The sequence below is a fragment of the Arachis ipaensis genome, chromosome B1, assembly GCF_059453495.1.
Source record: "Arachis ipaensis isolate K30076 ecotype BB chromosome B1, ASM5945349v1, whole genome shotgun sequence".
Taxonomy (NCBI): Eukaryota; Viridiplantae; Streptophyta; class Magnoliopsida; order Fabales; family Fabaceae; genus Arachis; species Arachis ipaensis.
The window spans coordinates 128,130,597-128,202,685 of record NC_142436.1 but is presented as its reverse complement, the minus strand read 5'-3'; the positions used below and the strand labels follow the sequence as shown (position 1 = coordinate 128,202,685).

The window sequence follows — 72,089 nt, the reverse complement described above, 5'->3', positions numbered from 1 at the left end:
ATTACAGGGAACAAATTTGTTAAGGAGGAACAAATAGAAATATGATGAGATTTTTTTTAAAATATTGTTCACAACTGAAGGAATAATATAGATTAAAGAGGTAGTGAAAGTAGCAAAGGGTCGAATTGATGAAGGAAAATTTGATATTCTTAATGTTGATTTCACTAAAGAAGTGTACCAAGCACTATATCAAATGCACCTAACTAAAGCAGTTGACTCTAATGGTATGCCAACACTTTTAAAGGACTGAATCAACCACGTATGAAGAATTGAAGGTGTGGATCATCGAATTATTGGAAAATACATATGAGAAGGAGAGATCGTTGTTTTGTTTTATGTTGAGTCAATTATTGAGAGCAAAGAACTTGCAGATTTCTTAAAGGAAATCAACACGAAGCTGGGAAGAGTTCTGGGAAGCACAACTGAAGAGAGAAGGGATAAAAGGGACACCGATACAGTGGTACGCAAAATTGAGCTCACATAACTTCACCGGCAAGTGCACCGGGTCGTCCAAGTAATACCTCAGGTGAGTGAGGATCCACCCCACGAGGATTGTTGGATTGAGCAAGCAGTGGTTATGCTGCAGATCTTAGTCATGCGAATAGAAAGATAGTGGTTGTTGTTGTAGGCGCATAAAACAAAATAGTAAAGACAACAGTAAATAATTCACGTAGAAATAATAATGAGAAATCAGTTAAGACTTTGGAGATGCTTTATCTTTCCATATTAATACTTCTTACTAACTACTTTAACAATAAATGATTTGTTCTATGACAAAGCTGTAAGTGATTAACACCATTGGTCATGGTCAATTAATCTCTCCTAATCCATATCAAACGCCATTGTCAATGGTGTTTGAACGAGGATGAAGCTCACGCAATTCACTCTTACTTGATCCTGCTTAAAGTGCCACAGACAAGGTTAGATCTTTTGGATCAGAGAATGAAGCTCAATATTCTAGCTTAGCGCCATAGGAACCTCATTATCCATAACTAACGAGATTTTATGTCACATATCCCAAGGAATCAAACATATATTAAAGGAGAAAAGTAACAATATTAATCCATAGGACAAGCAGAGCTCCTAACCTTAACCTAGGAGGTTTAGTTGCTCATAATTTACAGAGAAAATTTAAATATCTGATAAAAGTCTCTTTAATCCTAAGTGATCTCCTCTTTAAATAGGAGATGCTAATCCTAAAAGATGTTAATTTTAAATTAAAAAGTACAAGGATAAACAAAACTATGCTAAGGAATGCTAAAATCTACTTTGGGCCCACTTTAGTTGAGTGCTTCGTCCAAGCCTGGCGTTTAACTTGGAGAATGGGCGTTGAACGCCAATTAGGGGGTGAGCGTGCTGTCTTCTGGTCCCTGGTTGGCGTTGAACGGCAGTCTTGGGCGTTCAACATTGGGCTTAGTCCTTCTTGGGCATTAAACTCCAGATGTGGACGTTCAATGCCATTTTTAGGGCATGATTCTAGAAAAGAAGTATAGACTATTATATATTTCTAGAAAGTTTTGAAAGTTAGCTTTTCAACACCGTTGACAACGTGTCAATTGAACCTCTATAGCTCAAGATATGCTTGTTGGAATGCATGGAGGTCAGGATTTGACAACATCTGCTATGCTTTCTTCGTCTCTGAACCAAACTTTGCCAAATTTGCCAATTTTGCCTAAAAATCTCCTAAAATCATAGGAAAAATACAAAAACTCAAAGTAGCATCCAAATATGAACTTTCGCACTAAAACATACTAAAACCTATAAAATATAATTAAAATGCTAAGAAAATGCAACGAAAAAGCGTATAAAATATCCACTTATCATAACACCAAACTTAAACTGTTGCTTGTACTCAAGTAACCAAAAACAAGATAGGACTAAATGGAAGAGAAAAATGCATAAGCTCTTATAGCTGTCAATGAAGTTCAGTTCCAATTACTGAATGGGGCTATTAGCTCCTTACTTTTGAATAGCTTTGGCATCTCACTTTTCTTTGAAGCTCAGAACATTGGCATCCTTTGGAACCAGAATCCAGATGATATTATTGATTCTCCTCTTTTAGTTTTTCTTGATTCTTGAACCCAGCTTCTTTTTGGTGCTTTGCACCTTTGAGCCTAGCCGTGACTCTAAGCATTTTGTTTTCAAGTATTACCACCGAATACATAAACGCCACAAGCACTTAACTGGGGGAACCCTTTGGATTCGAATTTAGCTTTGCTGACATTCCCAGATAGTGGTGCTCAGAGTTCTTAAGTGTACTCTTTAGCTTTGGATCACGACTTTAACTGCTCGGTCTCAAGCTTTTTACTTGACACCTTCACACCACAAGAATATAGTTAGGGATAGGAACTCATTTGAGCTTTTTTAGGCCAATTTTGACCTTCCTAACCATTGATGCTCAAAGCCTTGAGTCCTTGCTCTTGTCTTTTTCTTTTTTTTTTCTTTTCTTTTTTGCTTTTCCTTTTGCTTCAAGAATCAATCTTTTTTATTTTTCAGAGAATCAATAATACTTCTCTAAATTCACTGTTCATCAAGAGCCAATATACTCAACCTCAATATCAAATATGCACAGTTAATTCATACATTCAGAAAGTAAAGATAGGGCCACCACATCTTAAGTAATTGGAATAACTCATGGTATAACTCGAAATCTTATGTACCTTTACGGCTTCTTTTTCAATAAATTTTTCTTTTAAGCTTCATAAGAGATACATAAGATATCTTATAAAAAAAATAAAGAAAAAAAAATACTAAAAAGGGACAAAATACTAAATGTGATTATGCACTAGAATAGAAAACAGATAAAAATAAAGTACAAGAAAAACAGATAAGATAAGCAAAAAGGGAATATGAAACATGACCATCTCAGTGATGGCGGCTACTGCTCCCTCCGGTGAATCCTCTGGAGTATTTGACCTCCTCAATATTACGCCCCTATCTCAACTGCTCCTCCCTCATGATTCTCTGATCCTCCCTTATCTGATGGAGGATGACAAAGTGATCTTGATGCTCTATCCTCAGTTGATCCACCGATGAAGTTAGCTCCCTTAGAGATGTGTTCAGTTGATCCCAATAGTCTCGGGGAGGGAAGTATGTTCCCTGAGGCATCTCCGGAATCTCAGGTGGAGGCGGCTGAATAGGCTCGTGCTGTGGTTCGTGTGCAGGCTCTCTGACATGCTCCATCCTCCTTTTTGTGATGGGTTTGTCCATCTCAATGAGGGTGTCTCCTCCTATGCAAACTCCAGCTGAATTACAAAGACGATAGATGAGGTGAGGGAACGCTAGCCTTGCTTGGGTGGAGGCCTTCTCAGCTACCTTGTAGATCTCTTGAGGAATTACCTTGTGTACCTCCACCTCATTTCCGAGCATGATGCAATGAATCATTATTGCTCGGTCAATAATAACCTCAAATTGGTTACTTATAGGGATAATGGAGCGTTGGATAAGCTCCAACCATCCTCTAGCCACGGGCTTGAGGTCAAGCCTACCCAGTTGGTAGGGCTTGCCTTGTGCATCCCTCCTCCGTTAAGCTCCTTTCACACAGATATTCGCAAGCACTTGCTCCAGCCTTTGGTCAGAGTTGACCCTTCGTGTGTAAGAGTGTGGGTCATCTTGCATCCTAGGCAATTGTAGTGCCAATCTCACACTTTTCGAGCTAAAATCCAGTACTTGCTCTCTGACCATGGTGCGCCAGTTTTTAGACACTGGATTCACACTAGTGTCATGCTTTTCCAACTGCTGAAATTAGATTGGCCAGAATTTTCCAATCTCTTCTCTAGATTTCTTGTTGGATTTCTGGATACTCATCTTCTTTGAGCCTGAAAATGACCTCGGGAATCACCTTTTTATGCCTCACCACTCCATAAAAGTGGTATTGATTAGCCTTGGTGAGGAATCTCTACGTTTTCCAAGGTTCGAAGGTGGAAGCAGGGGCTTATTCTTTTCTCTTCATTGAGGATTCTCCCATTTTTGGTGCCATAGAGAATAGGAATAGAAAGCAAAAAGTGGAGCTTTTTCAACATCAAACTTAAGGACTTTGCTCATTCTCGAGCAAATAGTAACAAAAGAAAAGAAAAATAGTAGAGGAAGAGGAAAGAAAAGATAGGCGGGAGAGGGAAAGAGGGTTCGGCCAAGTGGGGGTATAAGAAAGGAAGAAGGAAAGTGTGTGAAGGGTGATATAGAAGAAGGGAAGAGTAGTGTGAAGGTATGAGTATGAATGAGAGGGTATTTATAGGGTGGGGAGGGGGGTAGGTTCGGTCATATGGGAGGGAAGAATGGGGGGCAAAGTTTGAATTTGAAGTGGGTGGGGTTGGTGGGAAAAGGAATAGATGAGATTTATGAATGGGTATTGATGAGTGTGTATTGGTAAGAGGGAAAGTAGGGTGTAGGAATCAAGGGTGAAAAAGTAAGAGAGAGAAGGGATGGAGTGAATGAAAGGTGGGGTAGGTAGAGATTCTGTGGGACCCACAAGCTTAGGATGCTTCAAACTTCGAGTGCCTCTGCCCCCTCCGGGGCGTTCAACGCTAGGTTTGGGCATTGAACGCCAGGAGTGGATCAAATTTTTTTTATTGGTGGGGCGTTCAACGCCAAGAATGGACGTTGAACGCCCAAAGGGGACCAAGAAAATGGTCTAGAGCTGCCGCTGTAGGGGTGTTGAACTCCTAGCTTCCTTCCATTACTGGCGTTGAACGCCAGTGAATACTCCTACATGGGCATTGAATGCCCAACTTCCTTCTCTTCTGGCGTTGGGTGCCAGTTCTGGCATTCAACGCCAGTAAGGGACTCTCTCTAGGGTGTTCTGTTCTTACTCCTATGCGTGTTTGTTCTTGTTCTAGGTGCTACACATGATCATAAACATTAAAAAGCAAGGAAAAATATAGAAAATAAAATAATATGAAAGAAAACTGAAATGAACGAAAAGAAGGAAAATAGAAATACTATACAGATGGTTGGGTTGCCTCCCAATAAGCGCTTCTTTACCGTTATTAGCTTGACGGGTAGCTCCTTTATGGAGGTTGATAGCCCCTTATGGTGAACTTTCTTCATGTGCTCTCATGGATTAGCTCAACATGCTCTAGAGACAGGATCCGGTTCACAGTATGTGGAATAACAGGGTGAAGACAACTCTAATCCCAGGTGAAAAGTCTTCAGTTGTGATCTTCTTGTTCCTCCAGTCCTTGGGTACTTTCTTTTTAGTACCTCCTTCCTCAGTATCTGATGGTGGATGCCCAACACCAAACATAGGTTTGATGTCTGAGGGCTCTGTAAGGCTCTGTACTGAGAGAGAAGGTTGAAACACTAAGTGTTTCATAGTAGTACCTCCTTTATTAGGGAGAGACTGAGGGTTGGGGATCTTGAATAGGATATGATCCTCCCATAGTCTCAGAATCCGCTCTCCTTTTTCCACATCAATTAAGGCCCTTGCAGTAGCTAGGAAAGGCCTTCCAAGGATGATGGAGTTGTCTTTGTCCTCCCCAGTGTCTAATATCACGAAGTCCGTAGGGAGGTAAAGGTCTTCAACCTTTACAAGGACGTTTTCCATCATACGATATGCCCGTTTCAGGGACCTATCTGCCATCTCCAGTGAGATCCTGGTGTGCTGCACCTCTTGAATTCTCAGCTTCCTCATCACAGAGAGAGGCATAAGGTTAATGCTAGAGCCAAGGTCGCACAATGCCCTCTCAAAGGTGATGGTCCCTTTAGTGCAGGGAGTAAGGAAGCTTCCGGGGTCTAGCATCTTCAGAGGCAGCTTCTTTTGGACCAAGGCACTGTATTCCTTGGTTAGCACCACCAGCTCATCTCCCTTCAGGGTCGTCTTCTCAGAGGTAGCATTATCTAGACAGGCCATATAAAGGAGTTTCTTCTCCAATACTTCTGCAAAAGAGATATTGAATTGTAGCTTCCTGAGGATTGCCAAGAATCGAGCAAGTTGCTCCTCCTTGGGTTCAGCCTTAGCTTTCATGGTGAGGGCCTTGCACTCTTCCTTTGGGTTTACTTCAGTGTTGCTAGGAAGAGTGTTGGAGGGAGTCTTGGGTATCCTCTTGCTCAGCTGACCTACCCTTGAATGGAAGACCTAGTTTCTGCCATGAAACTGAGTGATCTGGGAGAGGTTAGAGACTATAGTAGCCAGGTCAGAGAGGCTCTGTGCAGGAGTCTCCATCTACTACTGAGAGGGTTGGAACGGTCTGTTGTTGAACCGGTTCTGGTTCGTTCCACCCTGATTGCTATTGAAGCCTTGTTGAGGCCTCTGTTGGTCTCTCCACCCAAAGTTAGGGTGCTTTCTCCATTCCTGATTGAAAGTATTCGAATAAGGATTGTTATTAGAGTTTTTGGAAGCGTTTCTTATGTAGTTCACCTCCTCCATGGTGGTCCATGCAGTGTCACCAGCGTCCAGCTCATACGCTGCTTCTAAGGAATAAGCAGCTGAGCTTTATGTCCCACTCAAGTGCTGAGAGATCATATTGATCTGCTGGGACATGAGCTTGTTCTGAGCCAAAATAGCATCCAGAGTGTCCACTTCTATGACTCCTCTCTTCTGAGCTACCCCATTGTTCACAGGGTTCCTCTCAGAAGTGTACATGTATTGGTTGTTGGCAATCATATCAATGAGCTCCTGTGCCTCCTCAGGCGTCTTCTTCATGTGGAGTGAGCCACCCGCAGAGTGGTCCAGTGACATCTTAGACATCTCAGATAGGCCATCATAGAAGATCTCTAACATGGTCCACTCTGAGATCATGTCAGGAGGGCATCTTCTGATCAGCTGCTTGTACCTTTCCCAAGCTTCATAGAGAGACTCTCCCTCTTTTTGTTTGAAAGTCTAGAATTCCACTCTAAGCTTACTCAGCTTCTGAGGTGAAAAGAACTTGGTCAAAAATCCATTGACCACCTTCTCCCAAGTGTCCAGGCTCTTCTTAAGCTGAAAATCCAGCCATAGCCTTGCTCTGTCCCTTACAGCAAAGGGAAAGAGTATGAGCTTGTAAACTTCTAGATTTACTCCATTAGTCTTGACAGTATCACAGATCTGCAGGAAATCAGAGATGAATTGGTTGGGTCCTCCTGCAGGAGTCCATGAAACTGGCAATTCTATTATACTAGAGTGACTAGTTGAGGCTTAAGCTCAAAGTTGTTTGTACCTATGGCAGGTATGGGGATGCTGCGCTCATAGAAATTAGATGTGGGTGCAGTATAAGATCCAATGACCATTCTTGCGTCTCCTCCAGTGGCTGTCATAGTTGTATCTTCAGGTTCTTGTTCAAGAGCTTCTGCGAGATTCCCTCTGGTTCTGCTGGCCTGAGCTTGTTGCAGACGCCTCCTTAAGAATCTCTCAGGTTCAGGATCAAGATCAAGAAGAGCTTTTCTATCCCTATTCCTGGTCATAAACAAAAAGAAAGAAACCAAGAAGAATAAAAGAAAGAAGTCTTTATGTCAGAGTATAGAAAGCTCCTTGTGAGAAACTCAAATAAAGAGAAAAGAAAATAAATGTGTCTTTTATTTAAAAAGGAGTTTTCGAAAATAAAGAGGGGGAAATGGTTTGAAAATTTTTGAAAAAGATCAGAGAGAAAGAAGTTAAAAGTTTAAAAAAAAGAAGAGATAAAAATTAAAGAAACACCAAACTTTTAAAATTAAAAGAAGCTAAAACAAACAATTAACTAACAAGATTGGAAAATAAGATAGAATATTTGATTTTGAAAATTTTTGAAACTTAAAAAGGAGAAGTCAAAAGGAAATTTTGAAATTTAAAAATTAAAAAGATAAGGTCAAAAGAGATAAATAAGATAAGATAAGAATTGAAAATTTAAAGGTTTTGAAATTCAAATTTGAAAGAAAGAAAGACTAACAAACTGCTAGACTTTTAAAATTTGAATTTTAAAATGAAGATAAGATAACAAAAATTTTGAAAATCAAAGAAAAAGATAAGATAAAGATTTTAAAGATAAAGAAGATAAACAAGAAAATTAAATGAAAAGATTACTAATGGGACACAAAACTTGAAATTTTTAAATCAAAAAAGAAAAAGACTCAAAGATTTTTTAAAATAAATATTTTTTTTCAAAAAAAATTAAAAAGAAAAGACAAACACTAGAAGGACACCAAACTTAAAGATTTTGAAATCAAAGATATTAATTTCAAAAAAAATAGAAAAGAAAAAACACTCAAAGACACCAAACTTAAAAATTTTGAAATCAAATAAAAGAAAATAACACAAAAATTTCGAACAAAAAGGAAAGAAACCAAGAACAATTTTCGAAAAATTCAAGAAAGGAAAAATCACAAAAACCAAAAGAACACTAAACTTAAGATTTGACAAAAGACTCAAACAAAAAGAAAAGATGACTAAAGATGAAATTTTTGAAAAGTTTTGAGAAAGAAAATAAGAAACACAATTAAAAGAAAAACTAGTAAAATTACCTGATCTAAGCAGCAAGACAACCGGTAGTTTGTCAATCACGAACAATTCCCGACAAAGGTGCCAAAAACTTGGTTCGCGAAATTGAACTAGCACAACTTCACCGGCAAGTGCACCGGGTCGTCCAAGTAATACCTCAAGTGAGTGAGGGTCAATCCCACGAGAATTGTTAGATTGAGCAAGCAGTGATTATCTTGCAGATCTTAGTCAAGCAAATAGAAAGATAGTGATTGTTGTTGTAGGCACATAAAACAAAATAGTAAAGACAACAGTAAATAATTCACGTAGAAACAATAATGAGAAATCAGTTAAGGCTTTGGAGATGCTTTATCCTTCCAGATTAATACTTCTTACCAACCACTTTAACAATGAATGATTTATTCTATGGCAAAGCTGTAAGTGATTAAAGCCATTGGTCGTGGTCAATTAATCTCCCCTAATCCATATCAAACGCCGTTGTCAATGGTGTTTTAATATGAACGAGGATGAAGCTCACACAATTCACTCTCACTTGATCCTACTTAAAGTACCACAGACAAGGTCAGATCTTTCGGATCGGAGAATGAAGCTCAATATTCTAGCTTTAGCGCCACAGGAACCTTATTACCCATAACTAACGAGATTTTATGTCACATTTCCTAACTAGCCTAGATAAGTTATTGGTTCATGTGATGTATTCTCAAGCTATAGCTCAATACTATCCAGGTCAGGACTCGCAAGAACTCATGTAGAATAAGGGGTCATACTCTCGTTCCACCCCAGATTCATTAAGATGAAGAACGACAATACATCATAGAATGGAATCAAACATATATTAAAGGAGAAAAGCAACAATATTAATCCATAGGACAAGCAGAGCTCCTAACCTTAACCTAGAAGGTTTAGTTGCTCATAATTTACAGAAAAAACTTAGATGTCTGATAAAAGTCTCTTTAATCCTAAGTGATCTCCTCTTTAAATAGGAGATGCTAACCCTAAAAGATATTAATTTAAAATTAAAAAGTACAAGGATAAACAAAACTAAGCTAAGGAGTGCTAAAATCCACTTTGGGCTAGCTTTAGTTGAGTGCTTCGTCCAAGCCTGGCATTCAACTTGGAGAATGGGCATTGAACGCCAGTCCTGAGCATTCAACGCTGGGCTTAGTCCTTCTTAGGCATTGAACTCCAGATGTGGACGTTCAACGCCACTTTTAGGGCATGATTCTAGATGAGAAGTATAAACTATTATATATTACTGGAAAGCTCTAGAAGTTAGCTTTCCAACATCGTGGAGAACGCATCAATTGGACCTCTGTAGCTCAAGATATGCTTGTTGGAATGCACGGAGTCAGGATTTAACAGCATCTGCTATGCTTTTTTCATCTCTGAACCAGACTTTGCCAAATTCGCCAATTTTGCCTAAAAATCCCATAAAATCATAGGAAAAATACAAAAACTCAAAGTAGCATCCAAATATGAATTTTTGCAATAAAACATACTAAAACCTATAAAATATAACTAAAATATAATTAAAATGCTAAGAAAATGCAATGAAAAAGCGTATAAAATATCCACTTATCATACATGTAGAACAATTAAAGAGAAGTGAGAATCTCCACCAACCAATCTCCTCAAAATTAATGTTGATGCTATAGTTTCAAATGACAATCATGGAGGCGTTGGAATAGTGGTGAAAGACGAAGTGGGCTCTGTTCTGGCAACAAAAGTTGGCCCATTGAATTTTTTGTCCAAGCCCATGAAGCAAAACGTTGGCAACTTACATGGGACTAAGACTTAGTTTGGTAAAGATTTTTGAAGAGGTGCTTGTGCTTAAGCACCACATTTTGTGTTTGATAAATTAAAAAGTTCATGAGCTTATGCTCGCAACTTTTAAAAGCTAGGGTGCTTTTGAAAGCACCTAAGGAGAAGTTTTTCAAAGTTGGCTTGTGCTTATCAAAATTAAAAAGTATAATATAACCTCGTACATTTTAATTAATAATCAAATTTAATTCTTACATTAATATCTAGTATAGTATTTTTAAATTTTAAAAGCTATTTTACTAAACACATTTATTGTTACTTGTGCTTATTAAAATCTATTTTTAATTTAATTTATCAAATATAGATGCTACAACTTTTAAAAAATAAAAACTTTATCAAACCAAGCCTAAATTTTGCAAAAGAATGGTATTTTACATCCGTTATTTTAGAGAGTGACAATATTGAAGTGGTACAAACTTTCAAACAGGGTACAACTAATGAGTTGTTTTAGTTTATTCATTACTGATACTCTCTCTGTAATAGAAAATTTTAGAATTGTTCAGTTCAGTCCTATTAAGAGAGAAAGAAACAAAATAGCTTATGCGTTAGCACACATAATTCTTACTAATATAGAATCCATGTGGATAGAAGAGGCACCTAGCTATGTAATCATAGTTATAAAAATCGAACCGAACCGTCCAATTTGATAAAAAAAACCTAACAAATCATATCTTTATTCGGTTCAATTTAATATTCTGATTGTTTAAAATAAAAAATTAGTCAAATTCATTTGAACCATAATTAAACCAGATCGGTTAACTATCTGCCAGTAATGTCACCATGACATGAGCATCTATTTCTCAAAAATGCTGAGAGCAAGGATTCAAACTTAGCACCTTACACATGGGAAGCCTTGGCATGCCTCTCTATACCATTGAGTCAATTCTCCTTATTAGGACGGATCTAGAAATATTATTTTGGAGGGACCAATAACATATATAATATTAAAAATTATACAAAAAATTATATAATGTAAAATGTATTACAAAAATATATCGATAGAGAATATATTTTAAAGTACAAAAAATATGTATGTACTTTTTATTAATGAAGTGGTCGATTCTTTGTATCATAAAATTTATCGATAATAGAATTTGTGTCAAAATTTTCAGCAATTTTCTTTTCAATATAATTAAAAGACAATTAGCAAGAAATTAACCTTTCATTTTGTTTATGAGTTATTTTTCACAATATTCATCGCTGAAAAAGATCTTTTAGTTGTAATAGTTGAAACAGAGAGAATAATACCAAATGAATCAAGAAGGACACTCACAAGAAGAAAAAAAATCCACTTTATGGGATTTAAAAAATTTTATTTAATTAAAAAATATTAGTAATAATATCTTTTCAGATTTTTTTAATATTGTTACTTATTTTTTTAGATATTAGAAATCATTAATATTTAGGTTAGGCTGGACTTTTATTTATATTAGACTAAATAATAAATAAATTAAAAAAAAATAAATCATACTTAATAACTTATTACTATTAATCTTTTTTAAAAAAAAGTTAGGGACCGACCGTATATAAGGGTGGCAGTAAAACCCGAACCCGCGGGTACCCGACCCGCCCCTACCCGATCGGCGCGGGTTTAAACCCAACCCGAAGCGGGGCGGATTCATATCGGGGCGGGTAGTTGAACGGGGCGGGGTGGGGTCGGGTTCAGGATAAACCCGCCCCTACCCGCCCCAGAGTGCACATATATAAATACATAATTTTTGGGATTAGGGTTCAGTCTTTATATCTCACCCACCGCCACTTACCTTTAGTTCCCAAATCCAACCCTCAACTCACACCTCTGCAGACTTCATCTCTTCTCCAAGGACGCCGCCCTCTTCAGCTCTTCTCCAAGGCCGACCGCCTCTGCTCAGCTGAACCAGACCACCAGTCAGTCGTCGTCAAAGCTCGTCTGTCACTACAGCCGGCCGGCGTCGTCACAGCCACCGTCGGTCACCTTGTCGCTGTCCCTCATCGGCGTCGCTCCCACTTTTCTCTTCAGCGTCACTGTTCTCACCGTCACTGTCTTCGCCGGCTCGCCTCTCTAGTCTGCGATCTCTGGTCTCTGCTCGCCTCTCCCTCATCGTCTTTCTGCTAACTGGTAAGCACTCCTCTCCGACTCTCTTCTTCAGTGTTTTTCTTAAGTTAATTTTTATGATTTATTTTTTATGTTAAAATAGTTAAACTAGACTCATAATATTATTTATGATTGTTGTTGATAGTTGATAATCTGATTTTGTGGTGTTGATGGTTGATTTTGTGATGTTAATTGTTGATGCTTTGAATTTTGATTTTGTGTTGTTGATGTTTTAATTGTTGAGAGCCGCAAGCTCATTTACAGCAGGGCAAAGCAATATGCAAAGGAATACCAGGAGCAGGTTGCATTTCACCTTAATATATTTTCCTTTTTTTCTGTTTTAATGTTTGTTTCTGTTTCCTTTATTACTTAATATTTATTTATGTTAATTTTTTACATAATACTAATTAATTTATTAATTTCTACCTCTTTTGATTTTTAGGTTTGAATCTTGACCTTCAATCCTTTAATGATGATGAAGATATGAAAAGTGATCAAGAATAATAATTGAAGACTCTTTTAATGCAATTTCTTTATTATACTATTAAATTTGTAGTGATGAAACATTAATTTTTTTTTTAATTTCAAGTTATTTGACACTGTTGCTTCTGTTTGTATCTTAATTTATATATAAATGTGTAAAAATTAAAATGTTATTTAATTTTTATAGGGGCGGGACGGGTTAGGGTAGGGCAGGCTACTACCCGCGGATAGGGGTGGGGCGGATAGTATTGGAGTGCAAGGAAGGCGGGGCGGGGTCGGGTAGGACAAAAACCCGCCCCTACCCGCCCCACTGCCACCCCTAACCGTATGTCCGTCCCTGTCCTTATAGTATATAATATATTTATAATATTATATATTGAAAACTGGTGCAAGTTGAAAGATTTTTTTGTTATATATATTTGTAAATATTATATATATTAGATAACAACTCATATATATTATAATTTATATATAATTTAATTAAGTTAAATTTAAGTTATATGAAATATCATTTTTATCTTTCAATAATAATATGTGTTTTTATTTTTATCAATATTTTTATTTTATTATAATTTTATATATTTATTTTATTAAAATTTATATAATTATTAAAATAAATATTAAATATTTTAAATATTTACATATTTAAATGTTAGTGAATATATATTTTAAATTTTAATTTTAAATTTTTAATTATTTTATATTTTTTATTTACATAAAATCAATTTTATCGATTCAATCTATAATTTACGAATTAAATTAATAAACTAATAAATTAATTGTTTGATCAGTTTAATTATCGATTTAATTCTCACAAGTATACATATAATGAATCTTGCACGGCTAGATATTTTGCCTCAATCAATGAAATCAAACTACTTTTCTGTCCCCCCCAAAAAAAAAGAAAAAAAACACAATCTATCATGAGGTGGTATTTTTTAACTGAAAAAAGAGCGAAACAAAACAAGAATGTGTGTCGAATTTCCATTATATTTGTCCTTTACCCAGCATTAGTAGGAAAACGGGGATACAAACTTCAAAGTATAAACTATTTCTTTTACCGTTTCCCTTTTTCCGCTTAGCAGCAATTTGTGAGCAACAATAAGGACATTAACTTGTTTCTTGAATCAGCAAAATCAGGAAGAATAAGAAACATGTGCTTCTAAAAATGTCTCCCTCTAAATTAAAGTATGTGGTTCGGACGCATTTATAATATTCCATTTGCAATTTGAAATATTTGATGTTCCGTAGAAAAAATATTTAATTAATAAATTATTTATTTATTTACTGTGCATAGAAAGATGTTTTAAAAAAAAGTGAAAATTATGTCTAAATTGTTATTTTTATTTTTTAGACAAATAAATTTTTTATTTTGTAAAATTTTTTTATATATAAATAAAATAAATATTTTATTTACTAATATGTGTAAAGATGAAACTAATTACCAGAAATTATTTTTAATATGAAAATAGAGAATGTATTTTGGTTGAATATTGATATTGGAAGTGTATTACAGTATTGTGGAAATTATTCAACACGCCCCCCACGTGTTGGCTAATATATTGCCACGTGTCCAACACGCCCACCACGTGTTGGCCAGGATGCTGTCACGTGTCCAACACGCCCCCCACGTGGTGCAATACGCCCCCGCATGTTACCCTTCTACCTGACACCTCCATCCATACGTAAATACACTAGGTTCACCTATTCCCAACCAATACACCACCCTAAACCCCATAACCAAATTTTTGAGCCACTAATTACACACATTTTAATTACTAATAATATATCATTAATATTATCTTACCAAAATATCCTTTTCTAAATATTCTCTAATTTTCGCTCATTGATTATGATAATAAATGTATACATATTTTAATAACCACGTCATTAATTTTGGAAAAATATCCTTGCTTTTAATTGAGAAATAAATAATGTATAAAACCTTTTTAAAATAAGATCATTTTGACAATTTGTCCTCTTTCTAAAATCATTAAATTTTATACTCTCTACATTTAATTAAACGTATTGACAATTTAATAATTATATCACATTGTTCTGCCCCAATTTAATAAGAGTTGGAGGTTCATTCGGCAAACTACCGACTCTACAGGTTTCTGAACCGTACGAATCAAAATAACCCATGCGTCACACCACCTCTTGAAAAAGACCTAAACAGCTGGCGGAAGCTTCTAGGCGAATGTGCTCCAGCAAAAGGGCCCACCCAACTAATAGGTATAAAAGGAGTGGGACCTACCCCTCCCTCACGGTACGTCATCTTTTCACCCTAATTAGCTAACTCTTGGTGCAGGTGGCCCCACCTGCCGACTTATCGACGATTGTGGCTTCTCTCCCCCTTGCCAGGGTCGCACTCAGGTCCAGATTCTCAACACCCAACCATTGCTCACACCCAGCTGTGCAATCGACCATACATCATGACGAGCAACCGAACATTGGCGTAGTGTGTGGGAATTTGACGTGAGCAGAGCATAGAGCTTATCCCTCGTTCCGAGGAGGTACGAACAGAGGGAGATGCTGTCGGATGCCCAGGGGGCCGCCTTAGGAGCAGAGTGAGCTCAGGAACATCTCGGGAATGTTGAGAAACCCCCTCTCGCCAAGGCGAATCCCATGCCCGATCTCCAGAAAAGTGCCCGTTTGGTGGTACCGGCGGCGATAGCTCTCAAATAATGCAGGAGCTCAGGCACAGGGTCCAGAACTTGGAGAGGGAACTGGCGACAAGAGATCGCTACCATACCGAGCACAGTCGAGACTCTCGCTCACGTTCAGAGGCTCATTCAAGCCATTCATGCACCCAGTCCCCGTCAAGGAGATCAGAAGAACGACAAGAGGGACGACGGGTGCGATCGAACTGACGCTCACTCCCTCACCTACACCCATGGCATATCAGGAGCCTATGGCGATCGAAAGGGAGATCGAAAGAAGAGATGCTGAGATCCCATCATAATTGGAGTCACTCCTTTCCATCCATCCATCCTTAAGGTCCAGCTGCAGAAGAATTTCGACAAGCCAACGGACATGAGGTATGACGGAACCAAGGATCCAAAAGAACACTTGACGGATTTTGAGGCTAGAATGAACTTGGAAGGGGTGGGTGACGCCATTAGATGTCGTGCGTTCCCCGTGACCCTGACAGGATAGGCGATCCGTTGGTTCAATTCTCTTCCGTAAGGGTCCATCACGGCCTTTGCGGACATCTCGCAAAAGTTTCTAGCACAGTTCACAACCCAAATTGCTAAAACAAAACACCTGATTAACCTACTAGGAGTGACCCAACAGGTCGGTGAGCCAATGAGGAAATACCTTGACCGATTTAATGACGAATGTCTGGAAATCGACGGTCTCATGGACTCAGTGGTCAGTCTGTGCCTCACTAACAATCTAGTGAACGATGAGTTCAGAAAGCATCTGACCACTAGGCCAATCTGGATGATGCAGGAGATCAAAAACGTCGAAAAGGAGTACATCAACGACGAAGAGGTCAGCCAAGTGGTAGCCTTCAACAAATGGCAGCTAGCCAACCCGTCAACTCGCCAGGCAGGCAATACCGCGAAGCCAAGAAAAATGTCGAGAGAAAGGACATCCAGGAGACCATTTAACCCGTTTTCTCGGGTAGACAAGTTCACAAACTACACTCCATTGACTGCTCCCATAGTAGAAGTCTACCAGCAGATTACGAACAAGGGAATCCTAGCCAAACCAAAGTAGTTGAAAGATAGGATCGGGGGAACAAGAACCTTTACTTTGATTATCACAAAAGTTTTAAGCACAAGACACATGATTGTTTTGACTTGAAAGATGCGCTGGAGCAGGCTATCCAAGAAGGAAAGCTAAGCGAGTTCTCACGATTCTTTCGAGAACCAAGGAGGAGGGAGAGAGACCATTCCGAGGAAGACCGAAGTTGAACTGTGAAGCCAAGGCAAGATCCCCCTGAGAACCCGGACACAACCCCAACAGTGGTAGTAAATATAGTGGTCGGGAGAAACGCCCTACCCAAGTCAAGATCTGCATCAAAGAAAGATGCCAAGGTGCTGACTGTGTCTTCGGGAAACCACAAGATCTCCCAGAGATCTTCTTGAGATATCATTTGGCCTTGGGGACCGCTGGTGTAACGACCTCCCGGAAGAGCCGTCAATGGTGATCACAGCGAGGATCGGGTCTAGTCTGGTCAAATGAATCTTGGTGGATATAAGGGTGGATTCGAACATCATGTTCCAAACCTGTTCGATGCCCTAGGGCTCAAAAAGAGCATCCTTAAGGACCTCTGTCTTGGGGTTGTGGGGTTGAGTGACAACTACATCAAGCCCGATGGCTCTGTCATCCTACCGATCTGCGTAGGTTCCGGGGTGAGAAGGAAGTCCACAATGGCTGAGTCCGTGGTCATGAGGGACTCTACGGTGTATAATGTCATCCTTGGAAGGAGGACCATAAATGAACTGTCGGCTTTTATTTGCACAAAGCTCCTGACAATGAAGTTCGTGGCGGACGACGGATCGGTGGAATTGATCCGGGGAGACTTGGAAATGGTAGTTGCTTATGATAGCCAACTTAACATTGCGGAAGAAGCCAAAGGAGGCAAACGGGGTGTTCTTGGCAGATCTTGACGCCAGGGTTTACGAGTACCCAAGGCCTGAACCACAAGGTGACTTGGAGAAATTCTGGGTAGGGAATACGGAGGATAAGTTCATGTTCATGAACCGTAACCTCCCCTATGAGTTAAAAAAACCTTTGATTGATGTCATTAGAGCTAATGGAGATCTCTTCGCCTGGACTCCAGCTGACATGCCAGGGATAAACCTTGGCTTCATGTCACATCAGATGGCTGTGAAGCCAGAGGCACAGCCGATTGCACAGTGAAGAAGAAAGATGTCATTGGAGAGAGTAGACAAGGTAGCCAGACAGCTTGTTGGAGGCCGGCTACATTATAGAACTTGACTACTCCACAGGGCTATCAAATGTAGTGCTTGTGAAAAAAGCAAACGGAAAGTGGAGGATGTGTGTTGACTACTCAGATCTCAACAAGTCATGCCCAAAGGACTTGTTTTCCTTTCCCAACATTGATGCCTTGGTGAATGTTGCGATAGGGTATAGATTTTTAAGCTTTATGGATGCGTATTCGGGATACAACCAGATCCCAATGCACCGACCTGACAAAGACAAGACGGCGTTTATGATACCAGGGGGACTTATTGTTATAAGGTCATGATGTTCGGGCTGAAGAACGTGGGAGCGACGTACCAAGGACTGATGAACAAGGTCTTCAGGGATCATATCGGCAAGTCGGTAGAGGTCTAGTAGATTACATGCTGGTAAAGACGATCGAACTGGGCAACCTGGTAACCAACTTAAAGGTCATTTTTGACTCACTCCGGAAGCATAACATGAGGCTGAACCCCCTGAAGTGCGCGTTTGCCATGGAAGTAGGGAAATTTCTTGGATTCATGATCACACAAAGAGGAGTAGAAGCTAACTCGGACAAGTGTGAAGTTGTTCTTTGCATGGCAAGCGTTGGATGTGTAAAGGTCGTACAAAGATTAGCAGGGAGATTGACAGCCTTATCTCATTTTCCCGGCGCCTCGGTAGCCAAAGCGCTGCCTTTCTTTAACATGATTAAAAAGGGGATGGCTTTCGAATGGACCCCATCTTGTGAAGAAGCTTTCAACCATTTCAGGAATATTTTGTCGAAACCCCCAATCCTCGGGAAGCCAAAAGGAGAGGAGACCTTGTACCTGTACCTGGTGGTCACGGAGGAGGCCTTGGCAGTCGTCTTGCTTCGAGAAGAGGGCAAACAACAACAACCTGTATTTCATAAGTAAGGTTCTCCAGGGAGCGGAGATACAAGGCTGGAAAAATTACCTTTTGCCCTATTGATCGCCTCTCAGAGTTGAGGTAATATTTTGAAGGGCACCGAATCACTCTGTGAACCAACCAAGAGATCCAACAAATCCTACAGAAGCTTGACCTAGTGGGACAGATGATGACTTGGGCAATAGAGTTGTCTCATATGATATCCAATATGAACCCCATCACGCAATCAAAGCGCAAGCAATGGTTGATTTCTTGGTTGAAGTGATTGGCGATGCTCCCGAGGCCCCGAGCACACGGTGGCAGCTCCATGTGGACAGAGCTTCCAACCAAGCATTTGGAGGAGTTGGGATCATTTTAGAAAGCTCAAAAAGAATAACTTACGAGCACTCCATTAAATTTGAGTTCTCGGTCTCTAATAACCAAGCAGAATACGAATATTTGATCGATGACTTGATACTAGCCAAGGAGGTCAGGGTGGCAAAGTTTGAAGTTAACAGCGACTCACAGGTCGTGACAGCCCAAGTGAATGGGACATACCAAGCTCAAGACTCGTTATTGCAAAAATATCTATAAAGAACCAAACAGTTGTGCAAATATTTTGAAGAGGTAGTGGTCCAACATGTACCCAAAGAGAGAAATGCTAGAGCATACCTTTTGTCGAAATTGGTGAGCACCAAGCCTATAATAAAAAATTGATCTCTCATCCAAGGCTTGGTAAAGGAGCCGTCAGTGACCTTATGCTTGACTCAAAGTCAAAAGGAACCTCCTTCATGGATTAACTCAATCCAACGGTTTCTCGAGGAAGGGAAGCTGCTGGAAAATGAGAAAGAAGCTAGGGTCATAAGGAAGGAGGCCGCCAAATACACGGTGGTACAGGGTCAGTTATATAGAAGAAGATTCAACAGCCCTTGTTGAAGTGTCTGCGGCCCGAACAAACAGAATATGTATTAAAGGAGGTACATGAGCGATGTTGTGGGCACCACATAGGAGGAAAATCCTTGTTCCGTAAGCTTGTCAGAGCTGGTTATTATTAGCACTCCATGATGATGCATGCCAGTGAGTTCGTTAAAAAGTGTCGTAAGTGCCATGAAAATGCAAGTTTTCACAAGGCGTTGGTGGAAGAACTAAGCTCCATCCTGGCCTCGCGGCCTTTTTTCCAGTAGGGAGTCGACCTGCTGGGCTCCTTCTCGACGGCCCTAGGACAAGTCAAGTATTTAGTTGTGGCCATTGACTATTATAACAAGTGGGTGGAGGCCGAGCCCTTGGCAAGCATATCATCTACGAACTGTCAAAAATTCCTATGGAGGCAAGTGATCGCGAGATTTGGGATTCCTGAGGTCGTGGTGTCGGATAATAGAACACAATTCTCTGACAAAAGGTTTGTGAAGTTCTCGTCAGGCCTTGACATAAAACAAAAGCTCTCATCTATTGAGCACCCTCAAAGCAACGGGTAGGCCGAGGCAACAAACAAGGTTATTCTGAATGGGCTGAAGAAACGCTTGGATCAAAGGAAGGGCTCCTGGGCTGATGAGTTAGCCTCAGTCTTATGGTTTTATAGAATGACACTGCAATCCTCAACTGGGGAGACGCCCTTCCGGCTTACCTACGTGGTGGATGCTGTGATTCCTGTTGAGATAGGGGAACCAAGCCCAAGACTGCTGTTGGGAGGAGGTGACCAGGCATCCGAGAAAGACTTAGTAGATGAAACCAAGGCGATAACCCACTTGTCAGAGACAACGTTAAAGCAAATACTAACATTGAGGTGCAACCAAAAAATTCTAAATAAGAGGTTTGAAGAGGAAAACTTGGTGCTACAGCAATTATATTGGCTCGCCGATCCCGGGAGAAGCAAAGCTCTCTCCCAATTGGGAAGGATACTACAGGATAAAAGAAGTGCATGGAAAGGGCACCTACAAGTTAGAGCGGTTAGACGGGAAGGAGATTCCGAGGACTTGGAATGCAACGAACCTTAGAAAATTTTACTCCTAAGGACTTGACGATCTCCCGTTCAACCGGTTATCTTTTCTTTCTCTCAAGCTTGTTTAATGTTTCTTCTTTCATTTACTTTGTTTTACTTTCGCAAATTTACCTGTACTGTCATGAATTATTAAGGGGTTACTCTTTCCCCTTGAGGGGTTTTAACGAGGCCCATTGTTAAAAAAACATTTATGCATTGTGTGGATATTTATTCAGTATAATTGCTACAATTATAAAATCGGCTTCTCGAAACTAATCACTCCGGGAACCTCTGTGCAAAGATATACGAATATCCATCAAATTACGGTCGAACGGTCAAATAAAGAAACGATATGATGGTAAAGCGACCAATAAAACATGCAAGATTCTAATCATAAGTATCGAATCCATTAAAACGGCAGTCCAAAAGGGACTCACATCGACCCAACAAAATGACAAGTTCAGAATTACAAATACAAGGGGCATCACATTAGCCCGATAACAAAAATAGTTCATAGAAATATTACAAGTTCTAAAGCATGTCATTTCCTCGGCATATCAAAGATCCTGCCATCTTGAATTATTTTAAAGGCACCAATAGTGGAAGTGTTGAAGTCGGGAGCAAGCAAAGAAACATGGGCCTTGATTGCCTCTTCGGTAGCAACTATGGCGTCCCGGACGTCCTTGAAGATCTCCTTAATTTTCTTCTTCACATTCGCGGTCTTCTAGCGAGCGGAATCCACCGACTTCACGGCCTCTGCTAGCTTCTTTTCTAACTCCTTCACTTTGTTTTCCGCCACGGTGGCCCGACCTTGTGCATCATTAAGTTTCTTGGAGAGGGAGAGGTCTCAATCAACGAGGCAATTTATCTCTTCACTTACCTCCTTCACCTTCTTCTCCCCCTCGGCATGTTGGGTCCTCACGGCCTCCCCTTTAGCTTTCAAGTTGGATATCTCTCTAGGCAGCTCTATGTTTTCCCTTCAGAACATGGCACTGAGCCAAGACTGGTTCCAAAAACTTTCTGGCAATGGTGGGAACCCAGAGAAGGCTCTGGTACATCCACCTTGTCTGAGCAGCCAGATCCTCATCCCAGAAGAAATCTTCAGTGTCCAGCAAGAGCTGGGAGTTAATAAAGAACCCCGCATTAAAATTTTTTTCCATCACAGTGAGAACTTGCCCTAAGATGGAGTCAATTTTTCTCTTCTTGGGATTGGGAATGACGATCACTTTTGCCTCTGGCTCAATCACAACCCCTTTACTCCGATCAGCCTCATCGGTGGCAATGTTCTTAGGAGGTGTCTCAGTCGGAGGCCGCGATTGAGCTTCACCCTTGCCGGTCGTGGGAGCCTCGAGTTCGGGGTAAGGGTGTCTGAGCTATCCTTATCATCTCCAGGAAAAAGATGAGTCATCAGACAGCTCAAAGAAGTATTCCTGGCTACCATCCCAACTGTAAAATAAGCGAAAAAGCAAAGTTATGAAATCGGAAGAAAAACAGCAATGCACAAGACGGAAAAACGGAAGAACAAAAAAAAGGATAGGATATTATCAACACAATCGCAACCAACCTCCCAGCCACCCATTAAGAGATGGGGGTTGAAGTTGTTAGAACCAAAAATCGTCAACAAGACATCGGTGATTTGTTGGTTTTGCTGACCTAATCAATCATAGATCACTTTTGTTAAGTAATTGAAGCCGGCGCAGAAGCTCCAGTAGGTCGGTATGCACCTTTCTCCCTCAAGGGTAAGCCAAAAAGTGTGACGACTTCAAGCTAGCCTTACTTTGAAGAAAGTTTCTTTAAAACCATGGAATGAATTCTCGAAGAAACCGAAGATTTGACGATTTTGCACAGATTGAAAGGAAAGGTACCCCTTTTTATGCTTACCCTTTCGGGAGGGATTTGTAAGTAAGAAAAAGAAGAGGAAAACTTTGACGGAGGCCAGGAGCTCCAGGCACTCGTAAACCATCTCGAAGTACTGGGTGGCTACCCAGCTGTTCGGATGAAGTTGCGAGGGAGCAATGTCACACTGGTTTAAGAGGCCCATGACAAACGGAAATAAGGAAGACGAACTCTCAGAACTGTGAACATGGGCTTGTACACCCACATCCAGTTGGGAACCCGGGGAGCCTCGGGGTTGAGTTGACAAACATGTTTTTGGGCACCCGGCACTAAAACATTATAGTTGGCTTCCTCGGGACCACCCCCACATAACGCTCCCGAGTTGCGAAGCTCTTGTAAATCATCCACAGTCACCCTGGGGAATGTGCTCGTGACGTCGATGGTACACTAGACGTAACGATTCACAGGAGGTTGCTGCGCCATACCTACAGTGGGGGCATTACTTATGTTAAAATATCAGAAAGTCAGAAGCTCGAGTTAAGCCAAAACTAAAACTAAGTTCTCTTACCTCATCACTATCCTATACTGCACTATTTCCCGGCCTAAATCCAAAAAGAGACATCTACGACACACCCCTAAGGGCTATATAACAGGCACTAGTTTCATGTAGGGAAAAGCAGTAGTAAAATGTAGCAACAATGGCAAGATACAGCAAAAATGGCAAAAAGAAGCATCAAAGTGGAAAAATAAACATAAAAGAATGCTCACTTACCAATATCTGAGGTAAAAGAGGTTAAAATAGAAAATTGCAGTAGCACAAGATTCCGAATGGCATAGAGACGAACGCAGCAAATTATAGTGCATGAGGAAGAAGAAATGGCGAACGAGGGGTAGCAGTTGTGGAAGAGAGTGAAAAAAGGGAGTGAAAAGTGAAAGGGAGATATGAGTGATGGGATGGTAACCGTTGAGGAAGAAGTGCGAAAGGCCAGGGGTAAAATGGACCTTTCTGCTTGCTTTCAAATCACTCATTAAAGGCATTAAATGCTCTAGACACGAAAACCAAAATGACACCCCCAAGTAACGCATTGGGGGCAGCTCACGCGCACTAGAGGCATGAATCCTGTAAATAGAGTCACGAGTAGGGAAAGATAGCTGCATGAGGAGATACGAGTAAGATGAATGCACTAATCGCGATCCTCACAGCTTGCCACATTGGGGCACTGTTCTAGCCCAGCCCAATAAGGACCGAAAGTCCATTCGACGGACTACAAACCCGACGGGTCCTCGACCCATATGAGCCAAAGTGACCCATGCATCACACCACCTCATGGGAAAGACCTGGACAGCTGGCTGAAGTTTCCAGGCGAATGGGCCCCAACGAAAGGTGGTCACATCAGCACTTCGACAGCTGACTTAGCACCTGAAATGACACAAAAATTATTATAGTACTCGAAGTTCTATCTGAGAGACTATTATAAAAAAATTTGAATCTGATGACTATTTTAGATAATTTGCATGAATCTCATAAAATATTATAAAAATGGAGTAATTCTAAAACAATTTACGTATTTAAATAGTGAATCACATATTGATTATTATGCATGTAATTAAAATATACACACATGTCGGTTACTTAGGTCCGTGATGTGTAAGAAAAAATTTTGGTCTGATCGATTACAATGAGAATGTGAAATACTCACAAAAAATATGTATCACGACTGCTCAATGTACACGATACAATTATCTCAAAAGAATAGTAGTCAAGATATGAAAACATTTAACACGGATAAATGGGGATGGGGATAGCTCTCTAAAAAAATTTCTTTTATATAAGCAATTTCAATATTTCATTCACCATATACCATCACAACTAATCAATACATTATATTCTCTTCTCCTACTTAACAAATTATGGTAAAAATATTTTCAAAAGTATCTAAATTATTTTTATATAATAAAAATGATACATTTCAAAAAATATTTGTTGCGGTCCAGCCCAGCTGGCACTCCGCCTAGTCCGACCCGGCGTACGGTCCTACCCGACCCGAGCGGCCGGTCTGCGGGGCGTCGCATGTCCGGACCCTGACCCGGACACCTCTCCTCCAAGAAGCCAGCTACCTGACAGCTGGAGGAAGGAAAGTTCCAGGAAGGTGGGTCTGTCCTCGTGGGACCTACCCCACTGACTGGGTATATATGGGGAGGGCCCTACCCCTCCCCCAAGTTACGTCACTACCACCCTTACTCTCATAATTGCTTGTATACTTTCTGACTTGGGCGTCGGAGTGTCATTGCAGGTGGCTCCCCCCATACTTCACAAAGAGCTCGGGAGATCATCTGCAACGCGGCTCACACACAGGCTCAGATCCAGGCTGGTTCCCACCTCCTCACCTGGAGCACCTCTCCAACCCGTCTGGAACCCGAGCAACCGAACATTGGCGCTATCTGTGGAGACTGGTAGAAATGGACTTTTTGTTGGGTCCTGTGGAGGCAGACGACGGAGGCGAACCACGCGGGGAGGAAAGGGTTCCCCGAACCGGCAGGGTAGCCTCCGTGGCTTCCTCTCGCGAACGCACAAGATCCCCTCCGCGGCGACCCGAGCTCCCTTCGTGCTCCCATGAGAGGCGTCCCTTTGGAGGAACGGGTAGCGACAGCGCCAGAATAATACAGGAGCTGCGCCACAGGGTACAAAATCTGGAGTGGGAGGTAGCTGGCAGAGAGCACCATCAACCAACTCCGAGGCAAGAGCGTTCCCGATCTCTCCAAAGGAGTGTGAGAAGCCCCCAAAGGAGCCGCTCTAGACGCACCCCGAGTCCCCGATCGGAGTTAAAAAGCCAAGGCGAAAGCAGGGAGGTGCCAAGAAGACGGCAAGATCCTGTAATTTACACCCGACCTCCGACAAGAAACACCGTGGAGGAAAACCGAGAAGACAGCAGAGAAAGATTAAGGAGAAGGCGACCACCTGTAATCATGGGGGCAACCCCTTTCCACCATTCGATCCTCGAGGTCCGACTTCCGAAGCACTTTGATAAGCCAACAAAGATGAGGTACGATGGGACCTAAGACCCCCCAAGAACATCTAACGGCCTTCGAGGCCAGGATGAACCTGGAAGGGGTGGGTGATGAAGTAAGGTATCGCGCCTTCCCTGTGACCTTAGCGGGACCGGCAATTCACTGGTTCAATGCTCTCTCCCAGGGATCTGTAACCACCTTTGCCGACATCAGTCGCGCCTTCCTGGCTCAGTTCACCACATGTATCGCTAAAGTGAAGAACCCGATTAACTTGCTTGGGGTAATACAAAGGACTGGCAAACCGACCAGGAAGTACCTGGATAGGTTCAATGACGAGTGCTTAGAGATTGACGGCCTAACCGATTCGGTGGCCAGCTTGTGCTTGACAAACGGATTGCTGAACGAGGATTTCAGGAAACACCTTACCACAAGCCCGTGTGGACAATACAGGAAATTCAAAATGTGGCTAGGGAGTATATCAATGACAAAGAAGTTAGCCAAGTCGTGGCAGCCAACAAGCGGCAGCCCGCCTACACCCATGCTCGTTAGCCCGGTAGCGGAAAAAGGTCAAAGGAGCACTCCAAGGACGGACCTCCAGCTAAAACCTTCAAGTCGTTCCCCCGGGTAGGGAAGTTTACCAATTACACCCCCTGACAGCCCCAATTGTTGAAGTCTATCAGCAGATTGCCGACAAGGCATCTTGTCAAAGCCCCAACAATTGAAGGACAGAACAGGAGGGAACAAAAACCTCTATTGTGACTAGCATAAGGGGTACGGCTACAAAAAGGCATCTTGTCGAAGCCCCCACAATTGAAGGACAGAACAGGAGGGAACAAAAACCTCTATTGTGACTAGCATAAGGGGTACGGCTACAAGACCCAAGATTTTTTTGTCCTGAAAGATGTTCTAGAGTAGGCGATCCGGGAGGGCAAGCTAAAGTTTTAGCCGTGTCATCATCCAGTTCCACGCCTCCCTCCAGGAGGATACCGTCAATATCATTCGGCCCCGAGGACCAATGGTTTCATGATTTTTCGGAGAACCCTCCCATGGTGATCACAGCTAGAGTCGGAACCGGCTTAGTAAAGCGAATCCTAGTAGATACTGGAGCAGACTCGAACATCATGTTCCGCAATATGTTTGATGCTTTGGGCCTCCGGGACACCAATCTAAAGACCCACCAGCACGACATGGTTGGCTTAGGGGACAACTTCATCAAACCTGATGGGATAGTCTCCTTGCCAGTATCCATAGGAGGGGTCGAGGGAAGAGGTCGGTAATGGCGGAGTTCGTGGTCTTAAGAGACTCCACGGCCTATAACCTCATCTTGGGAAGAAAAACTATCAATGAATTTAGAGCAGTGATTTCTACAAAGCTACTAATGATGAAGTTTGTCGCTGATGCTGGGTCGGTGGGATCCATCAAGGGAGATTTAGAAACGGCGGTCACTTGCGACAACGCCAGTCTTTCCCTAAGGAAGAAGTTCAAAGAAGCATCCGGGGTCTTCCTACCTGACCTAGACGCGCGAGTCGATGACAAACCAAGGCCAGAACCTGAGGGAGACCTCAAAAGTTCAGGGTCGGTGACTCGGAAGGAAAGTTTACTTTCGTGAACAAAAACCTCCCTCACGACTTGAAAGGACTGTTGGTGGAGATGATCCGAGCAAACGCCGACTTGTTTGCCTGGACACCAGCCGACATGTCGGGGATTGACCCCCAGACCATGTCACACCACCTAGCTGTAAAGACGGAAGCTAAGCCAGTGGCACAAAGCAGGAGGAAAATGTCCAAAGAGAGGGCCGAAGAGGTGGCCAGACAAACGGCTAGCCTGCTAGAAGTAGGTTTCATCCAGGAACTGGACTATTCGACTTGGTTGTTGAGCGTGGTCCTAGTTAGGAAGCCTAATGGGAAATGGAGAATGTGCGTGGACTATTCCGACCTCAACAAAGCGTGCCCCAACCAGATATCTGTGTTTTATGGACGCATACTCTGGCTACAACCAGATACCGATGCACCAGCCAGACGAAGAGACGACGACGTTCATAACACCAGGGGGAATGTACTGCTACAAGGTGATGCCGTTTGGATCGAAGAACGCGGTCACTACATACCAAAGGCTAATGAATAAGATATTTAAGGATCTTATCGGTAAGACGGTGGAAGTGTACGTAGACGACATTCTGGTAAAGACCACCAAGGCTGAAGACCTCATTAGCGACCTGGAGACTGTGTTTGCATCTCTTTGGCAGCACGGCATGAGGCTTGACCCGCTCAAGTGCGCCTTTGCTGTAGAAGCCGGGAAGTTCTTAGGCTTCATGATAACCCAAAGAGGGGTGGAGGCCAACCCGGAGAAATCTGAAGCAATCTTACAAATGAAGAGCTCGGGATGCATAAAAGACATCCAGAGATTGGCGGGAAGGCTCACCGCACTATCCTGTTTTCTCGGGGCCTTGGCTGCCAAGGCCCTGCCATTCTTCAACTTAATGAAAAAGGGGATAGTGTTCGAATGGACCCCGGCATGTGAAGAGGCCGTCAAGCACTTCAAGGAGATAATCTCGGCATCACCTGTCCTCGGGAAACCCAAGAGTGGAGAGGCACTTTACCTGTACTTAGCAATAACTGACGAGGCTGTGGCGACAGTCCTGGTGCGAGAAGAGGGAAAGATCTAGCAACCAATCTACTTTGTAAGTAAGGTGTTACAAGGGGCGGAACTAAGGTACAGAAAGCTGGAGAAGCTAGCATACGCACTCCTGGCCTCCTTCTGCAGACTGCGACAATACTTCCAAAGACACCAGATAATCGTCAGGACGGACCAAGCAATCCGCCAAGTACTCCAGAAATCCGACCTGGCGGGCAGGATGATGGCCTGGGCAATCAAACTATCCCAGTATGACTTGCAATACAAACCCAGGCATGCGATCAAGGCCCAAGCCATGGCGGACTTCCTAGTCAAAGTAACAGGAAGCCCTTCTGAAACACCGACCACACGGTGGAAACTCCATGTGGACGGAGCCTCCAACTAAACATTCGGGGGAGCAGGGATCATCCTGGAAAGTCCAACCGGAGTTGTATATGAGCAATCAGTGAAGTTTGAATTCCCAGTGTCCAACAACCAAGCGAAATACGAGGCCCTTCTGGGCGGCCTGGTTTTGGCAAGGGAGGTCGGAGCCACCAGAGTAGAGGTATGTAGCAACTCTCAGGTCGTCACATCACAGATTAATGGAACGTACCAAGCTAGAGACTCACTATTGCAAAAATATTTGGATAGGGTCAAAAAGCTGAGCGAGGAGTTTGACGAGATCACGATGCAACATGTTCCGAGAGAGAGGAACACCCGGGCTGACCTCTTATCAAAGCTGGCAAGCACGAAGCCAAGAACAGGGAACCGACCTCTTATTCAAGGTTTACTGAAAGAACTAACCGTGACTCTGCACATAACATGGGCAACCGAATCCCCCTCTTGGGTGAACCCAATCATGGATTTCTTGGAAAAAGGTAAACTCCTCGATGACGACAAAATGACAAAGGCACTAAGAAGAGAAGCAGCCAAGTATACAATAATACAAGGCCAGTTGTTTAAGAAAGGGCTTAGCCAACCCCTATTGAAGTGCCTGCGTCCCAACCAAACGGACTATGTGCTTAGAGAAGTCCACGAGGAATGTTGCGGCCACCACATCAGGGGGAAGGCCTTAGCCTGAAAGCTCATCAGGGCCGGTTATTACTGGCCCTCAATGATGGCGGATTCCAAGGAATTCGTGAAAAGGTGTAGAAGATGCCAGGAGAATGCCAACTTCCACAAAGCGCCAACGGCCGAACTAAGCCTACTAATGGCCTCCCGACCATTCTCACAATGGGGAATCGATCTGTTAGGACCTTTCTCGGTCGGACCAGGGCAAGTCAAGTACCTAATAGTCGCCATCGACTATTATACCAAATGGATAGAGGCTGAGCCATTGGACAGCAAATCCTCGGCTAATTGTCGAAAGTTTATGTGGAGGCAAGTAACAACCAGGTTTGGAGTCCCAGAGGTCGTCATCTTGGATAACGGGACACAATTTGCCGATAAGAAATTCGGAGAGTTTCTCGCCGGCTTGGGCATAAGGCAGAAATTCTCATCCGTTGAACACCCCCAAACTAACGGCCAAGGCGAGGCTGCGAATATGGTCATCTTACAAGGCCTCAAAAAGTGACTTGACAAAAAGAAGGGAGCATGGGCAGACGAGTTAGCTTCGGTACTCTGGTCCTATCGCACAACTTAGCAGTCGTCTACCGGGGAGACCCCCTTCCAGCTCATCTATGGGGTAAATGCAATAATACCCGTAGAGATCGGTGAACTGAGCTCACGACTACTTTTAGGAGGAGTTAAAGAGGCCGTAGAAAAGGACTTGGTGGATGAAGCTAGGGAGATGACCCACTTATCGGAGACAGCGTTGAAACAAAGAATGGCCCTGCGTTACAACGCCAAAGTACTCAAGAGAGAGTTTGAACAGAATGACCTGGTTCTACGACGTAACGATATTGGACCCCCGACACCTGGGAAAGGAAAGCTGGCGGCAAATTGGGAGGGCCCGTACAGGGTGAAGGAGGTGCTCGGCAACAGTGCCTACAAACTGGAACAGCTGGATGGCAGGAAAGTCCCAAGAACTTGGAACGCGAGTAACCTAAGGAGATTCTATCCCTAGCAGCCGAGGCACACTAGGTGAGCAAGCGTTCTACCGGTTCAACCGGTTTAGTAAGACCCGTATTGCTTTATGTTGGAATATTTGCCCTTTGTTTGTCATTACTTCATGATCATATTATTTGTGGTTAGTTGTTTTCAATTAGCTGTTCGTCGATAATTTATCATCTCTTGGTTTCATATCCAATATCTAAAGTAATCAAATTACCTTGCCAAGTAATTAGCACCAGAACGACACGGTATCCCGGGATTGATCACCCCAGGAACCACTAAGCAATGAACACCGTAATAAACGGCTACTGAAACGATAAGAGCCAAGGCCTAGCTTAGCTAGTCACCAACGAAGCGGTAAACAAGTACAAGCGAATAGCTAATTACCAACAAATCGGCAAGAAAATAGCAAGCAAATTGATTACCGACAAAGCGGGAAACAAGCATCTCGTTTTATACCGGAAAAATGGCAATCAAGTTTACTACAACAAAGCATTCAAAGATCTACATATTATAAGAAACCAAAATACAAAAGTAAGACCGCATCACTTCTTCGGCATATCAACAATTTTGCCATCCTTAATGGTCTTGAAAACACTAACTGCGGAGGTGTCAAAGTCGGGAGCCAGCAACTTCACTTGAGCTTTGAGGGCCTCCTCAGTCATCAAAATGGCATTCTTACTTTGCCTCACGGTCTCTTTATACTTCTTTTTTAAATCAGCTGCTTCGTTCTTGGCCGCGGCTACCGACGAGAGAGACTCGTCACGTTCTTTCTCGAGCTCCTTCACCCGGTCTTGAGCAGCGTTGAGCTGACCCTCCAAAGTGAGCTCCCGCTCGGTAAGCCGCGCCACGGCAGCATCGAAGGTCTTGACCTTCTCCTCTACATCAGCTAGCTGCTCCCGAAGCAACTGGACTTCAACCTTGTATTTATTATTAGCTTGGACAGAGGACTCGAGCCTGTTCTCCAACGACCGCGCCCCTGCCAGGGCAGATTCCGCTTTCCTTGCTATGGCGGCTCCCCGGAACAGGGTACGGTACATCCACCTGGCCTGCGAAGAGAGATTCCCACCATGGAAGAAGTCCTCCGTGCCGGGGAGTAGTTGGGAATCAATAAAGTTCCCGGCATTGAAGTTCTTCTCCATCACCATAAGAACTCCCTCGGGGCTAGAAGACGGTTTCCTCTTCCTTGGGTTGTTAACGACAATCACCTCTTCGTCCTCCGCCTCGACCTCTGGTTGGGGACCCGGACCACCACTAGTCCTGATCACCTCACCCTGGGTAGGTTGGGATTGAGCTTCGGCCTCGACGGCATTGTTGGGAGGCACCTCCTGGTTCTGGGTAGCAAAGTCGTCATCGCTATCACCAGCGAGAAATGTATTGAACAAGGCATCAAGCCCAACTTGCTCGCCAGCCATTGATACTGAAACAAAACACGGAAGCTAGTTAGTCGTTAAGTCGGGTGAATAAGCAAGGGTAATAGCAAATGCGGGTGCACCACTAAACAACTACTCACATATATAATTCCTAGCCATATCCCGATCACCCATAAGGAGATGGGGATTAACATGATTCTTCTCAAAGATAGCCAACAACACGCCGGCAACCCTCTTGTTCTCGGAAGACAGCCCTTTGTACGTCACCTTAGTAAAGGTGTTAGCCCCCGTCCCGAAACTCCAGTAGGTCGGGATGCGACGTTCCCCCTCCAACGTCAACCAAAAGGGGTGCCGCCCTTCGGCCGGGCGAACCTTGAAGTATTTATCCTTGAACCCATGGTATGAATCCTCAAACAGACTAAAGATCCTCCGGCCTTGGGCTGACCGGAAAGACATGAAACCCTTTTTTTCCTTCCCCTCCTTAGAAGGGTTCGTCAAGGTAAAAAGAAATAAAAATACCTCGACAGAGGCCGGCAGTTCTAAGTACTCACAAACCATCTCGAAAGGGGGAGAAGGGGATGCAAACTCCCAGCTGGGTGAACATCACTTTGTACATCTAGATCCAATCGGGGACCCGAGGAGAGTGTAGGTTTAGTTGGTATATCCGCTTGTGAACGGCAGGGACAAAAACCTCGTAATTGGCTTCCTCCACTCCCACCACACAGGTACTCGGCTTGTCAGAACTTGCTAAGCTCCTCTAAGTCCATCTGGTTAGGGGTATCCTTCAGGTCCGAGGTTACCCAGGCGTACCGATCATAAGGTGCTCTCGCAATGGGAGCCCGTGCAACAGGACGTTGGGCCATACCTACAGTGGAGGCACCACTCACAGTTAGTCTAAGAGATCGGGAGATCGGGACTGGCCCAGAAACTACAGTTTGTCTATTCGATAGCTACAGTCAAACAAGGGATAAATCTATAGCCAAAATAAAGCCTAAAAAACCAACATTCTGGAATGGTAACCCCCCTAACGCATCTACCTAACGCTAACGTCATTTAACATGCAATTCAATCAAATGAACAACACGCATACAGAAGCGAAACAGGAAAGCAAGCGGCATAAATAGCAAAATAAAGTTATCCAGACTGAGGGATGAAAGATGGAACTTACCAAGACAATCGTAATGATCGAAGGAGGGTGGAAAGCTGGAGGAGACTTGAGCAGAGTAGAAAGTTGCAGCAGGGAATTTGGAAAAAGATGGGAGGAAGTGAAAAGAGTGTGATGGCAGTAAGGAAGTGAAAACCAAGGTTGCGAGAACCGAACCGGTCAATGAACCAGTAGAGTGACTGGTTCACTGGTTTAGTGGTTCGACCGGGGACCCGGGGTTCAACCGATTTAATTAAATATTAAATAAAATTATTAAAATTAAATATATAATTTTAAATATTAAAAAAAACATAATTGGACTATCATCCATCAACTATCAAACAGAAAATTTAATGAAACACCATCAACTATCATCCATCAAAATTTAACAAAACCATTTACCACAAGTTCTATACTAATTGGACTAGGGCAAACCACATGTTTTAGTCCATGCCAACATTGTTCCAAGCAGGTACTTCATGGCTGCAAAGGGTCTTTATGAATGCTCCAATCTCAGTTAACAACAAAACCACCACAGCTATATTCCAATACAAAGGCATCTCAAACACTGATCCCTTCTCTTCCTCAACTTCAACTTCCTGCTAGAAATGACTCAGCTTTTGCACAAAATCTCAACAAGAAACTCAGAAGCCTAAACTCTGATCAATACCCTGCTCTTGTTCCTCTCAAAGTTGATAGAAACTTCGTCTACACTAGTAAAACTCAGCAAACTCCACAAACTCCACAGTAAAACTTAAATCAGCAAACTCCCTAGTAAAATCAGCAAACCCCACAGAAAATTATGAACAAAATTAACTCAGCCAACCCCACAATAAAACTAAACCAGCAATCAATAACCTCAGCAAACAATTACTAAACCAGCAAACAATAACTTCAGCAACCAAATCATGAATAGAATAACAAATAAATTAATAACCTCAGCAAACACTTACTAAACCAGCAAACAATAACCTCAGCAACAAAATCATGAATAGAATAACAAATAAATTAATAACCCCAGCAAACAAGTCCTAACCCAGCAAAAAAAATCATGAACACTTGAACAGAAAATCAGAACAGAAAAAAATAACCTCAGCAAACAATAACCTCAGCAAAAAATAAATTAATAACCTCAGCCAAAAATATCATGAACACTTGAACAGAAAATCAGAACAGAAAATAAAAAACATGGAACAGAGTAGGAAGCAGATGCCGAGGAGATGGCTGCGAAGTGTGAAACATGGAACACAGTATTACTTACCGGCGGTGAGCAACGGCGACAACAGAGGATGCGACACCGGCGAATACAGAGAAGGCGAGCTCCGCGATGACAACGACGCGGTGGGGCTGCGGTGGTCAAACCCGTCGCTATGGTGGCTGCGGGATGCGGTGGCGGCGGGCTGCAGTGGCGGCGCGATTCTCAGAGAAGAGAGAAGAGAGGAGAGATGACAACGATTGGTGGCTGCGCGATTCTCAGAGAAGAGAGAAGAGAGGCGAGCTCCACGATGACAATGACGCGGTGGGGTTGCAGTGGTCAAACCCGTCGCTATGGTGGCTGCGGGATGCGGTGGCGACGGGCTGCAGTGGCGGCGCGATTCTCAGAGAAGAGAGAAGAGAGGAGAGATGAGTTTGTGAAGAAGATGGGTTACGGCCTTACAGGGATATATTTTAGGTCTTTAGGGTTCACTTCAGTTTTGACTTTTTTTTTTCTAAAGGATAAAACGGCGTTGTTTGGAGGGTTTATTTTCGAACCGGAAACCCTCCAAAAAACCAGACGGTTCTACCGGTTCACCGGTTCAACCGGTTATTCTAAACTCACCCGGACCGGCTTGGTGACGGTTCCCGGTTAACCGGATTGAACCGGTCGGTCCGGTTCGGTTTTCAAAACCATGGTGAAAACTGAAAGAGAAACTGAAAGGAAAACTAACTCCAAGAAGCGCGAAAGACAGGGGTACAGCGGTCATTTCACGCAAAGTTTTAAATCACTCATTAAGAGCATTAAATGCTAGACACGAATAACGAGGCGAGAAACGGCGCTCCCCTACAGCGAGGAGGTTCACACGTGCAAACAAGGTACGCCCCAATCACGCGTGACCGACAAAACGACAACACACGCGAAGAGGAACTGAACGCGCCAACCACGGTGCTCACAGTCATAGTTGGCGCGTTGGGGGCACTGTTGCGGCCCAGCTCAGCTGGCACTCCGCCTAGTCCGACCCGGCGTACAGTCCTACCCGACCCGAGCGGTCGGTCGGTGGGGCGTCGCACGTCCAGACCCTGACCCGGACACCTCTCTTCCAAGAAGCCAGCTACCCGACAGCTGGAGGAAGAAAAGTTCCAGGAAGGTGGGTTTGTCCTCGTGGGACCCACCCCACTGACAGGGTATATATGGGGAGGGCCCTACCCCTCCCCCAAGGTACGTCACTACCACCCTTACTCTCATAACTGCCTGCATACTTTCTGATTTGTGCATCAGAGTGTCATTGCAGGTGGCTCCTCCCATACTTCACAAAGAGCTCAGGAGATCGTCTGCCACGCGGCTCGCACACAGGCTCAGATCCAGGCCAGTTCCCACCTCCTCACCTGGAGCACCTCTCCAACCCCTCCAGAACCCGAGCAACTAAACAATACTTTTATATAATTTTTTAAAAAGTATGTGTCACATTTACCATAATTTTTATTTCTAAATAAAAAATATTATGATATTAAACTGAGTCTTAATAAAAGTGATATGTTTAAGGGAGTTATTGATATGATTTTTATTTAGAAAAAAATTACAAAAATAGTAAATACTATTTTTATCCTTAACATTCATACTTTATTTTAATTTTATCTTTAACGTATAGTTTCAATTTTATCATGATGTTTTAATTATACTACAATCCTACATGTTAAACGGTCAATGACACATTAGTATACAATTACTATATTAATATCTCCGATAATAGTGTTATCCCTCAAGAATATAATTAAAACATATTTAAAATACTAAAGACAAAATTAAAATAAATTAGATGTTGAGTTATTTTAAAAAGTTTTTAAAAAATTTTATAGAGAAAAAATATATTTAACCTTTTTTAAAAGAACACGGTTCTTTCTCAATTGTTACTTACTTCATTACTGTCGCAAGAGTGAGTGTTGATTTTTCACTTTTAATATTGACTCTTATTGGTCCTTGAAATTAATAATGCTACTTTCATCTCTCGTCTACATTTTTTTGCCACAAGTTTATTGTAGAAGGTGAAGATGGAGTTGAGTTGACTAGTTGAGGACGAACCCATGACCATGAGTAAACAGAAGAATTTTGAAAGGTATGAACATTAGTTGAACTATGAATCATGAAATTGAACTAATTAACATCAGTACTCTATACTTAATAAACAAATCTGATTGTAGCAAATTCTGTTGATAACAAATTTTAATCAGTGCCATAATGTAGCACCTAACCTAAAATTAAATGTAAAATCCCATCTTCGGATATTCCTTTTACTTGCAATCGATAATCAACTTTTTGGCAACTAGTTTGATCCCTGCATTCTGCTGATAGTCATATGGATCTAGGGAGAAGAATGCGTCCACAAATGTCCCAGGCGTGAACAACGAACCCAGTTCTTCGGCATCAAACTTGCTGAAGAGGAGTCTTTGCACAGTGCCAGATGATTCTCTCTGATATATCTCAGTGGCATAGAAGGCAACGTCTCCACATACTGCTGTAGGTATACTGCAATGTAAGTGTTGCAAAAATCAGTGAAATTCTCAATAGGATCACAATAGCAGAAAAATTTGAATTCACTTCACCAATTCAGTTAATGATATTCTTGAAGTCATCCCTACCTTCATGATGTTAAGCTCACAAACAATAGAAAGCGCACATTGATATACTGTAATTTCTTATGATTTAAATATAACTAGAAACAAGTTCAGAATAATGGAAAATCTTCTTGAGTTGCTTCAAACCCCAAAATATTTGGTGGTCATGTAAAATTTAATTGCCGGTTTCCGGAAAAACTTTGCGTGCTGAAATGAGGCTATCATTTTCATTGCTAATTCAGCTCAAATCAGATTTGGCTTTGGTAAGCTAAAATACTGGGGGTTCAAACTTTTTCTTAAAAAAGAAAGAAAAAGAAAAAAGAATATCCATGCTTATGTATATAGGCCAAGAACTTACTGCAATCTGGCAGTCGGATAGTTGAAGAAGCCTTCTTTTCTAATAACAACTGGCCTCCAATCAGAGCTGCTTCCAGAATCCACGGATAACTTTTGTACAACACTGTCACATGCATCAAGAACCTTACATAAACTCGGTGATGCGTCAACTACAAAATTTAACCGCGGCCGACCAGCATTATCGTAAAACTTTGTGCTTATTCCAAACCGAACTTTCAGACTAGTGCAATGAAGCTGAAAGGGGAAACCACTGTGCTGTAATTCTATATTCCGACTGCCAAAGAGAGATGGAACAAGAGATGCATCAATAGAAGGAATACATATTTCATCCGGTTCTAGAACAACGTAGCTGCTGCATGCTGGAGACACAAAAGATGAGGAAGACATCTCAGTTGACTCTTGTGTGGGTTTTTCATCCATGGCAACATCAGACTGAATGGACTTTTGTATTTCATCACCAAGAGTACGTAGATCGAAAGAGTCTTGTTTATCTATATTGGACTGTGCAGTATCTACGACAGCTCCATTTGCATTGCCCCTTGTAAGAGAAAGTATTGGATGATTTTCTTCCTTGGTTGCAGTGGCAGATGATGACATTACAAAATCCTTGTTCATATTTGATGAGCCTCCATCTATGGGAGATTTCCCGTTACTACGACTTCTGGTAATAGCATTGGGTGAAATCCAACTGTTTGCAGTCAATATATCTGGGAGACTAGACTCCTGTGTAGACAAAGAGATTATCGTTATCTCTATGATAAATTTCTCAGTTAATTTGTAAAATAAGGGAGAAAGTTCAGAAATCATGCATGTAACTATAGAGTTGAAACACCAAGAAATGTTGGATTATTCTTCCCACAAACTGCAGTTTAATTATTTAAAAGGAAGCCCAAGTGTTAAGGTTTGTCATGTATAATTAAACCTGAGTAACCATATATTTTGTTGATGTCACAAACTCGTGAATTTTGGTTTCTGTTTTAGTTAAAAAAAAAAAAAAATAACAACGACAACAATAATAACAATAGGCAATACATCAATTGCAGAGTTGTTCCAATTCCAGCAATAAATCATAACAAAAGCTTTAAAATTAAGAAACTTACCAAGAATAGAACTGTTGAGCAGTATTTAAGTACTTCAAGATTCATTCGAACATCATCTAAGCTCCTGGTAATATGTTGCAGAAAATATTAGCAAAAAGAAACTGTCTATATGATGCTATAGAGAATGAATGACAAATAACTCTTTGCATTAGGTACATTCATTAGCTACCTATGTGTTTGCTGTCCAAGCCCGAAATATGTAGCAAGAGAAGCCATCTGCAGCAAATAAACGAATTTTTATAAGCTGATGGCCAAACATGAAATTGTGAAACTGAAAAAGAGCCACACATGTCAAATTAATGAAATCATACCTTCATATTACCAGCTCTTCTTCCAAATTTTTGTGTTAACACAACCAGAGAGTCAATAGCACCCTTTGGCTCTGGTGCTTGCTGATTGATAGCAGCAAATGCCTCTCTGATCCGAGCACAGTCGAATCTTAAGATATTGTGACCCGCCCAAATCCGGCCTACACACAACTCAGCACAAGCGACACATACATAACCATCATTCAAAACCAGAATTTAGGTTAAATCATGAATTCACTTCCACCTAACTACATAAGCTCTCAAAAGAGATGGTTCAAGCTATATCATAAGAGTATCTATAACCAATTCACCAGTAAAATTATGCATTATTCAGAATTCAAGCTGAATTAGCTAATAGCATGCAAGCATGAGAATATCTATAACAAATTCACCAGTAGAACTATGCATTATTCAGAATTCAAGCTCAATGAGCTAATAGCATGCAAAAAGGGCACGAAATGGCTTCAGATAATTACTGTGCCATAACTCAAAACTTCAAACCTACAAGAGTTGTCACCGAAGGTGCTCAATTTCAAAAAAGAAACCATTTCTGGAAAATTCAAATTGAATTTGAAAACGAAAACGCAGCAGCAGAGCTTTCGTGACAGCGGAGCAAAAGAGTCAGAGGAAACCAACCATGGAGGAGGTCGTAAACCGCGTCGGCGATGTCAGCGAAGGTAGGTGCGGCGGCGACGGCGTCAGCGGTGATACCGTTGCAGCGCTCCGACAAGGGCGAAATGAGTGAGAGGTCGGCGGGTCGAACCAGTGTGGAGTAGTTTCGGAGCTCCGTCAACGTTCTCGGGCACACAAGAATGGCTCCGAACTCAAGAATCGCAAAACCCTGACCGGGTCGGGTTGGAACGGTTGTTTCGACGTCGAAGAACACTATTTCGGATCGGTCTTCGTTCGGACCCATTTCAACAGAAAACGATAATCACTGTATCCAATTGAGAAGAACAGAATGGATTTTTAATTGAGTTGATTGATGTAAACTTGAACATTCAAAACGCGCCAATTGTGATTGTTTATATAGTGAACCAACGACGAGGGTGTTGCCGTTTTGTCTTGTGGTATTTATTTATATTTTTTTGAGATTGCTTCATGAGTTAGGTTTCCTTTAGTGGGCTTTTTTTGAAAAAAGTTGGAGGCCCATGCAAGTAATTGAGAAAGTAGAAACCCACACGTGAGGGTATAAACTGAATGACTGGGTGCAATGTTGGAATATGCTTAATGTCTCTTACTCTCTTATCTTGCCTCTAATGCCTAGTTAGCTAGCTAACCTGAATGAAAAGAAATGAATGAACTGGAAAACTTGATGGAGATTACTGAGTTTGGAATATGCTTCATGTAAGTCGTAACCTTGGAATTTTGATTGCTTCCAATAAGTAACTTTAAGCCGTGTGGGTTTCCAATGTGTTTAAATAGTTGATGGTTTATAGTTTGGGATTAGGATATACATTGTTGTTCTTTTAAGGTATCTTTTACGTGTATATAGTATATACTGGTGGCGAGGTTAATCTTTTTGGATAGGAACCTTTCAAGTTTCAACACTTATAAGAAAAAATGAACAAAAATATTTTAAAACATATTTTAAATGTATTTACTAAATGTTATCATAATAATAATGATGATGATGATGATTTGAGTAGTAAAAAAAATAATTTATTATTAAAAATATTAACTAATAGTTCTTTAATTGTTTAGATAAATTTAATAGACAAAAATAAAAATATATTACAATCAAAATATTATATAAAAAAATAAGAATTATTTAAAAGATGTTGATACAAAGAGGAAAGAAAGGGGGTAAATAAGAAGGGAGAAAAGGCCTTGATGGGGCATGTGTGTAATGTGAGTCTTCTCTTCTGACTTGATAACTTTTCTCTGTACTCTCTCTCCCTAAAAACTTCACATTCTAATTCAGATCCCCCTTGCAGGTGAACTTGGACTACATTCATTGATTCCTTCATTCCTTCCATCTAATTCCCTCATACTCTGATTACTTGGACTCATCCCTAATACTGCTATACTATACTTGTGCTGTTATACTACACTTGTACCACTTTCAATTTTTCATCAGAATCCTTTATAGCTTGCAATTGCTATCATTTGGTGCTTCCATTGAGTTTCAATGACAGAGAATACGCGTCTCCAGACATTGCAAGCTGCAATTTCTCGTTTAACCGAGCAATCGGATGGCTACATCGAGCAATTCGCCGCTCTCACACAAAGAATTGGTTCGTTACAGGAGCAGTTCACCCAGCACTTGGCAGAATCCCCGAGACGCGGACTATCCTCCCCTGTCTTTGGCCACCCTCGGCAGATGAAAGTGGACTTCCCTCGTTTCTCTGGCGCGGAGGATGTCTCCCAATGGATCTATCGCGTGGAACGCTTCTTCCGGATCTATGATATCCCGAAGGACCAACGATTGGATCTGGTGGCCGTCAATTTGGAGGGCCGGGCCCTTGCTTGGTTTCAGATGTGGGAGAGACTCAAACCTATGGCTGATTGGCTTGCCATCTCCACTGCCTTGCAAATGCAATTCGGGCCGTCCCATTTTGAAAACTCCCGAGAAGAGCTACTGAAATTGAAACAATCCACAACGGTGAATGCTTACTTTGAATCCTTTAACGACCTAGCCGCCCGTGCATATGGCTTATATGATGCTTTGCTTGTGGATTGCTTTGTGGGTGGTCTTCATCCGGAACTGAAACGGGAGGTGAAAGCCCGTTCACCGATCTCTTTGTTGCAAGCAGTTTCTCTTGCCAAATTGTTCGAGAAAAAGTTTCTGCCCCACACCCAACGCTGGCATTCTGCCGTTGCTCAGACACAGCAACCGCCGGCTCGACCTACCACCGCCCTAGCCCCAAAACCACTCACTACCGTTTCCCCTGCACAACCGCCGCCTCAAAACCCTCCACTGCTCCCCACCCCTCCAAAGCCTAACACAATGCGCAAATTAACCCCAATGGAGATACAGTTTCGGCGAGAAAAGGGCATCTGTTTTACCTGTGACGAGCGCTATTCCCCTTCCCACAAATGTGCTTCCAAGCACTGTTTTCTGATCCAAACTGTAGAGGAAGTCCCTACTGACCAGGACTCTGCAATTGAGATTCCTGAAGTGGACCAAATCTCGCCGGTACTAGCTGAGGATAGGGTCGAGCCCTTCCACCTTTCGTACAATGCCATGGCCGGCATCCCTGCCCGACGGTCGATTAGGTTTCGAGGTCTGGTGCATGGCAGAGACATCCGCGTACTCATGGATGGCGGCAACTCAGATAACTTCATCCACCCGGCTTTGGTTCGACGCCTGGCAGTGCCCGTTCATCATTCCCCAATATTCAAGGTTGAGATGGGTAATGGTGCTTTGCTCCAATGCGAGGGTGAGGTTCGTGATTTACCTGTTTCCATTCAGGATCATTTGCTCCTTATATCGGCTTTCGTACTTCCCATTGCTAGTGAGGAGCTGGTTTTAGGGGATATTTGGCTTGAGACACTGGACACCCATTTGGTAAATTACAGGAAAAAATTCATTACCTTCATGGTTGGGGCTGAAATGGTTACTTTGCAGGGTGAAAAAGATGCCAACCTAGCCCCGGCACAATTTCATCAGTTGCGGCGTTTGCACATAACAGATGAGATTATGGAAATGTATACACTCCAGCTCCAATAACCGGTTACAGACACCCCTCCTCTTTTGGAATTACCTTCTGATTTGGCGCCCGACTTGGCTACTATATTGCGGGATTACTCAGTTGTTTTTCAGGTTCCAAAAGGCTTGCCCCCGCCGAGAGTACATGATCACACCATTCCCTTGTTGCCCGGAACGTTGCCTATTAAGGTCCGCCCTTATCGATATCCTCATAGCCAAAAGGCTGAGATTGAGCAAATCGTCGCTGAGATGCTAGCCGAGGGCATCATACAGCCAAGCACTAGCCCCTTCTCTTCGCCCGTGCTGTTGGTGAAAAAGAAAGGCGGTTCATGGCGGTTTTGCACTGATTATCGGGCCCTCAATCATGCCACCATCAAGGATTCCTTTCCTATGCCGACGGTGGACGAATTACTCGATGAATTGTTTGGTGCTCGGTTCTTCTCTAAACTCGACCTCCGCTCGGGGTACCATCAGATTCGTGTCAGACCAGGGGATTGTTTTAAGATGGCTTTCAGGACACACCAGGGCTTATACGAATGGCTCGTTATGCCATTTGGTCTGACTAATGTCCCTGCTACCTTCCAGTGTTTGATGAATTCTATCTTTTCTGAGGTATTACGAAAATTTGTCCTCGTCTTCTTTGATGATATCCTGGTTTATAGTGCTGATTGGCAGTCTCATCTACATCATCTGGTATATGTCTTACGCGTGCTTAAGCACCATTCCCTATTTGCCAAACTCTCTAAATACTCTTTCGGAAAAACACAAGTTGAGTATCTGGGCCATGTGGTTTCACTTGAGGGGGTGAGAGTGGATGACTCAAAAATTGAAGCAATTCGTTGTTGGCCGACTCCAACCTCAGTAAAGCAACTCCGGGCATTTTGGGACTAGCAAGCTACTATCGAAAGTTCATATGCAATTTTGCCACTCTGGCAGCACCACTCACTGACTTGTTGCGCAAAGAGGGGTTTGTGTGGTCGCCTTCAGCCTCGGATGCTTTTGTGACATTGAAGGAGGCTCTAACTCATGCACCAGTCTTGGCACTTCCCGACTTCTCCAAACCTTTTGTGCTTGAGACAGATGCTTCGGGTACCGGTATTGGGGGGATTCTCAGCCAAGCTGGACATCCCATCGCTTATTTTTTGAAGAAACTTTCCTGCACGGCTCAGAAGCAATCCGTCTATGCCCGGGAAATGCAAGCAATCTTAGTAGCGGTGGCTAAGTTCCGCCACTACTTGCTGGGTCACAGGTTCGTGATACGAACGGATCACAAGAGCCTCAAGGAACTCCAAGCTCAGACCATTCAAACGCCAGAACAGCAGACTTGGTTGGCCAAACTCTTGGGTTATGACTTTGAGATAGAATATAAAAAGGGTTCGGATAATCAAGGTGCCGATGGGCTGTCTCGCCAATTTTTCCTGCCACCTCGCTCACTTGCGACATTCTCACGCAGCTACGGTCAGATCTTCAGCACTTCAACCCCTCGGATTTATTTTCTGAGGTGGATCTTCGGTCTGGCAATTTGTAGCACTGGCAGGGTCTTTGGTTTTGGAAGGACCGACTGATAATCCCTTCTACTTCGTCCCTCATCCCGAAGCTTCTTTATGAGTGCCATGACTCAACCATTGGTAGACATGGTGGTTATCAAAAGACATTGTGCCGATTGACTCCCCAATTTTTCTGGAAGGATATGGCTCGTATGGTCAAGGATTATGTGCGCCAGTGCTCTATTTGCCAACAGGCGAAGTACTCCACACTACCACCCGCCGGTCTCCTCCAACCTCTTCCGATCCCTACCGATGTTTGGCAGGATATTGCTATGGATTTTGTGACGGGGTTATCGCTGACACAAGGGTATTCGGTCATCTTCGTGGTAGTGGACCGACTATCAAAGTTTGCCCATTTCCTACCACTAGCAGCTACTTTTACAGCCCCCCAAGTTGCTGAAACATTTATCAAACATGTAGTGAGTATTCATGGCATGCCACAGTCTATTGTGTCTGATCGCGATAAGGTATTCACAAGCAAGTTTTGGGAGCAATGTTGTATGCGCCAAGGTATCACCCTAGCGTGGAGCTCGGCTTACCACCCTCAGTCCGATGGCCAGACCGAGGTGCTTAATAGGTGTCTAGAGATGTACCTTCGTTGTTATACTCAAGACAACCCCAGGACTTGGTGTAAGATGCTTCCATGGGCGCAGTTTAGTTATAATACTTCCTTTCATTTGGCAATCGGCATGTCTCCCTTTAAGGCCTTGTTTGGGCGGGATTCTCTGCCTCTACTCCGATATGTCGCCACCTCTACAGACGCTCCAGCTGTCCAGGAACAATTGCAACAGCAAGACTCCCTGATAACAGCCTTGAAATTCCACTTGGGGAGAGCTCAGGCCCGGATGAAGGCCACGGCTGATGGCAAGCGCCGTGACCTGGAATTTCAGATTGGCGACCTTGTTTATGTCAAGCTCCAACCATATCGTCAACGTTCTGTGGCCTTTCGAAAGACCCAAAAGCTATCTATGCGCTACTTCGGACCTTTTTCCGTGGTGCAGCGTGTGGGTAAAGTCGCATACAAGCTGGAGCTTCCTTCCACTGCCAAAATACACCCTGTTTTCCATATTTCTCTCCTTAAGAAGTGTGTGGGCAGCCCACCTTCAGTTACACTACCGGAACCTCTAACCGTGGATGAGAACGGTTGCAAATTGCTGCCCCTCCGGGTGCTAGGCCATCGTATGATCAAAGTGAACGATACTTGGCAGGGCCAGGTGTTAATTCAATGGCAGCATCTATCGCCGGAGGAAGCGACATGGGAAGGGTATGCGGACATGCAACGGCTTCACCCCTTCTTCAACCTTAAGGATAAGGTCAATCTCCGGGGCGGCGGTGTTGATACAAAGAGGAAAGAAAGGGGTAAATAAGAAGGGAGAAAAGACCCTGATGGGGCATGTGTGTAATGTGAGTCTTCTCTTCTGACTTGATAACTTTTCTCTGTACTCTCTCTATACTCTCTCTCCCTAAAAACTTCACATTTTAATTCAGATCCCCCTTGCATCTAATTCCCTCATACTCTGATTACTTGGACTCATCCCTAATACTGCTATACTATACTTGTGCTGTTATACTACACTTGTACCACTTTCAATTTTTCATCAGAATCCTTTATAGCTTGCAATTGCTATCAGATATATAATATTCATAAAGATATAAAAAAGAATGAGCATAAGTATTAAAAAGATATGATATAAAATATTATAATTATTGATAAATCTCACATAATTAATTATTAAATATTAATAAATCTAATTGTTTAATACATAATACTTTTCAAAAATAGTATCAACATGTAGACCGACTTTAAAACATATCACGTTAGCATACTTGACTCTAAAACTTAAGCTCATGAATAATAAAATGAAATACTATATATAACATTCATAGAAATATAAGAAAGAATTGTGATCATTTTTAAAAAGATACAAAATAAAATATTAGAATTATTGATCCACAGAAATATAAGAATGAATAATGATAATTACTAAAGAGATATGATATAAATATTAGAATTATTAACAAATCTCAATATAATTAATCATTAAATGTTAATTTGTGTATGATTGATTACATAATATTTTTTAAGAAAATAGATGAGAAAAAAGAAGAATCCAAACTGATATTAGAATGTGCCACACATCAGTATGTTTGGTATCAGAATGTAATCTATTGTCGAATTAGAATTACTTATTATTGAGGATTGATTCACTAAAACATAAGAAAGAATCAAAATAATAATTACTAAAATGTTATGAAATATAATATTAAAATTATTAACAAATTTCAACATAAATAATAATTAAATATTAATTTGTGTATGATTGATTATATAATATTTTTCAAAAAAATAGATGAGAAAAGAGAGGAATCCAATTGGTATTAGAATGTGCCACACATTAGTATGTTTGGTGTCAGAATGTAATCTATTATCGAATTAGAATTACTGATTATTGAGGATTGACTCACTAAAACATAAGAAAGAATCAAAACAATAATTACTAAAAAGTTATGAAATATAATATTAAAATTATTGATAAATTTCAACATAAATAATAATTAAATTTTAATTTGTATATGATTGATTACATAATCGATTATATATTTTAAAAATTGAATTTTTTCAATTAATAACATAACTGATTTATATTTGAAAGTGTTTTCGATTTTTTTTATTTGATTCATTTAAATATGTTAATTAATTAATTAATTATTTAATTTAATTAAGATAAATATTAAATTATTTAATATTTTTTTATCACATTAACTATAACTAATCAATTATATTAATTAATAAATGAATTAATTTTATTTTAATTTTTAATTTGTATTAATTTTTTGTCTTATGTATTTTTATTAATAGTTTTTAAAAATGTTATAATTTTTACATAAGATATTTATAAGATATTATTTATTTATTTAATTTACTTTATTGAACCAAATAATTATAATTAATTTATTATATCAACAATTTAATTTAATTAATTTAAATATATGTTATTTGATTTAATTTATTGTCACATTAATATTTGAGTCATTGTTTATACCAATTTTTTTATTTTTTTTTCTTGATCTTAAATATTTTAATTTTAAATTTTCGATTTGTATTTATTATTTATATTTTTTTTATTTTAATATCAAATCTAATATTTCTATTAATATTTTCTTGTAATATATTGTCTAATAATTATATGTCCATCATCAATTATATAGTCGTGAATAAATTTTTCAATATATTAAAAAAATTACAATTTTATCCTTTTCTTTTTATTTTACTTATTTTTATATTTTATAAGTTATTCATGATAAAAAAGCCATATATGCTAGAAAAAAATTTTATTTTTTTACCAATTGATTTTTTATTCGGTGATATTTTTTTCCTCTTAGGATACATTATTTCTACTCTTTGGTTTTGTTTATAAACTATAAAACATTACTATTCGTTATTCTCCTCTTTCTCTTCTATTTCTTTTATTTTATTCCTATTTATTTAAGTTTTATGTCATTTTTATTCCATACAAGTTAATTTATCACAACTCTTTACATGTTGAGTCTTCATAATGTTTAAATTATATTTCTTATGTGCTTAATTTTATTTATACTTTGAGAAATTGTGTGATGAAATAACATTGATGAAGACAGTTGTGCATCTTCTTTTTCATTTTTTTCTTGACTTACCTCTCTTTTTATAAGAATCATTACAACAGGAGCAGCAGATAGCGGCAGTTAAAAGTTCGGATTGCGGCAGTTTTTTGACCGCCACTAAACATACAGCAACGGTTGAGTGACCACTGAAACTAAAGGCGCCGGCAAACCTTTAGCGGCGGTTTTTTTATCGCCGGAATAACCGCTGCCAAACATGGTTTTAGCGGCGAAAACATTTTGATGGTTGCGAACCGCTGCTGCTTTCCAGGGCTGATTTGGGAAACCTTTCCCGGCGGTTAGTTAACCACCGCTATTTAATTTATTTTAAATAGTTGGATTTTGCAGCATTCAACAATAACCGCCGCTAAAGGTAATTTTTTTCATTTAAATACTTTATTTGAATTTTGGGTTCAAATGACAATCAACATTTATGAAATCTTTTAATTTAAAAATGTTGCATATTAATTTAACTGATTATGTTTGCATTATAGTTAAAAAAAAACATATTTGACGTAAAACACAATGCTAAGATATTCCAGATGATCCATATATATAGATGACAAAATAAAATAGTTAATAACAATTTGTTCTCAATGTGCACTGTTCATAAAGGAAACAAAAAAAATTAAATTGTTAAAATATCTCTATTGTGCTCCACTCCCCAAAGACTTCAGCTGTGCATCAATTTCAGGTGGCAAAGTGTCTCCTTGCTGTTGGATTATGTATTTTACCAGATTTTCATGGTTTGTCTCCTTGCCTTTTCTTCTGCTGTGCTACCTTCAATTCTGTAATCTCACTTTGATATTCCTCAATTTGCACTCCAGAGTTCAATTGTTGTGTAGTGTTACGAATAATTTCGGTTGAACATGGTCCAAAACCTAACCCCTAAACTCGTCCTGAATGCTCCTTTACAAGGACTTGCACAAGCCAATCAGTAAGTGAAATCTCCTTCGAGGAACCATCTTGGCTCTCGATATTCGCAATCGCTTTCTACAGATATACCAGAGTTTGGTTATTGTGATTTTGAAGTTAGCAACATGAATAGAGCAATAGATGTAAATCATTCTTAGCCAATACTTACTCCAACAACACGCACATCATCATTCATGTACGAGTCATCCCTTTTTTTATGAGTCATAATAAACATCTCTTCTCTACCAATGCGCCTTTGCTGTTTTTTCTCCTATAACCACATTAAATATTTACAGAATCATACATGTTACAAAAGAATATCACAAACCATAAAACAATGTATAAAAGATAATACACACATAATTACCTCTTCATCCCTTAGCCTCGCTGTTCTCTTAGAGCCCCAGTATGTGTCTACACTTTAGAGCATTTTGTCTACACTTTTTCTATAAATAAAGACACAATACAGTTGATCATGCAATGAATTTTAGAAAGTAACGACCCCTTAAGAGTGCCCCAGTTTTTTTTAGGATTAGAAACTTATTTGACTGGTTTTTTGGCCTTTTAATTCTATCACTTTCAATCAATCGTTTTATTCAATTATTCAAAATGTTTAAAATTGCAACACTAAATGGAGTATGAATTCAATGTTAATTACCTTCGTATATTCCTTCAAACGATAATTAAGGAACCATTTTCACTGCTGTGTATTTATTCCTGATGGTTTCCGCTTAGCATTTTCTTCTAAACTCTTTTTCTCGTCATAACACTTGTCATATAAGTTGTTTCTTGCTTCCTTCCAGATTTTTCCTAGCCTTTGAATCATTCGCTTTTTTTTCCGTGGTCATCCTCCTCATACAGAAAGGTCCACTAAAAATTTGAGAAATAATGCGATGCATGTCAACAAAGGAAAAAATAAGGAATTTGATCTAATTTTACATAACATAATAAGCTACGAAATTTAATATTATACCTTAATTGTGTCGTATGCATGTTTCTTCAGAGCATTGTCCATTGTCTTCTAACTCTCTTCATTAATGGGAAAATGTTGAAAGCCAGCACCCACACTCCCTAGAAACCCATTTAATAATCCTGCTTCCTGACCGATCGCTTGCATCTGTATTAAACTCCATAATGATTTGTCTACCAGGAGGAAGTACTATAGCATCCTTGATGCTCAAATTTATGGTTCTTGTAATGCCACCGTCTAAGAAACAAATTACAAGGTTTAGTTGCATGGTCGTTGCTTAAAAATTATATAGAAAACCAAAGTCGTCCAATTATAATTAAATAATCTAGACTACAGGAAAAAATTTTACCGCTTACTGCAACACTCCAATAATCCGTATCCTTGCTTTTATTGGGCTTGTTATGGCGTACAGCTTCTTCTTCGGCATATAAGTTATCAACGTGATCATCCCATGACTCAACCTCATCAGCCTCGGGATCATAATCTTCATCCTCCGAAGATATTTGGGCAGGCTCAGCAACATTTTCAGTCTCTGTGAATCGTGCAGAAGCTTCACCGGCATCTTTTTAAGTTGATGGAGCAAGCCGTGTTTCAATATGCGGTGGACGAAATGAAGTATTTTTTTCGGGACATCTGAGCATCGATATTCTGAGTTTGTCAGTAGTGCCGGCATTGGGGATACAGCTATACCGTAGTTTTCTAGACTTATTTTCAAACCTTCACACAAACTACTAACACATATTAGAGAGTAGAATCTACAAAAAAATCCAATAATAAAATGGGAATAATTTCAAAATTTCAATATAACTAAATAATTTACATGCCTAAACTAAAAATCACATGTATCATGAAAAATTTGCAATCAATTGATTAAGCTTACATGGCAAAATACACTGGATACCTGAAAGACATACACATCACCAATTCAAATTTCAATGCGGCCTTTCAGAAAAGAGTAAACAATATCTTCTAAACTGGGTTATGACTAACATTTGCAACAGACACAAGAGATAAAAATAATTCAGAACAAAACACAAAAATATGCTATTAAAAACAAAATTTCTGAATCTTACTCCCAATTAATACTTTTAACAAGTTTACTACTCACTCAGTAAAACATAATTAAAGTCTAACAAACTTGATTAAGGTTTTATTAAAGTTTTAGTTAAACACTAAGGATATTAACGTATCATAGTTTCTTGAACAGATTATATACAAATATATATTATTTTACATAGTCATATATCAAAATCGAATTCATATATTATTTTATTAAATCGATTTTGACCATAATTAAATACCGATTAGACCTCTAAAATTAAATCTATTTTATCAGTTCCATGAACGATTTAGTTTTTGTGTTTATATTATTTCTTTGTAGTGATGCCCACTGAATTGAGTTCATACTTGAAAAAGGAAGTTGTAACAAAAGTCCACGATAATTGGATATTTTATTGTCATAGGAGGTGTTTTGGACACAACAAACAAAGCATCAACATTTTTTTAACTAGGGACACCCCAATAGGTTAATTAGTTTAAGGTTTAATTATGTGGACACAGTAGCTTCTTGATATAAACATTAGAAGCTACAAATTCTTAGTTGCAGATTTTTCCCTGAGAAATTTTCAGCAACTTGTTAACCCGGGGTACTATTTTAATCTTTGTCATAAGACATGGATGCATGTAATGATGAAGCTATGAAGAAGTTTCAGTCCCTTCTGGAAACCTATATGCATATTCAGTTCCAAACTTTGCTTGCATAATATTGTTCTGTTTCATGTTCTATGATCTTACTACTGATTTGTTTAAATGTTACTGACACAATACATACAATACCTTCTTGTTGCAGTGGATGAACAACACAAGAACACATTCCAGGTTTTGTTCTTTAGTCTCTTAGTTTAGTTGGTTTTAGTTGATATAATATTCTAATGTGTTGAGAAATGAGAATGAGAATGGCAATGGAACAGAGAAATCTGTACAAGCTAAATCTATGATGATCATAGATATGTTTAGATAACAAGTTTATATATTGTTTTTTTTTCGTTACTTTAGTCCTAATAAAATAAATTATTATAAATGATATATTTTTACCGAAAAGTTTGTTCCTTTAGCAAAAAATTTTACTTGGGTAAGAAGCTTTTGTTCACCTTGTTTTAGGTATGTTAGAAGTGAGAACCATCATAAACAAGTGAATATAGTTTTGTGGTTCATTAAATATGAAAAAGGTTTGTACTTAAGCTCTGAAAGCTTGTTTATAATGCAGAATATGCACCAGGGTTATCCAAGAGAAACATAAGTACGTTTTCTCAAAGCAAGGGATGCTGATGTTCCCAAAGCACAATTTTCTTGATCGGATTTTGAGAAAATTAACTAAGGTTCTCGCTGAACTTGTTGAAAAAGCTTCTATTCTAGTTCTTTATTATTCGTAAATAAGTTGTAAATTAAATAAATTAAATATAAATTTACATGAGTTTTACAATAAATTATAGAAATTCCAAATTAGATAATTTCATAGGGTCCAATATTTTTTGAATAAGAGAATTAATCAATTTGTTAAAAAAAAATTATACAAAAAAGACGTTTTTTTTAATTATCTTTTGAACTCCACTCATGTTATTGACTTGCATTATTTTAATATGTTACCTTAAAATTGGCTTGCTAATCAAAATGTTTACCAAAATTGGCTCATATCCACTTCTCAAAACTTGGTAACACAGACCATAATCAGTAAGAACTTAACAAGAATGAGTTTTTAAATGAGTTTTTTTAAATGAGTTTTCTCGATCATGTTACATAGAATTTTAAATGAGTTTTTTTAGTTCAAAGAAAGAATTCTTCTTTAAAAGATAAAAAATAAGTGAGTTTTACCATTAAATCAATAAAATCAACAGTGCATTTATTTTCAATTATTGATCTAAAGGAAAAAACATTTACTTTATCTTGTAGAGTGAGATCCTTAACTAAAAAAATAATATATTCTCTTATTCAACATATTTATTTATTTTCTACTGTTGTATTTTTTTATTTCTGTGTTCTTCAATGCAACATACTTCAACAAGTACAAAAACATAGTAGATAACAAAGGAAAAAATGTATAGCTGAGACAAAGAGTTAAACTTGCTTACTAGCTATCCACAATCTACCACCAGCTTTTCCTACAACAACTTGCACCCACACCCAGATCAGCCTCACTTGTCACCAATGCACCAAGACTCCAATATAGTATCCAAGTAGCAGAGCAGATGAAGATGTCAATAGCATATGCACGGTCAGAAATACATTAAGAGAGAGTGTAAGGAGAAACAAAATCGAAAGAAAATAGAGCAGAAATTCTCACCACAAATGCAGCGGAACAATGATGTAAAGAAGGAACAGAGCTGCCCGAAATCACTGAAAGGGAAGCACGGTCACACCCTCCGAAAGAACAGCGCCACAATAGAGCAGCAGCAACTGTGTACCAATGCACCCCAACTCCAATTTTATATTTACGGAGCAGAGGAAAAGTTCAAAATCAAAGGTAAAGTAATCAGATACATATACAGGGATCAAAACCACAATTAAAATTCAATTAAAAATACCTAAAAACTCACAACAAAACGCAAAACCAACTTGAAGCCGAGGAGGAACAAACATCAAAAGGGTGCAGTGAAGCAGATAGCGGGGATTATGGCGGAAGGGTACGCCGAGAGTGGTAGGGCTGCGGCCCCAACAGACAGCGTGTGAATGTGCAGTGAATGAGGTTTGACTTAGGTTAGGGTTTTAGGTAAACTAATGGTAGCTGATGAGCGGATATTTTATACGCTTTTTGGGGATAATTTCATATAGTTTAGAGTATGTTTTAGTTAGTTTTTAGTCTATTTCTAGTAGTTTTTAGGAAAAATTCATATTTCTGGACTTTACTATGAGTTGTGTGTTTTTCTGTAATTTCAGGTATTTTTCTGGCTGAAATTGAAGGAGCTGAGCAAAAATCTGATTCAGGCTGAAAAAGGACTGCTGATGCTGTTGGATTCTGACCTCCCTGCACTCAAAGTGGATTTTCTGGAGCTACAGAACTCGAAATGGCATGCTTCCAATTGCGTTGGAAAGTAGACATCCAGGGCTTTCCATCAATATATAATAGTCCATACTTTGCACAAGGATAGATGACGTAAACTGGCGTTCAACGCCAGTTCTCTGTCCAATTCTGGCGTCCAGCGCCAGAAAAGGATAAAAAACTGGAGTTGAACGCCCAAACTGGCATAAAAACTGGCGTTCAACTCCACAAATGGCCTCTGCACGAAATCTCAGCCCCAGCACACACCAAGTGGGCCCCGGCACACCAAGTGGGCCCCAGAAGTGGATATCTGCATCATCCATCATAGTCCACTCATATTTTGTAACCCTAGGCTACTAGTTTAGTATTTAAACAACTTTTAGAGACTTATTTTGTATCTCATGACATTTTCAGATCTAAACTTTGTATTCTCTGACGGCATGAGTCTCTAAACCCCATTGTTGGGGGTGAGGAGCTCTGCTGTGTCTCGATGAATTAATGCAAGTATTTCTGTTTTCCATTCAAACACGCTTGTTCCTATCTAAGATGTTCATTCGCGCTTAACTGTGATGAAGGTGATGATCTGTGACATTCATCACCTTCCTCAGCCCACGAACGTGTGCCTGACAACCACCTCCGTTCTATATCCGATTGAATGAGTATCTCTTAGATTCCTTAATCAGAATCTCCGTGGTATAAGCTAGAACTGATGGCGGCATTCATGAGAATCCGGAAAGTCTAAACCTTGTCTGTGGTATTCCGAGTAGGATTCAAGAATTGAATGACTGTGACGAGCTTCAAACTCCTGAAGGCTGGGCGTTAGTGACAGATGCAAAAGGATAGTAAATCCTATTCCAACCGGATCGAGAACCAACCGGTGATTAGCCGTGCTGTGACAGAGCGCGTGAGCGTAGTTTTCACTGGAAGGATGGAAGGTAGCCATTGACAACGGTGATCCACCAACACACAGCTTGCCATAGGAGGACGTGCGTGCGTGAACAAGAAAACAGAGGAAAGCAGAGATTCAGAAGACAAAGCATCTCCAAAACTCCAACACATTCTCCATTACTGCACAACAAGTAACTTTTAATTTATGCTCTACTGGTTACTCACAATTCAATTGATAAACATAATTGACTTCCTGACTAAGATTTACAAGATAACCATAGATTGCTTCAAACCAACAATCTCCGTGGGATTCGACCCTTACTCACGTAAGGTATTACTTGGACGACCCAGTGCACTTGCTGGTCATGTGTGCGAAATTGTAAGAGAGTAATGTGTGCGAAATTGTAAGAGAGTAACAATTTTGTGCACCAAGTAACAATTTTGTGCTACCAAGTTTTTGGCGCCGTTGCCGGGGATTGTTCGTGTTTGAACAACTGACGGATTATTTTGTTGCTTAGATTAGGAAAAATCTTTTTTTTTTTTGGTTTAGAGTCTTTTATTATTTACCCCTTGTTAAAATACTTTAAATTTATAGCTCAGTTATTTAGAACGTGGTGTTTATGTTCATGATAATTGGCTATCATATTTTTAAAAACCTTTTTCAAAAATAATCTTTCTTAAAAATTTTGGTTTTTGAAGGTCCCATAACTCATTTGGCTAGAACATTAATTTAATTGGGTTAGAATCTTTATTACTCTTTTCAAAACCTTCTTTTTCAAAAATATTTTTTCTATTAAATCTTGTGCCAAACTTTAAGTTTGGTGTTTTCTTGTTAATCCCCCTTTGATTTTCGAAAATTTTGGTTTGGTTTTCTAAAAATTTTAAGTTTGGTGTTCTTCCTTCATGTTCTTGTGTTCTTGTGAGTCTTCAAAGTGTTCTTGAGTTTTCCTTGTGTCTTGATCTTAAAATTTTTAAGTTTGGTGTTCCTTGGTGTTTTCCCTCCAAATTTTTCGAAAACAAGGAGCATTAGATCTAAAAATTCTAAATCTTGTACTATCTTATTGTTTTTCTCTCTCCTCACTAAATTCAAAAAAAAAAAATATCTTTTCAAAATATCTCTCCTAACTTCTTATCTTTTTAAAAATTTGTTTCAACTAACTAACTAACTTTTTGTTTGTTTCTTAACTTTTTCAAAACTACCTAACTAACTCTCTCTCTCTAATTTTCGAAAATATCTTCCCTCTTTTTCAAAAAATTTCGTTTTTTTTAACTAATTATTTTTAATTTTTTTTTACGAAAAAAAAATAAATAAAAAAAAAAAATTTCAAAATTCAAATTCTTTTTAGTTATTTTATTTTATTTTAGTATTTACTTCTTATAAAATAAAATAAATAAAAAGATAAATCAGTCCAAGTTATATCCATATATCCATCATGGACATAAGTGGAGATGGACAGTCCAGGAGGACTTTGGGGTCATATTCTAACCCCTCTACTGCTTCATATGGGAGTAGCATCTGCATACCCTCCATTGGAGTTAGTAGCTTTGAGTTGAATCCTCAGCTCATTATCATGGTGCAGCAAAGTTGCCAGTATTCCGGTCTTCCACAGGAAGAACCTACAGAGTTTCTGGCACAATTTTTACAAATTGCTGACACAGTACATGATAAGGAAATAGATCAGGATGTCTACAGACTATTACTGTTTCCATTTGCTGTAAAAGATCAAGCTAAGAGGTGGTTAAATAACCAACCTAAGGCCAGCATAAGGACATGGAAACAGCTGACAGAAAAATTCCTGAATCAATATTTCCCTCCAAAAAGGATGACACAGCTGAGGCTGGACATCCAAGGCTTTAAACAAGGAGATAATGAATCTCTTTATGATGCCTGGGAGAGATACAGAGAGATGCTACGAAAATGCCCCTCTGAAATATTTTCAGAGTGGGTTCAGTTAGACATCTTCTACTATGGGCTTGCAAAAGGAGCTCAGATGTCTTTAGATTACTCAGCTGGTGGATCTATCCATATGAGAAAGACAATTGAAGAAGCTCAAGAGCTCATTGATACAGTTGCCAGGAATCAGCATCTGTATCTAAGCAGCAACCCTTCCATGAATGAAGAGGTTAAAACAGTAACTGCTGAATTCAGTACTGTAAAACAAGCTGCTGAATTCAACCAGCAATTAGATTTTCTAACAAAGCAGCTAGCTGAATTCAAAGACAGGTTACAGGAGACAAGGATAGCTAATATACATATGGAAGAACAGTTTAAGCAAACAAAGCAGCAGCTATCAAAGCAAATAGCAGAAGAATGCCAAGCAGTGCAATTAAGAAGTGGAAAAACATTAAATACCCCACCTCAAGGCATCAAAAATTCAAGAAACGAGCAACCCACCAAAGATTCCCCTGAGGACAGTAAGAGCCCAGGGAAAAATAATTCTGGCACTAAAACACCAGAAAACGGGTGGAAGGCTGGCGCTGAACACCCAGACCATGCCCAAAACTGGCGTTCAGCGCCAGAAACAAGGCAGGATTGGCGTTCAACGCCAGAAATGGGCAAGAATCTGGCGTTGAACGCCCAACAGGGGCAGATTTCTGGCGTTCAGGCGCCAGGAACAGACAGTGAGTTGGCGTCTAACGTCACTCCAGCTTCTGACTCTGGTACGCAATTGCCAGTGAGGGATCAGACACACACAAGTGTTGATAACAACCCCTCTAAAAAGGCTCCTCTAACCACTAAGGTTGAGGATTATAAAGCCAAGATACCTTATCCTCAAAAACTCCGGAAAGAGGAGCAGGATAAGCAATTTGCTCGCTTTGCAGATTATCTAAGGACTCTTGAAATAAAGATTCCATTTGCAGAGGCACTTGAGCAAATACCTTCTTATGCCAAGTTCATGAAAGAGATCTTGAGTCATAAAAAGGAGTGGAGAGAAACAGAAAGAGTTCTCCTCACTGAAGAATGCAGTGCAGTCATTCTGAAAAGCTTTCCTGAAAAGCTTAAAGACCCTGGGAGTTTTCTGATACCATGCATATTAGAAGGTGATTGCACCAAAACAGCTTTATGCGATCTTGGGGCAAGCATCAACCTGATACCTGCATCCACTATCAGAAAGCTTGGCTTAACTGATGAAGTTAAACCAACCCGGATATGTCTCCAACTTGCTGATGGTTCCACTAAATACCCATCAGGCGTGATTGAGGACATGATTGTCAGAGTTGGGCCATTCGCCTTTCCCACTGACTTTGTTGTACTGGAAATGGAGGAGCACAAGAGTGCCACTCTCATTCTAGGAAGACCCTTCCTAGCAACTGGACGATCCCTCATTGACGTCCAACAGGGGGAAATAACCCTGAGAGTCAACGATGACGAGTTCAAGTTGAACACTGTCAAAGCCATGCAGCATCCAGACACATCAACAGACTGCATGAAAGTTGACCTTATTGACTCTTTGGTAGAAGAGATCAACATGGCTGAGAGTCTCGAATCAGAGTTGGAAGACATCTTTAAAGATGTTCAGCCTGATTTGGAGGATTCAGGGGACATGAAAGAGCCTCTGAACTTTCTTCTGAAAGAGGAAAAACCTCCTAAACCAGAGCTCAAGCCACTGCCACCATCCTTGAAATATGCATTTCTAGGAGAAGGTGACACCTTTCCAGTGATCATAAGCTCTGCTTTAAATTCACAGGAAGAGGAAGCACTTATTCAAGTGCTAAGGACACACAAGACAGCTCTTGGGTGGTCCATAGGTGACCTTAAGGGCATAAGCCCAGCTAGATGCATGCACAAAATCCTATTGGAGGATAATGCCAAACCAGTGGTTCAACCACAGAGGCGGCTAAATCCAACCATGAAGGAAGTGGTGCAGAAAGAGGTCACCAAATTACTAGAGGCTGGGATTATTTATCCCATTTCTGACAGCCCCTGGGTGAGCCCTGTTCAAGTCGTCCCAAAAAAGGGAGGCATGACAGTGATTCATAATGAAAAAAATGAACTGGTTCCTACAAGAACAGTTACAGGGTGGCGCATGTGTATTGACTACAGAAGGCTCAATACAGCCACCAGAAAGGATCATTTTCCTTTACCATTCATAGACCAGATGCTAGAGAGACTAGCAGGTCATGATTATTACTGCTTTTTGGATGGCTACTCAGGCTATAACCAGATTGCAGTAGATCCCCAGGATCAAGAGAAAACAGCATTCACATGTCCATCCGGAGTGTTTGCTTATAGAAGGATGCCCTTTGGGCTATGCAATGCACCTGCAACCTTCCAGAGATGCATGCTCTCTATTTTCTCTGATATGGTGGAAAAATTTCTGGAAGTCTTCATGGATGACTTCTCAGTATATGGAGACTCATTCAGCTCCTGTCTTGATCACCTGAAACTTGTTCTGAAAAGATGCCAAGAAACCAACCTAGTTTTAAACTGGAAAAGTGTCACTTCATGGTGACTGAAGGAATTGTTCTTGGGCATAAAATCTCAAACAAGGGAATAGAGGTGGATCAAGCAAAAATAGAGGTAATTGAAAAATTACCACCACCTGCCAATGTCAAGGCAATCAGAAGCTTTCTGGGGCATGCAGGATTCTATAGGAGGTTTATAAAGGATTTTTCAAAAATCGCAAAACCTCTAAGCAATCTGTTAGCTGCTGACACGCCATTTGTGTTTGACACAGCATGCCTGCAGGCGTTTGAAACGCTGAAAGCTAAGCTGGTCACAGCACCAGTCATTTCTGCACCAGACTGGACATTGCCATTTGAGTTAATGTGTGATGCCAGTGATCATGCCATTGGTGCAGTATTGGGACAGAGGCATGACAAGCTTCTGCATGTCATTTATTATGCCAGTCGCATTCTAAATGATGCCCAGAAAAATTACACAACCACAGAAAAAGAACTACTTGCAGTGGTTTACGCCATTGACAAGTTCAGATCATACTTAGTAGGATCAAAAGTGATTGTGTATACTGACCATGCTGCTCTTAAATATCTACTCACAAAGCAGGATTCAAAACCCAGGCTCATCAGATGGGTATTGCTTCTGCAAGAGTTTGATATAGAAATAAGAGACAGAAAAGGGACAGAGAACCAAGTGGCTGATCATCTGTCCCGGATAGAGCCAGTGGAAGGGACGTCCCTTCCCTTTCTTGAGATCTCTGAGACGTTCCCTGATGAGCATCTATTTGCCATTCAGGAAGCACCATGGTTTGCCGATATTGCAAACTATAAAGCTGCAAGGTTCATACCCAAGGAGTACAATAGAATACAAAAAAAAGAAACTAATTACTGATGCAAAGTACTACTTGTGGGATGAGCCCTATCTCTTTAAGAGATGTGCAGACGGAATTATCCGTAGGTGTGTCCCCAGAGAGGAAGCACAGAGAATCCTATGGCATTGCCATGGATCTCAATATGGAGGCCATTTCGGAGGTGAGCGAACAGCCACCAAGGTTCTCCAATGTGGCTTCTATTGGCCCACACTCTATAAAGATTCCCGAGAGTTTGTACGTAATTGTGACAGTTGCCAAAGAGCTGGTAATCTGCCTCATGGTTACGCCATGCCTCAACAAGGAATCTTGGAAATAGAGTTGTTTGATGTATGGGGAATTGACTTCATGGGACCTTTCCCACCATCATACTCAAACACTTATATTCTGGTGGCAGTTGACTATGTATCAAAATGGGTTGAGGCTATTGCCACACCTACCAATGATACTAAAACAGTGCTGAAGTTCCTCCAGAAACATATCTTTAGCAGGTTTGGTGTCCCTAGAGTGTTAATCAGTGATGGGGGCACTCACTTCTGCAATAAACAGCTTTACTCTGCCATGGTTCGGTATGGAATTCGCCACAAAGTGGCCACTCCATATCATCCACAAACCAACGGGCAAGCTGAAGTCTCTAACAGAGAATTAAAGAGAATCCTGGAACGGACAGTAAATACCCGTAGAAAGGATTGGGCAAGGAGCTTGGATGATGCTCTGTGGGCTTACAGAACAGCATTCAAGACCCCTATAGGGACCTCTCCATACCAACTCGTGTATGGTAAGGCATGCCACTTGCCCGTGGAACTGGAACATAAGGCCTACTGGGCAACCAGATTCCTAAACTTAGATGTCAAATTAGCAGGAGAAAAACGATTGCTCCAGCTAAATGAGCTAGAGGAATTCAGATTCACAGCTTTCGAAAATGCCAAGCTTTATAAAGAAAAATAAAAAAAATGGCATGACAGAAAGCTGTCATCTAGAATCTTTGAACCAGGACAGAAGGTCCTGTTATTTAACTCTAGACTCAGGCTATTCCCCGGGAAACTGAAATCCCGGTGGAGGGGACCATACGTGATTACAAGTGTGTCACCATATGGTTATGTGGAGCTTCAAGATATTGATTCTGATAAGAAGTTCATTGTCAATGGACAGAGAATCAAGCATTATCTTGAAGGCAACACTGAGCAAGAATGCTCAAGGCTAAAGCTAGATTAAAAGCTCAGCAAGGTCCAGCTAAAGACAATAAAGAAGCGCTTTCTGGGAGGCAACCCAGCCATGGGGCATCAAACCTCTAAGCATTTTTGCCCTATTTTTATTTTTATTTGTTTATATAAAGTTCACTGACACTAAGGTACAGAATCATTTGTATAAGTTTACAGGGTTACAGAAGGAATTTGCACACAAAACAGAGATAGGGAACTCAATGGCAAGAAAACGCCAGTAATGGCAGCAATTGGGCGTTCAACGCCAGAAATGGCCACCCACTGGGCGTTGAACGCCAGGAATGGCAGCAAATGGGCGCTGAACGCCCAGGAGATCAGCATTTGGGCGTTGAACGCCCAGGAGATCAGCATTTGGGCGTTGAACGCCCAAAACAGACAGTGTTTGGGCGTTCAAACGCCAGGATGATGAGGAGGAGCTCTCCTTCTACCCATCTCCTTTCTTTTCTTTTGCTTGAGGACAAGCAAAGCTCTAAGTTTGGTGTGCTTATCCGTGATCACTAAGATCATGGCCCCTAAAGGAAAACAACCCACTCCAAGAAGCAAGGACCAAGCACCTCACAGACTAGAGGAACATCCACTTCCAAACCTCAAGGTTGTTGAGTTCTAATCTTAGCCTTAACTCTGTGATAATTGTTCTTATTTTAGTTTTACCTTAGGAGTCATATAGTAGTAATTAGTATCTATTTTGATTTTATCTCCAATTAAGCTATAGTTTATTTTTCTCATCATCAGCAAACATGAATAAAGTGGTAGATCTTTTGAATAAGAAGCAATAAAATTTCGAGTTTTAATAAGAGAAATTCTAATTAGTTAAATGTGGTGGCAATGCTTTCTGTCTTCTGAATGAATGCTTGAACAGTGCATATATCTTTTGAATTTGTTGTTTAAGACTGTTAAATATGTTGGCTCTTGAAAGAATGATGAACATGAGACATGTTATTGAGAATCTGAAAAATCATAAAAATGATTCTTGAAGCAAGAAAAAGCAGCAAAGAACAAAGCTTGCAAAAAACTTGGCGCCAAAAACTTGGTGCACGAAATTGTGATCTCCAGGCTCGAACAAATCCTGGTAATGGCTCCAGAGCTTGGTGCTCTGATCTTAATTCATAATTGTCACAACTTCGATACAACTAACCAGCAAGTGCACTGGGTCGTCCAAGTAATACCTTACGTGAGTAAGGGTCGAATCCCACGGAGATTGTTGGTATGAAGCAAGCTATGGTCACCTTGCAAATCTCAGTCAGGCGGATTTAAACATGATACTTTATTAGATTAAAATAAACAATAAAAGGGATAGAGATACTTATGTAGGTTCATTGGCAGGAATTTCAGATAAGCGAATGGAGATACTGTGCCCTTTCTTTTTCTACTTTCCTACTTCTTCCTTCAATCCGTCTTACTCCTTTCTATGGCTGGCTGTATGCAAGGGCATCACCGTTGTCATTGGCTACAACCCCTCCTCTCAGTGAATCATATGCTCACGCACCCTGTCACGGCACGACTATTCATCTGTCGGTTCTCGATCATGCTGGAATAGGATTCACCTTCCTTTTGCGTCTGTCACTAACGCCCAGCACTCGCGAGTTTGAAGCTCGTCACAGTCATTCAATCATTGAATCCTACTCAGAATACCACAGACAAGGTTTAGACCTTCCGGATTCTCTTGAATGCCGCCATCATTCTAGCTTACGCCACGAAGATTCTGGTTAGGAGATCTAAGAGATACTCATTCTAGCTTAATTCATGTAGAACGGAAGTGTTTGTCAGGCACGCGTTCATAAGGGAGAAGAATGATGAGCGTCACACATAATCATCACCTTCATCACGTTCTTGGGTTCGAATGGATATCTTAGAAGCGAAATAAGAAGAATTGAATAGAAAACAGTAGTACTTGCATAAATCTTTGAGGAACAGCAGAGCTCCACACCTTAATCTATGGAGTGTAGAAACTCTACCGTTGAAAATACATAAGTGAAGGTCCAGGCATGGCCGAGATGGCCAGCCCCCTAAACGAGATCACAGGATCAAAATACAATCCAAGATGCCTAATACAATAGTAAGAGGTCCTATTTATAATAAACTAGTCACTAGGGTTTACATGAGTAAGTAATTGATGCATAAATCCACTTCTGGGGCCCACTTGGTGTGTGCTTGGGCTTGGGCTTGAGTGTTACACGTGCAGAGGCCATTTGTGGAGTTGAACGCCAAGTTCTGTGCCAGTTTGGGCGTTCAACTCTGGTTTTGGATCCTTTTCTGGCGCTGGACGCCAGATTTGGGCAGAAGGCTGGCGTTGAACGCCAGTTTACGTCGTCAATTCTTGGCTAAAGTATGGACTATTATATATTTCTGGAAAGCCCTGGATGTCTACTTTCCAACGCAATTGGAAGCGCGCCATTTCGAGTTTTGTAGGTCCAGAAAATCCACTTTGAGTGCAGGGAGGTCAGAATCCAACAGCATCAGCAGTCCTTTTTCAACCTCTGAATCTGATTTCTGCTCAAGTCCCTCAATTTCAGCCAGAAAATACCTGAAATCACAGAAAAACACACAAACTTATAGTAAAGTCCAGAAATGTGAATTTAACATAAAAACTAATGAAAACATCCCTAAAAGTAACTAGATCCTACTAAAAACATACTAAAAACAATGTCAAAAAGCGTATAAATTATCCGCTCATCACAACACCAAACTTAAATTGTTGCTTGTCCCCAAGCAACTGAAAATCAAATAGGATAAAAAGAAGAGAATATACTATAAATTCCAAACTATCAATGAAACATAGTTTCAATCATATGAGCGGGACTTATAGCTTTTTGCCTCTTGAATAGTTTTGGCATCTCACTTTATCCATTGAAGTTTAGAATGATTGGCATCTATAGGAACTTCAGATTTCGAATAGTGTTATTGACTCTCCTAGTTCAGTATGATGATTCTTGAACACAGCTTCTTTATGAGTCTTGGCCGTGGCCCTAAGCACTTTGTTTTCCAGTATTACCACCGGATACATAAATGCCACAGACACATAATTGGGTGAACCTTTTCAGATTGTGACTCAGCTTTGCTAAAGTCCCCAATTAGAGGTGTCCAGGGTTCTTAAGCACACTCTTCTTTTGCTTTGGACCTTGACTTTAACCGCTCAGTCTCAAGTTTTCACTTGACACCTACACGCCACAAGCACATGGTTAGGGACAGCTTGGTTTAGCCGCTTAGACCAGGATTTTATTCCTTTAGGCTCTCCTATCCACTGATGCTCAAAGCCTTGGGATCCTTTTTATTTGCCCTTGCCTTTTGGTTTTAAGGGTTATTGGCTTTTTCTACTTGCTTTTTCTTTTTCTTTCTATTTTTTTTTCGCCTATTTTTTTTTTCTGCAAGCTTTGTTTTTTTTTTTTTGCTGCTTTTTCTTGCTTCGAGAATCATTTTTTATGATTTTTCAGATTATCAAATAACATGTCTCCTAGTCATCATTCTTTCAAGAGCCAACATATTTAACATTCTTAAACAACAACTTCAAAAGACATATGCACTGTTCAAGCATACATTCAGAAAACAAGAAGCATTTTCACCACATCAATATAATTAAGCTAAGTTCAAGGATAAATTCGAAACTCATGTACTTCTTGTTCTTTTGAATTAAAACATTTTTCATTTAAGAGAGGTGATGGACTCATAGGACATTCATATCTTTAAGACAAAGTTACTAACTACTAATGATCATGTAGTGAAGACACAAACATAGATAAGCACATAACATAGAAAACGAAAAACAGAAGAAATAAGAACAAGGAATGAATCCACCTTAGTGATGTCCTTGAGCTCTTCTATGTCTCTTCCTTGTCTTTGCTGCTCCTCCTTCATTGCTTTTAGATCTTCTCTGATTTCATGAAGGATGATGGAGTGCTCTTGATGTTCCACCCTTAGTTGCTTCCAATAATTGTGTGGAAGAAGATGTATCCCCTGAGGTATCTCAGGGATCTCTTGATTTGCAGTCAAATGTTCTACCACTGAGCTATAGACCCTTGATGGAAGCTTTTGTCTTCCCTTTTCTTCTTTCTAGAGGCTTCTCTGGCCTTAGGTGCCATCAATGGTTATGGAAAAAAACAAAAAAGCTATGCTTTTTACCACACCAAACTTAGAATGTTGCTCGCCCTCGAGCAAAAGAAGAAAGAATAGAAGAATAAGAACAAGATATGGAGGAGATGGAGGGAGATGTGTATTCAGCCATATGGGTGGGATTGGGTGGGAGAGAGATGTTGAATTTTGAAGGTAGTGGGTGTATGGATGTGAGTGGTAAATGGAAAGTAGAAGGGATGATCATGAATGGGAAGAGAGATGATGAGGTAGGTGGGGATCCTGTGGGGTCCACAGATCCTGAGATGATCCTGTGGTGTCCACAGATCCTGAGGTGTCAAGGCATTTACATCCCTGCACCAATTTAGGCATGCAAAATGCCCTTGCACACAACTCTGGGCGTTCAGCGCCAGGTTGGTGCCCATTTTGGGCGTTCAACGCCCCTTTGCTGCCATTTCTAGCGTTGAACGCCAGAACCATGCTTGTTCTGGGCGTTCAGCGCCAGGATGCTCCCATTCTGGGCGTTCAGCGCCAGAACTATGCTCTGTTCTGGCGTTTGAACGCCAGACAGATGCTCCTCCAGGGTGTGATTTTTCTTCTGCTGTTTTTGATTCCGTTTTCAATTTTTATATTTATTTTGTGACTCCACATGATCATGAACCTAAGAAAATAATAAAAATAAGAATTAGATAAACATTGGGTTGCCTCCCAACAAGCGCTTCTTTAATGTCAATAGCTTGACAGTGGGCTCTCATGGAGCCTCACAGATGTGCAGAGCTTTGTTGGGACTCTCCAACACCAAACTTAGAGTTTGGATATGGGAGTTCAACACCAAACTTAGAGTTTGGTTGTGGCCTCCCAACACCAAACTTAGAGTTTGACTGTGGGGGCTCTGGTTGACTCTGCTTTGAGAGAAGCTTTTCCTGCTTCCTCTCCATGGTTGCAGAGGGGGATCCTTGAGTTTTGAATACAAGGGAGTTCTCATTCCATTGAAGGAATATGGCATTCAGAGTATCAACTTCAAGAACTCCCTTCTTCATAGGCGTCCCATTATTCACAGGATTCCTTTCAGAAGTGTACATGAACTGGTTATTAGCAACCATGTCAATGAGTTCTTGAGTAAGGGTCGAATCCCACGGAGATTGTTGGTTTGAAGCAATCTATGGTTATCCTGTAAATCTTAGTTAGGAAGTCAATTATGTTTATCAATTGAATTGTGAGTAACCAGTAGAGCATAAATTAAAAGTTACTTGTTGTGCAGTAATGGAGAATGTGTTGGAGTTTTGGAGATGCTTTGTCTTCTGAATCTCTGCTTTCCTCTGTTTTCTTGTTCACGCACGCATGTCCTCCTATGGCAAGCTGTGTGTTGGTGGATCACCGTTGTCAATGGCTACCTTCCATCCTTCCAGTGAAAACTACGCTCACGCGCTCTGTCACAGCACGGCTAATCACCGGTTGGTTCTCGAACCGGTTGGAATAGGATTTACTATCCTTTTGCATCTGTCACTAACGTCCAGCCTTCATGAGTTTGAAGCTCATCACAGTCATTCAATCCTTGAATCCTACTCGGAATACCACAGACAAGGTTTAGACTTTCCGGATTCTCATGAATGCCGCCATCAGTTCTAGCTTATACCACGGAGATTCTGATTAAGGAATCTAAGACATACTCATTCAATCGGATATAGAACGGAGGTGGTTGTCAGGCACACGTTCGTGGGCTGAGGAAGGTGATGAATGTCACAGATCATCACCTTCATCACAGTTAAGCGCGAATGAACATCTTAGATAGGAACAAGCGTGTTTGAATGGAAAACAGAAATACTTGCATTAATTCATCGAGACACAGCAGAGCTCCTCACCCCCAACAATGGGGTTTAGAGACTCATGCCGTCAGAGAATACAAAGTTTAGATCTGAAAATGTCATGAGATACAAAATAAGTCTCTAAAAGTTGTTTAAATACTAAACTAGTAGCCTAGGGTTACAAAATATGAGTGGACTATGATGGATGATGCAGATATCCACTTCTGGGGGCCACTTGGTGTGCCGGGGCCCACTTGGTGTGTGCTGGGGCTGAGATTTCGTGCAGAGGCCATTTGTGGAGTTGAACGCCAATTTTTATGCCAGTTTGGGCGTTCAACTCCAGTTTTTGATCCTTTTCTGGCGCTGGACGCCAGAATTGGGCAGATGGCGTTGAACGCCAGTTTACGTCGTCTATCCTTGTGCAAAGTATGGACTATTATATATTGCTGGAAAGCCCTGGATGTCTAATTTCCAACGCAATTGAAAGCATGCCATTTCGAGTTCTGTAGCTCCAGAAAATCCACTTTGAGTGCAGGGAGGTCAGAATCCAACAGCATCAGCAGTCCTTTTTCAGCCTGAATCAGATTTTTGCTCAGCTCCTTCAATTTCAGCCAGAAAAATACCTGAAATTACAGAAAAACACACAACTCATAGTAAAGTCCAGAAATATGAATTTTTCCTAAAAACTACTAGAAATAGACTAAAAACTAACTAAAACATACTCTAAACTATATGAAATTATCCCCAAAAAGCGTATAAAATATCCGCTCATCACAACACCAAACTTAAACTGTTGCTTGTCCTCAAGCAACTAGACAAATAAAATAGAAGACTAATAGGTTGAGAAGCAATAATATTTCAGAGTTTTTGAATGAAGCTCAGATTCTAATTAGATGAGCGGGGCTAGTAGCTTTTTGCTTCTGAACAGTTTTGGCATCTCACTTTATCCATTGAAGCTCAGAGTGATTGGCATCTATAGGAACTCAGAATTCAGATAGTGTTATTGATTTTCTTAGTTCAGTGTGATGATTCTTGAACACAGCTTCTTTATGAGTCTTGGCCGTGGCCCTAAGCACTTTGTTTTCCAGTATTACTACAGGATACATAAATGCCACAGACACATAACTGGGTGAACCTTTTCAGATTGTGACTCAGCTTTGCTAAAGTCCCCAATTAGAGGTGTCCAGAGTTCTTAAGCACACTCTTCTTTTTTCTTTGGACCTTGACTTTAACCGCTCAGTCTCAAGTTTTCACTTGACACCTGCACGCCACAAGCACATGGTTAGGGACAGCTTGGTTTAGCCGCTTAGACCAGGATTTTATTCCTTTTTGGCCCTCCTATCCACTGATGCTCAAAGCCTTGGGATCCTTTTTATTACCCTTGCCTTTTGGTTTTAAGGGCTTTGGCTTTTTCTGCTTGCTTTCTCTTTTTTTCTCTTTTTTTTTTTTTTTGGCAAGCTTTGTTCTTTGCTGCTTTTTCTTGCTTCAAGAATCATTTTTATGATTTTTCAGATTCTCAATAACATGTCTCATGTTCATCATTCTTTCAAGAGCCAACATATTTAACAGTCTTAAACAACAAATTCAAAAGATATATGCAATGTTCAAGCATTCATTCAGAAGACAGAAAGCATTGCCACCACATTTAACTAATTAGAATTTCTCTTATTAAAACTCGAAATTTTATTGCTTTTTATTCAAAAGATCTACTACTTTATTCATGTTTGCTGATGATGAGAAAAATAAACTATAGCTTAATTGGAGATAAAATCAAAATAGATACTAATTACTACTATATGACTCCTAAGGTAAAACTAAAATAAGAACAATTATCACAGAGTTAAGGCTAAGATTAGAACTCAACAACCTTGAGGTTTGGAAGTGGATGTTCCTCTAGTCTGTGAGGTGCTTGGTCCTTGCTTCTTGGAGTGGGTTGTTTTCCTTTAGGGGCCATGATCTTAGTGATCACGGATAAGCACACCAAACTTAGAGCTTTGCTTGTCCTCAAGCAAAAGAAAAGAAAGGAGATGGGTAGAAGGAGAGCTCCTCCTCATCATCCTGGCGTTTGAACGCCCAAACACTCTGTTTTGGGCGTTCAACGCCCAAATGCTGATCTCCTGGGCGTTCAGCGCCCATTTGCTGCCATTCCTGGCGTTCAACGCCCAGTGGGTGGCCATTTCTGGCGTTGAACGCCCAATTGCTGCCATTACTGGCGTTTTCTTGCCATTGAGTTCCCTATCTCTGTTTTGTGTGCAAATTCCTTCTGTAACCCTGTAAACTTATACAAATGATTCTGTACCTTAGTGTCAGTGAACTTTATATAAACAAATAAAAATAAAAATAGGGCAAAAATGATTAGAGGTTTGATGCCCCATGGCTGGGTTGCCTCCCAGAAAGCGCTTCTTTATTATCTTTAGCTGGACCTTGCTGAGCTTTTAATCTAGCTTCAGCCTTGAGCATTCTTGCTCAGTGTTGCCTTCAAGATAATGCTTGATTCTCTGTCCATTGACAATGAACTCCTTATCAGAATCAATATCTTGAAGCTCCACATAACCATATGGTGACACACTTGTAATCACGTATGGTCCCCTCCACCGGGATTTCAGTTTCCCGGGGAATAGCCTGAGTCTAGAGTTAAATAACAGGACCTTCTGTCCTGGTTCAAAGATTCTAGATGACAGCTTTCTGTCATGCCATTTTTTTTATTTTTCTTTATAAAGCTTCGCATTTTCGAAAGCTGTGAATCTGAATTCCTCTAGCTCATTTAGCTGGAGCAATCGTTTTTCTCCTGCTAATTTGGCATCTAAGTTTAGGAATCTGGTTGCCCAGTAGGCCTTATGTTCCAGTTCCACGGGCAAGTGGCATGCCTTATCATACACGAGTTGGTATGGAGAGGTCCCTATAGGGGTCTTGAATGCTGTTCTGTAAGCCCACAGAGCATCATCCAAGCTCCTTGCCCAATCCTTTCTACGGGTATTTACTGTCCGTTCCAGGATTCTCTTTAATTCTCTGTTAGAGACTTCAGCTTGCCCGTTGGTTTGTGGATGATATGGAGTGGCCACTTTGTGGCGAATTCCATACCGAACCATGGCAGAGTAAAGCTGTTTATTGCAGAAGTGAGTGCCCCCATCACTGATTAACACTCTAGGGACACCAAACCTGCTAAAGATATGTTTCTGGAGGAACTTCAGCACTGTTTTAGTATCATTGGTAGGTGTGGCAATAGCCTCAACCCATTTTGATACATAGTCAACTGCCACCAGAATATAAGTGTTTGAGTATGATGGTGGGAAAGGTCCCATGAAGTCAATTCTCCATACATCAAACAACTCTATTTCCAAGATTCCTTGTTGAGGCATGGTGTAACCATGAGGCAGATTACCAGCTCTTTGGCAACTGTCACAATTACGTACAAACTCTCGGGAATCTTTATAGAGTGTGGGCCAATAGAAGCCACATTGGAGAACCTTGGTGGCTGTTTGCTCACCACCGAAATGGCCTCCATATTGAGATCCATGGCAATGCCATAGGATTCTCTGTGCTTCCTCTCTGGGGACACACCTACGGATAATTCCGTCTGCACATCTCTTAAAGAGATAGGGCTCATCCCACAAGTAGTACTTTGCATCAGTAATTAGTTTCTTTTTTTGTATTCTATTGTACTCCTTGGGTATGAACCTTGCAGCTTTATAGTTTGCAATATCGGCAAACCATGGTGCTTCCTGAATGGCAAATAGATGCTCATCAGGGAACGTCTCACAGATCTCAAGAAAGGGAAGGGACGTCCCTTCCACTGGCTCTATCCGGGACAGATGATCAGCCACTTGGTTCTCTGTCCCTTTTCTGTCTCTTATTTCTATATCAAACTCTTGCAGAAGCAATACCCATCTGATGAGCCTGGGTTTTGAATCCTGCTTTGTGAGTAGATATTTAAGAGCAGCATGGTCAGTATACACAATCACTTTTGATCCTACTAAGTATGATCTGAACTTGTCAATGGCGTAAACCACTGCAAGTAGTTCTTTTTCTGTGGTTGTGTAATTTTTCTGGGCATCATTTAGAACGCGACTGGCATAATAAATGACATGCAGAAGCTTGTCATGCCTCTGTCCCAATACTGCACCAATGGCATGATCACTGGCATCACACATTAACTCAAATGGCAATGTCCAGTCTGGTGCAGAAATGACTGGTGCTGTGACCAGCTTAGCTTTCAGCGTTTCAAACGCCTACAGGCATGCTGTGTCAAACACAAATGGCGTGTCAGCAGCTAACAGATTGCTTAGAGGTTTTGCGATTTTTGAAAAATCCTTTATAAACCTCCTATAGAATCCTGCATGCCCCAGAAAGCTTCTGATTGCCTTGACATTGGCAGGTGGTGGTAATTTTTCAATTACCTCTATTTTTGCTTGATCCACCTCTATTCCCTTGTTTGAGATTTTATGCCCAAGAACAATTCCTTCAGTCACCATGAAGTGACACTTTTCCAGTTTAAAACTAGGTTGGTTTCTTGGCATCTTTTCAGAACAAGTTTCAGGTGATCAAGACAGGAGCTGAATGAGTCTCCATATACTGAGAAGTCATCCATGAAGACTTCCAGAAATTTTTCCACCATATCAGAGAAAATAGAGAGCATGCATCTCTGGAAGGTTGCAGGTGCATTGCATAGCCCAAAGGGCATCCTTCTATAAGCAAACACTCCGGATGGACATGTGAATGCTGTTTTCTCTTGATCCTGGGGATCTACTGCAATCTGGTTATAGCCTGAGTAGCCATCCAAAAAGCAGTAATAATCATGACCTGCTAGTCTCTCTAGCATCTGGTCTATGAATGGTAAAGGAAAATGATCCTTTCTGGTGGCTGTATTGAGCCTTCTGTAGTCAATACACATGCGCCACCCTGTAACTGTTCTTGTAGGAACCAGTTCATTTTTTTCATTATGAATCACTGTCATGCCTCCCTTTTTTGGGACGACTTGAACAGGGCTCACCCAGGGGCTGTCAGAAATGGGATAAATAATCCCAGCCTCTAGTAATTTGGTGACCTCTTTCTGCACCACTTCCTTCATGGTTGGATTTAGCCGCCTCTGTGGTTGAACCACTGGTTTGGCATTATCCTCCAATAGGATTTTGTGCATGCATCTAGCTGGGCTTATGCCCTTAAGGTCACCTATGGACCACCCAAGAGCTGTCTTGTGTGTCCTTAGCACTTGAATAAGTGCTTCCTCTTCCTGTGAATTTAAAGCAGAGCTTATGATCACTGGAAAGGTGTCACCTTCTCCTAGAAATGCATATTTCAAGGATGGTGGCAGTGGCTTGAGCTCTGGTTTAGGAGGTTTTTCCTCTTTCAGAAGAAAGTTCAGAGGCTCTTTCATGTCCCCTGAATCCTCCAAATCAGGCTGAACATCTTTAAAGATGTCTTCCAACTCTGATTCGAGACTCTCAGCCATGTTGATCTCTTCTATCAAAGAGTCAATAAGGTCAACTTTCATGCAGTCTGTTGATGTGTCTGGATGCTGCATGGCTTTGACAGCGTTCAACTTGAACTCGTCATCGTTGACTCTCAGGGTTATTTCCCCCTGTTGGACGTCAATGAGGGATCGTCCAGTTGCTAGGAAGGGTCTTCCTAGAATGAGAGTGGCACTCTTGTGCTCCTCCATTTCCAGTACAACAAAGTCAGTGGGAAAGGCGAATGGCCCAACTCTGACAATCATGTCCTCAATCACGCCTGATGGGTATTTAGTGGAACCATCAGCAAGTTGGAGACATATCCGGGTTGGTTTAACTTCATCAGTTAAGCCAAGCTTTCTGATAGTGGATGCAGGTATCAGGTTGATGCTTGCCCCAAGATCGCATAAAGCTGTCTTGGTGCAATCACCTTCTAATATGCATGGTATCAGAAAACTCCCAGGGTCTTTAAGCTTTTCAGGA

General features: G+C 40.8%; 3 protein-coding genes and 1 non-coding gene across 4 annotated transcripts; 3 read left to right on the top strand and 1 right to left on the bottom strand.

The window, feature by feature from the left end:
• Positions 1 to 6,734: 6,734 nt before the first annotated feature.
• LOC148578334 (small nucleolar RNA R71) lies at positions 6,735 to 6,838 on the top strand. Its single transcript, XR_015904079.1, has one exon. It is a non-coding gene; the product is annotated as a small nucleolar RNA R71 (small nucleolar RNA).
• Positions 6,839 to 27,087: 20,249 nt separating this feature from the next.
• On the top strand, positions 27,088 to 29,086 carry LOC148578333 (uncharacterized). The gene is made up of 4 exons (XM_088503011.1): positions 27,088 to 27,225; positions 27,392 to 28,033; positions 28,156 to 28,216; positions 28,491 to 29,086. Exons 1-4 carry the CDS (start codon positions 27,088 to 27,090, stop codon positions 29,084 to 29,086), a joined length of 1,437 nt encoding a protein of 478 aa, XP_088359137.1.
• Positions 29,087 to 35,876: 6,790 nt separating this feature from the next.
• On the bottom strand, positions 35,877 to 39,340 carry LOC107633868 (protein NEN1). Its single transcript, XM_016337466.3, has 6 exons — positions 38,786 to 39,340; positions 38,153 to 38,310; positions 38,011 to 38,057; positions 37,842 to 37,905; positions 36,743 to 37,464; positions 35,877 to 36,295 (listed from the first exon to the last, which is right to left on the bottom strand). The coding sequence occupies exons 1-6, from the start codon at positions 39,063 to 39,065 to the stop codon at positions 36,061 to 36,063; spliced, it is 1,506 nt and encodes a 501-aa protein (XP_016192952.1). The 5' UTR covers positions 39,066 to 39,340; the 3' UTR covers positions 35,877 to 36,060.
• A 940-nt stretch (positions 39,341 to 40,280) lies between these two features.
• On the top strand, positions 40,281 to 43,366 carry LOC107611058 (uncharacterized). The gene is made up of 3 exons (XM_016313024.1): positions 40,281 to 41,721; positions 41,833 to 42,642; positions 42,738 to 43,366. The coding sequence occupies exons 1-3, from the start codon at positions 40,281 to 40,283 to the stop codon at positions 43,364 to 43,366; spliced, it is 2,880 nt and encodes a 959-aa protein (XP_016168510.1).
• The last annotated feature ends 28,723 nt before the right edge of the window (positions 43,367 to 72,089 follow it).

Excerpts from the sequence above, each read along its gene's own strand:
- LOC107633868 (XM_016337466.3), bottom strand. The coding sequence starts at position 39,065 with ATGGGTCCGAACGAAGACCGATCCGAAATAGTGTTCTTCGACGTCGAA. Across the intron at positions 38,058-38,152 it reads GAAGAGCTGGTAATATGAAG|ATGGCTTCTCTTGCTACATA; the intron begins GTATGATTTCAT and ends TATTTGCTGCAG. Across the intron at positions 36,296-36,742 it reads TATCCGACTGCCAGATTGCA|TATACCTACAGCAGTATGTG; the intron begins GTAAGTTCTTGG and ends CTTACATTGCAG.
- LOC107611058 (XM_016313024.1), top strand. The coding sequence starts at position 40,281 with ATGACAGAGAATACGCGTCTCCAGACATTGCAAGCTGCAATTTCTCGT. Across the intron at positions 41,722-41,832 it reads TGAAATGGTTACTTTGCAGG|ACACCCCTCCTCTTTTGGAA; the intron begins GTGAAAAAGATG and ends AACCGGTTACAG. Across the intron at positions 42,643-42,737 it reads AAAAATTGAAGCAATTCGTT|CACCACTCACTGACTTGTTG; the intron begins GTTGGCCGACTC and ends CCACTCTGGCAG.
- LOC148578333 (XM_088503011.1), top strand. The coding sequence starts at position 27,088 with ATGTCGGGGATTGACCCCCAGACCATGTCACACCACCTAGCTGTAAAG. Across the intron at positions 28,034-28,155 it reads AGGCTGTGGCGACAGTCCTG|ACTGCGACAATACTTCCAAA; the intron begins GTGCGAGAAGAG and ends CTCCTTCTGCAG. Across the intron at positions 28,217-28,490 it reads CGGACCAAGCAATCCGCCAA|TGTCCAACAACCAAGCGAAA; the intron begins GTACTCCAGAAA and ends TTGAATTCCCAG.